This window comes from Bos taurus, chromosome 15, assembly GCF_002263795.3.
Source record: "Bos taurus isolate L1 Dominette 01449 registration number 42190680 breed Hereford chromosome 15, ARS-UCD2.0, whole genome shotgun sequence".
Classification (NCBI taxonomy): Eukaryota; Metazoa; Chordata; class Mammalia; order Artiodactyla; family Bovidae; genus Bos; species Bos taurus.
In genome coordinates this window covers 21,613,828-21,685,916 of record NC_037342.1, presented here as the reverse complement: position 1 = coordinate 21,685,916, position 72,089 = coordinate 21,613,828, and the positions used below count along the sequence as shown (strand labels likewise).

The window sequence follows — 72,089 nt, the reverse complement described above, 5'->3', positions numbered from 1 at the left end:
GCCCCCGTCCCTGGCCTGTAGGTGCCACAGGTGTGTGCCTGTGTTTGATTCATCTTTGTAGCCTCCCCAGTGCCTTGCTCCAGATTTGCATTGGTTCTGGGTGCCTGTATAAAGGAGATGCCATGAGTGAAAACACCAGCTCTTCAGTAGCTGACTGCCCAGGGAGGAAGGGTGCTGGCTTTCTGGTGCCCACGTGCCCACACCCAGGTCCTAGTTCCCAAAGCCCCCTGGCACATGTCTGGCCTAGCTAAGCTGGCTATATCTGAGCTTGGCAGCAGATTTTTATCCCCAGGGAAAAGCACTTAGTATATACCAGGTTTTCAATAATGGGGCAAAAGGACCATCAAACTAATTAGAGCAAGAAAAATAGAGGTTCGTTTTGCAGCTAGGGACTGTGTTTGAGAAGCAAGCAGAGGCAAGATATAGGGCAGGCATGGACTGGATTACGTGGGGGTTGGTCCACCTATGAAGAGAGATGATCCTCAGGAGTCTATCTAAAAGAAAAATCTACAGGGTCCAGCGAGGCCCTGCTGAGCCATCTGCCCCTGCCCCTCTCCAGCAGAACCTGAGGTCATCTGGGGACCACTTTCTGCACCATTATCAAAAGCCGAAATTGTGTGGCCAAGTGAGTATAGCATTGCTAACAAGTCACTTAAGTCTTCTGATTTTATTTTTTCTCTTTTCAGTAGTGAAGATGATCATAAAATCTGTCTCCTGAGTTTGTTGGGAGAAAGTGAAACATTTTCATTGTGAAGAGTGGTAAAAATACTTTATATCTGCAGAATGTTTTGATGATAATAAAAATCATAGCAATAATAACATCTAACCTGTACACAGCACTTGCTATATGCCAGGAACTCTTCCAAGTGCTTTTTATATATGAATCCTCACAACAGTCTTTATGAGATATTCATTTTACAGAAGAAAAGCTAAGGCACAGAGAAGTTAAATCAATTGTCCAAAGTCACACAGTTGATAAGTAGTATGGCCAGCATTCAAAAACAGGCGGTCTGGGTCCAAGTCTATGCTCTTAATTACCCTTTGGTGAAGATGAATGAGAGCATTTATAAAGTCTGCCTGCATCCATCATCTCAGGTAATCCTCTCTGCTCCCTGCACAGCACAACTCCTTGGAACTGGGGAAATGGGCAATTCTTTACGCTGAACTGAATCTGTCTGCTGGAGAAATATCCTGAGTCTGCTACAGGTCCCAAAGCCTGGGAAAGCTTGCTTGATGCCTGCAGAAAAATATCGAGGGTCATCTTTGTTGTTACAAGTATAACAGATAATCTCCAAACTCTCTGGGTTCCCATGGTTCTGACATTTCAGTGCTGGCTGTGGCTGAGTGGAGGTTCCTCAATAAATCAGAACACAGGTATTCATTTGGCACCTATGGCATGCCCAGCATAGGGGCATGGGGGCATACTGTATAAAGAAGCAGGGTATGATCTCCATTTGCAAAGCGTTAGCAGCCTAGTAGGGAGGATCAAACAGATGAAACAATAGATCAATTAATAAATAAGATTAAGTAATTAATAAACACAGTAAGTAATAATGTGATAATATAAAATCATTTTTATTGACAATGAGACCACAGGAGATGAATGGAACATGTCACTAACTGTGTCTCATTCATCTCCTGGTCTTTTTCTCAAAGATATGAGTTTTTGCAGAGACACGTATGCAACCTGAGTGGCCTGTCCTCCCTTTCCAGGGAAGAAAAGAAAATTCCGTATAGAAGAACATTCTTCTCCCAGCCACTCATGCCATGTCACCAAAATGTATCTTTGTCTTTTCCTATTTTTTTTTTTTTAGCATAGATGGTAGAGAAGTCATTATGAGGAGTCTGTTATGCCTGTAATAACTGTCATATGACATTAGAAGAGGGGACTGGAAGTTGAGGGGTTGAGTAAGAAGGTGCTCTTCCTTTTCCTCCTTTTGTGGTGTGCGCCAGGAAACCTGAATCTCCTTCCTAACCCTGGAAAAGTAGGGTGCTTCAGCCAGGTCACCATCTGAAATCTTTGGGGAACTTCAGCCCTTTATCTCCTAGCTGGGTGACTATAGGCAAGTTACCTAATCTCTTTCAGCTTCATTTTTTCTCTTCTGTACAACAGATACATAAAAATGAATGTGAGGATGGGAACTTCCCTGGTGATCCAGTGGCTAAGACACCAAACTCTCAGTGGGGCCAGAGTTTGATCCCTGGTCAGGGAACTAGGTCCCACATGGCACAGTTAAAGCTCCTGCATGCCGCAAGGAAGATCCCGAGTGCCGCAATTAAGGCCTGGTGCAGTCGAATAAGTAAATATTTAAAAAAAGTGAACATGAGGACGAAGTGAAATAATTAGCAGAGTGCTTATTGTAGTGAATGGTACATACATTTTTCAAAGATGATATTTTTTTTGTTAACAGCTCTACTACCAATACCCTCAACCATTATCACCACCATCACTGGCCCCACCATCATTAGCCGTATCATTGCTATCATCTACATCCTCCTCCTCCTCTTCCTCATCATTGCCATCATCACTATCATCATTATTATCAGTAGCAGCATCGCCATCATCTAAGCAGTACGTTCCCATGTCCCTGGTCTTTGTTGTTGTTTTTAGTCTCTCATTCATTTCTGACTCTCTGAGACTCTGCGGACTGCAGCTCGCCAGGCCTTCCTGTCCTTCACCATCTCCTGGAACTTGCTCAAACTCATGTCCATTAAGTTGGTGATGCCATCCAACCATCTCATCCTCTGTCATCCTCTTCTCCTCCTGCCTTCAATCTTCCCCAGCATCAGGGTCTTTTCTAATGAGTTGCTCTTTGCATCAGGTGGCCAAGTATTGTTGCTTCAGCTTCAGCATCAGTCCCTCCAATGAATATTCAGGGTTGATTTCCTTTAGGAAAAGGAAATCCCTTCTCTTAAGACCTTTTAAAATGATTATTTGGCCAATATGATCAATATCAACTTCTCCTCACATGACAATGGCTTAATTTGTCATCCCCCTCATATGATCTCTTTATTCAAATTTTCAGTGATGAGGGATTGACTTACTGAAAATGGATGGACCTTTGGATACTCCTCAAATTGCCTCTTCTGCAGCTGTTAGATCCGTTCCCAAGATAAATTCTTCACAGTTCTCTGTTTCCCATGAATAACAATGGAGACAATGCAGAAAAAGGAGACCTTAGCCCACTAAAATTATTTCCCTTTTCTCCACTAAATACAGTGTCCTGGTGAAGAGAGGACACTTCTTTTCATTTTTAGCCCCTAATAGTGGGAGTGCCTGGAGGAGAACAACAGAAACCTTTGAGGTTGTGATTCTGAAGCAAAAAAAGCAGAATTAATTTCCTTTGGCTTCTCAAGCAGATTTCTATGTACACAGTTGTGTTGCATTTTTGGAAGCTGTGGCTGTACTTTGAGGGTTCCTGAAGGAGAGAATTACCTGTGCTGTATCCAGAGTCAAGAGTTCACATGAGTATGGATATAAACACCATTCGAAGACTCCACAAGAGAAGCCCTGCCCTGGAAAGATGTTTATTCGGTAATTGAGAAGGGAAGGGGGACTCATTCTGCAATTTTTGCTCGGGGGCTCTCCTGTAAAGTTCCACTCTGCAAAGAGCTGTTCAGTTCCGTTGAATTTCTTCACCAAGTCAACACGAATGGCAATGTGGTAATGAGTGCAGAGACATTTCCGATGTGGCATTTCTTTTCTTGCCTTTGAATAAAAACACAGTCAGACCTTTGTGTACAATACGGATTCTGAAAGGCCATGGAAGGCAGAGTGGGAGGACCTCTAAGGCATCCCAGGGGAACATTGAGCACAAACACAGCAGAGGCCAACTTGCCTCAAGGCTGGGAGACCGAGAGCTTCTCTGCAGCAACCCTGCTCTTCCTACACACTCAACTGAAAGGAACTGGAAGGCAGCCCCTTGGCATGGACATGAGGTTTGATCCATTCATCCATTGAACAAATATTTATTGAGTGTCAGCTAATGCCAAAGCTATTGTAAGTACTGAGGATTCAACAGTGAGCAAAGTAAGGCAAAAATCCCACCTGACATAAATTCGCTTCTCAGATTGGCTTAATATTGTGGCTGTGTTCTCTCTGATTATATATGTAACATATTACATGTACGTATATTCATATATATAACATATATATGTATATTCTTAGATTTTGTATGTAAATCTTAGATTTCTTGGGTTTATATACAAATAACACATAATAAAAATATAAATAAAATATTTTAAAATATATTTTCTTAGATTGCATATTCCAAGAACTTAGGGGTTGAGTTTATTTATAATTGTCTGCATACAAAGCTTGGAATCACTTCATTCAATCACCCAACACATTCTTTCTGAATGTCTACTCTGAGGTAGACAATGGGGATACAGTAATGAATAAGATAGAACATCTCTTATACAAATTATAGTGTAATTTAGTGAATATGGAGACAAAGATAGTGATGTTATGGCTTTGGGCATTTCATTCAGGTTTAATGATGTACAAATTTAGTCTTGTTTAAAAAGATATGCCTTACATCCAAAGCGTAATGCCATATTCATTGCTAGTTGACACATTTTCAGCTTTGACAGCTTTCCCCACATCTTATATGGTCTATTTTTTAGCTTTTTATTTAGAGGTAATTTTAGTTCTATAGAAGAGTTGCAAAAATTAAGTACAGAGAATTCCTCAATACTCTTCACCCAGCTTCCCCTAGTGTTAAGATCTTATATAACCATGGCATATTTATCAAAACTGAGAAATGAACATTGGTATAATTATAATGCTATTAATTAAATTATAGACTTTATTTGCATTTCACCACTTTTTCAATTAAAAATTTTTTTTTTCTGTACCAGGATCCAATCCAGGATACCTTGTGGCATTTAATTATCATGTATCTTTAATCTCTTCTGGTCTGTGACAATTTCTCAGTCTTTCCCTGTTTTTATGACTTGGACAGTTTTGAAAAGCACCATTCAGGCATTTTGCAGAAGGTCTCTGAATTTGGGTTTCCTGATGTTTCCTCATAATTAGACCAGAGTTATGGATTAGGAGGAAGAATGTCACAGAGGTGAAGTGACTTTCTCATCTCATCAAGGGTGCACAACATCTACATGACTTCTTACTGGTTGTATTGACCTTGGTCGCTTGCTGACGGTGGTGTCTGCCAGTTTTCTCCACCGTAGTTATTCCCCGCTTTATATCCTCTGCATGCTAGAAGTTAATCACTCAGGCTGTACTCATGGGGACAGGGGATTAATCTACCTCCTGAAAGAAGGCTTCCTTTTTCTTCAGTTTTCCTCACGTGTCCTGCCTTTTGAATTAAGGGTTTTAGGGACCATGGTTTTATTTCCTCTTTAACTGACACCAAAGTTTATAAATTGAATCTCTTTGCACAGGACTTTGTTTAGAAAATCCTTCTTCAGTTTACACAAATTTTTATCAGGGAGGGAGAGAATGTTTTCACTGAAGGGTTCTGAAGTTCTTGTTACTTATAAACTAACTCCAGTATTACAGATGAAACACTTTTTCTTCAGTTTAATGCAGTTTTACCAGAAGCTTATTGTATTTTATGGTAAGTGGCTCAGTAACTGTTCAATAGTGGAATCAGAACTCTGGACCTGTGTGATAAAAGAATCATTTCACTGAACCTCCTCAATTTACAGATGAGAAAACTGAGACCCTGCAAGGAGGCATGGGTTTTCTTTCTCTTTTTTTTAATTGAAGTATAGTTGATTTATACTATTAGATTAATTTAGGTGTACAATATAGTAATTCAATATTTTTATAGATTGTTCTCCATTTAAAATTATTACAAAATAATGGCTCTATTTCCCTGTGCTGTCCAATGTATTTTTGTTGTTTATTTACATATAACTTGTGGCTTCCCTGATGGTTCAGATAGTAAAGAATCTGCCTGCAATGCGGGAGACCCAGGTTTGATCCTGGAGAAGGGAATGGCAACCCATTTCAGTATTCTTGCCTGGAGAATTCCCTAGAAGAGAAGTCTGGTGGGCTACAGTCCATGGGGTCACAAAGGGTCAGACACGACTGAGCAACTAACACTTTCACTCTCACACTTCTTTGTCTCTTGATTTCATCTGTCTATCTCATCCCTCCCTCTTCCCTTTCCTCACCAATAAGCACTAGTTCTCTGTATCTTTGTCTGTTTCCTTTTTGCTCTCTATATATTCATTTATTTTTTCTATATTCCACATATAAGTGATTATATGGATTATTTGTCTTTCTCTGTTGACTGATTTCACTAAACATAATGCTCTCTAAGGTCATCCATTTTGTGCAAATGGAAGAATTTTACTCTTTTTTTTATGGCTGAGTAATAAAAACCAACTGAGATATCACCTCACACCTATCAGAATGGCTGTCATAAAAAATGACAAACCCTGGGAGATGGTGCAAGACAGGGAAGCCTGGCATGCTACAGTCCATGGGGTCACAAAGAGTTGGACACAACTTAAAGACTCAACAACAAGTCATCAAAAATAATACAAATAAAGAATGTTGGCAAAGATGTGTAGAAAATGGAACCATAAATACACTGTTGGTGAAAACGTAAAGTGATGCAGTCACTAGGGAAAGTAGAATGGAGTTTCCTCTCAAAATTAAAAATGGAGCTACCATCGGTTCAGTCCAGTCGCTCAGTCATGTCCAACTCTTTGCGACCCCATGAATCGCAGCATGCCAGGCCTCCCTGTCCATCACCAACTCCCAGAGTTCACTCAGACTCACGTCCATCCAGTCAGTGATGCCATCCAGCCATCTCATCCTCTGTCGTCCCCTTCTCCTCCTACCCCCAATCCCTCCCAGCATCAGAGTGTTTTCCAATGAGTCAACTCTTTGCATGAGGTGGCCAAAGTACTGGAGTTTCAGCTTTAGCATCATTCCTTCCAAAGAAATCCCAGGGCTGATCTTCAGAATGGACTGGTTGGATCTCCTTGCAGTCCAAGGGACTCTCAAGAGTCTTCTCCAGCACCACAGTTGAAAAGCATCAATTCTTCAGCGCTCAGCCTTCTTCACAGTCCAACTCTCACATCCATACATGACCACTGGAAAAACTAGACAGACCTTTGTTGGCAAAGTAATGTCTCTGCTTTTCAATATGCTAGGTTGGTCATAACTTTTCTTCTGAGGAGTAAGCGTTTTTTAATTTCATGGCTGCAGTCACCATCTGCAGTGATTTTGGAGCCCCCAAAAATAAAGTCTGACACTGTTTCCACTGTTTCCCCATCTATTTCCCATGAAGCGATGGGACCTGATGCCATGATCTTCGTTTTCTGAATGTTGAGTTTTAAGCCAACTTTTTCACTCTCCACTTTCACTTTCATCAAGAGGCTCTTGAGTTCTTCACTTTCTGCCATAAGGGTGGTGTCATCTGCATATCTGAGGTTATTGATATTTCTCCCGGCAATCTTGATTCCAGCTTGTGCTTCTTCCAGCCCAGGATTTCTCGTGATGTACTCTGCATATATGACCCAGTAATTCCACTGCTGGGTATATATCTGAAGAAAAGAAGACACTAATTTGAAAAGATATGTGCACCCCAATGTCCATAGCAGCATTATTAGCTAAGATATGAACTGGAGGGCTTCCCTGGTAGCTCAATCAGTAAAGGATCTGCCTGCAATGCAGAAGACCTGGGTTCAGTCCCTGGGTTGAGAAGATCCCCTGGAGAAGGGCATGGTAACCCACTCCAGTATTCTTGCCTAGAGAATCCCCATGGACAGAGGAGGCTACAGTCTGGCTACAGTCCATGGGGTGGCAATGAGTCAGACACACAAAGAGTGACTAGACACAGCACATATGAACTGAAGTGCAACCTAAGTGCCCATCAACAGATGAGTGGATAAAGATGTGGTATATCTATACAGAGGCATGGCTTTTCTGAGGCTGTTCAGCTGGTCAGAGGGGTTCTCAAGGATCTTTTCCCCTGGATGTTCTGCACCCACACGTTCCCCCCTGGTCTAGGGTCTTCGGGACTCAATCCCTGCCCTTCGTTAAAATCTCTCAGGAAATGATAGGTGCTTCTTCACACTAGCATGTAAATCACTGATTCCACTTCTGCTTCAGCCCTTTAGAGAGACGATTGCCTCTAAACAAGGATAAATGTTTACTTGTCATTCTCAGCCTTGGCTGTGCGTCAGCATCCCTGGTGGTTCACTGAGAAATGAAGAAGCCCAGGCCCCACTGGAACCCTGAAACGTTAAAAGTCATCACAGGTGATCCTCATGCACCCCCAGGTCTGGAAACTAGCCCTGGTTGAGTGAGAGGTTGTGTGTGTGGTCCCTGGACCAGCATCATCAGCTCTGCCTGGAACTTAGGAATGCAGAGCTGGGGGCCTGAGCCAGGCTCCCTGAACTGGAGACTCTGGCAGTGGGGCCCAGCCAACTGTCTTTTGTTAAATCTTCCAGTTTAATGTACCAGCTAAAGTTCCACTGCTTTCAAGCAAAAGGACTATGGTCTAATTGGTACATTTGATCAGGAGTTGGGGAAACGTGGAAGGAGGCCAGGGGTGCCCTCTGAAACCACACTGAATAAATGCGGGGGCTAGTTTGTGGACACATAAAGACACCTCTGATTATTTTTTCATCAACTGACTGAAGCTGTCTGAGATTCATAGACCATTAGCCATGTTAGAACCTTTTCTTCCAATAGAAGGGCAGTTTTACTTAAAGTGATAGCAACATAGTGGGTAGCAGTATTGATCGGTGGTGGTCATGTTGGTGGTCATGACTGGCCCCCTTCCTTCCTCTTGTACCCCACAAGCCATAGACCACAAGTGAGGCTGGTGGACAGGGCAGAGGCAGAGAATAAGGTAGTGGTAGGGAAGTAAATGATTTGATATGTGAAGCTAAATTGGACTAAATTAGAGGCGATGGAACTCTTCTGTACAGTATTTAATCATAAACTTTATCTCAAAACCCGTGATCCTAAAGTGCTCATGTGAAGGGTAATGTCTTCATGGCCTGAAGTTTGCACATCCTGAGCATTGGCTGAAATGTGAGGGTGTTTCAGTTTTATTCAACCACTTAGTATTGGGTTTATATTGATGAACAAAAGGGACATGTTCCATAGCTTCAGGGAGTAGGATAAAAAATAAGTGCAAAGACTGTTAATGAAGAGGAGACATAGGAAAGACATGGTGTGAGCAACTGGCAGTTTCTCTGACCTTAGGTCTGGGGCACAGGTAAGTCCTCTCTGGGTAAGTGATGTTTAATCTGAAAACTGAAGGTTTAAGAGTAATTGACCAGGTGAAGGCATGCAGAGGAGGGAAGGAAAGAGTGAAAAGAACATGAAAGAGCAGAAGAGCTCATGTGAAAGCCTCAAATCGAGAGAGGGCATGATATGAAAGTTTTAAGAACTGCAAGCCAACGATGCCAATCCTAGAAAGCACAGGCCGCCTGATAGAAGGTGAGGTGAGAAAGGCAGCAAGTCCAGATCCCCGAGGGCCTAGGAAGTTAGATGAAGGATTTGCACTAGGGCCTAGGGGTGATTGGAAGCCTATGAGAGGTTTAAAGAGGACAGTGGAAGAAGATGACAGATTTGCATGAAAAATAAATCTCTTGGCTGCATTTTGGAAAGTGGATTGGAAGGGAGAAGAGGGGGTGCTGGGACCTGGGAGGTGTGTGTTACACAGACCAAACTTATGAATGTTTGCTTAGGAAAAATCTGAAGAGAACTAGGAAATTATGAGATTAAAGTTGTGTTTGTGCTTATATGCTTTTTTCAGTTTTGCTTTTTGCATGGAGCAGGTTTATGGCAGCTGTCTTCAAAAAGTGCATAAATATCTAACATGTGATGGCCCTAGACAGTGCCGAGGTGACATAACCAATGCTGGTTAAATACTAGCTGCTTGCAAAGCACAATAGAAAACGTGGTGCTAGGCATTATGGGGGATTCCAGGAAGACTTGGTCTTTGCCTACAAGAAACCAACAACTGAGTTACGGAAATAAACAGAAACACTTCAGTGTCCATGGAAAATTTGAGCAGTAAGGGGTGATCACAACTGAGAAAGGAGTCATACACTCCAAAAGGAGTGTTTGAAGTAGTTTCACAGAACACGTAGGTCTCAGGCAAGGCTTTGAGGATCTTGGGAAGTGAGCAAGCCGACAAGAATGGGGAGGACATTCCAGGTCCGGGGAGTAGGAAGAGCAATGTGTGCAGTGATTGGATCCACATTTGTGGTTTCAGCTTGTCTTGGTTTTTAGGGAAAGTCGACTCAACCTCAGACGTAACAGCAAAGCACACTAGCTTTTGGCAAAGAAGAAGGGAGTGGTGAATGTTGCCATCTTAATTACTGGTCAGTTTTCTGCTAAATGTGCTGGAACGGCGGCAGAGCAGGGCCTGTGGGGGGACTTGCTGAAAAGGCGTTTGGGGTTGACTTGAGGCCTGGGAAGGGTGGGTGGGCAGCTTAGACTTTGCCACAGAGGAGCACGTGGGCCTTCCCTAAGTGACCAGTCAGCCCAGAAACCTGTGTGCTCTGGTTTTTAGAGCATTACCTGATACCAAGGCAGTTTAGAAGTTACATCTAACAGAAGGGGACATTTCTGAAGCTCACCCCTCACTGTCCCAGAAGCCCAAGTGCACTGACCCTTCACACTGACAGAGTCTGCTCTTGAGTGGGAAGTTAAGCTTCTCTGAGGGGTAGATTTGGCTCTGAGTTGCCCTCACGTTTCAGGGACAAGTTGCTACTTCATGGCCACCTGCCACTGTCCTGGGCCGGGAGTGAGGTGGTTGAAGAGCAGAGGGCCAAAAATGGAACCCTGTAACAAAAGAGTCAGGTCTGGGCCAGGCTGAAAGAAGACAGGCATGTCTCTGAGGGGGCTCCTGGAAGACGCCTGTTGCAGCCAGTGGGCCAGGGTGAGAGACTGTGCCAGGTGATCGGGTAATACAGGGGGTGTCTCAAGGTCCACAAGGTGAGCTCCAAGAGGATGTCAAGGGGCTAGCCTTTCCAAATGTGTGCTTTCTGTGCAGATGCCCTGGGGCTGCCTGGACTGAGGGATGGGGAAGCTAAAATATGGGGAGACCCAGAGACAGCCTATAGACCCCACCCCATCTTCCCTGGAGCTGGTCCTCTTCCATTTGTTTTATGGGGATCTGCTTAACAATTCACTAGGGGATTAGAAAAGGACTGTGATGATAGAAATCAGTTAGTGAAGTGAAAGTCGCTCAGTTGTGTCTGATTCTTTGCGACCCCATGGACTATACAGTCCATGGAATTCTCCAGGGCAGAATACTGGAGTGGGTAGCCTATCCCTTTTCCACCGGATCTTCCTGACCCAGGCCCAGGAATTGAACCAGAGTCTCCTGCATTGCAGGCGGATTCTTTACCAACTGAGCTATCAGGGAAGCCCAGAAATCAGTTAAACTTTTATCAGTTAAATGACTTTCCACAATATGCTGTTTTGGTTCCTGCTTGAAAAAATGTCCCCCAAAGAGGAGGGTGCTTTTTGAGCACCCTGATCTGCGATGCCCACTGGGGTGGCAGTGATGAGCCCCAGGACCTGCTCAGGGGTTGCAGGGGCCAGCAAGCGGGAGGGAGAGTCAGACAACTGCCGGCAGGAGGAGGAACAATGGGCCAGTGTGAGTGCGCCCGAGGGCCCACGGAGGTGACGGTCCACCAGGGCTGTGGAGGCGTGTTTGTCCAGGCAGGAAGCCACAGGGGATCCCGAGCCAGCCTGCCTTGGCACATCTCCTGACCACACCTGAGGCAGAGCCCTGGGTACCTTGAGGATGGCAGGAGCTGAGCTGGGAAGCCCGCCCCAGTCCACCTGGCAGGGCCAATTCGTCTCTGGTTTCCTGGTTACACTTGATTACCCGCCTCCCACCCCTGGTCCGCACCCCCACCAGCCCCCTGCTCTGTGCTCAAGTTGTCCAACCTTCTCTTTTTGTCACCTCAGAGTCTCACTGTCTGGGAGACACAGCTTGAGCAGGGGTGGAAGTGGGGCGCTAAGATCTAATGACAACTATCCAGGGCAAAAGGTCCCGCAAGGACGGGGGAGCCTCCTAGGTTCTCATTGACACAAGTGGAATAGATGGTTTTAGGAGCTCTTCACAGCTCTCCAATTGTGTGAAGACCCTTGGGCCAACACAGGTATAACCATATCTCGGTGGATAATAGTAACTGTATGACAAGACAGTACCATTTCTGGTGTCGATGACTTGGGGAGGAGGCCTCTCAGAACAGGTGGTAGATTGGCATAATTATCTGTGAAAGAGCTGGGGTGAGCCCACATGGAGACAAATAGTGGAAATGAGTGGGCAAGTAGAGGTGGAACTTGGCTCTGGTGTTCATTTGAACATTGTGTATGGAAAAGACAGGGCCTGTGAGCCAAGGGAAAGAGTTGATCATGGTGAGTTCTGAAAGCCAGCGTGTTGGCTTGACTTCACCATAGCTGGTGTTGTACATGTATGTTTTACATATAACTAATCTAACCGTCACAGAAATGTTATCGTCTATGTACTCAGAGATGATAAGTAAACCTGCCCCAAGTTGGTGGAAGCAGGATCCAACCTAGGCTTCTGAGTCTGGACTCTCCATCACAAGTTGTAGATACACCATTGCCCAGGTTGGATGCCTGCTCTCCCCAAAGTTCACAGCCAAGTCATGAGGGATGAAAGAGTCAGGCCAGGCCCCTCTTTTTTAGAAAAGACAGCTAGGTATTGTTGTCAGGAAGATGCCCTGGAGAAGGGCTTGGCAACCTACTCCAGTATTCTTGCCTGGAGAAACCCATGGACAGAGGAGCCTGGTGGGCTACAGTTCATACGGTCACAAAGAATTGGACATAACTGAAGCTACTTAGCATGCATGCATTGTAGAGGGCAACTGGGTAAGGCTGCTGCTGCTGCTGCTAAGTCACTTCAGTCGTGTCCAACTCTGTGTGACCCCATAGACGGCAGTCCACCAGGCTCCCCCATCCCTGGGATTCTCCAGGCAAGAACACTGGAGTGGGTTGCCATTTCCTTCTCCAATGCATGAAAGTGAAAAGTGAAAGTGAAGTCACTCAGTCATGTCTGACTCTTAGCGACCCCATGGCCTGCAGCCCACCAGGCTCCTCTGTCCATGGGATTTTCCAGGCAAGAGTACTGGAGTGGGGTGCCATTGCCTTCTCCGAACTGGGTAAGGCAGAGGTTCTCAAATGTAATCCCAGGACCAGAAGCTGCAGCATCACCCTTTGGAGCTTGGAAGAAATGCAAATTCTCTGGTCCTACCTCAGATCTACCACATTGCAAATCACATGTCATGATTTTGACATGTGATAAAGTGAAAATCGCTAACTCGTCTCTGCCTTTGCCTATCTAAATGACTGTGGGAAGGTAATTTCATCTCTCTGATTCTGGTTTCCTCATCTTTAAAATGAAAGGCTCATTCCAGATTCATTTACTTTTTATTAATCCAACAGGTACCTACTATGTGACAGACTCTGAGACTACAAAGACACGTGGCCTCTAGAATGGGATAAAATGACAACCAGGTGGCTTGGGATCATCAATGGTCACCACTGTAGATTGAACCTGAGCTAATTCTTGCTGGAATAGTTGTCAGGAAGACTTTTTCTCTACACCTCCTCTTTCTCCTAACTCAAATATATCTCCCCACTGTTGCGAAAACCACATTTAAAGGGAATATAACTCTGACCCTATTGCTTCTCAGTTAAAAATCTCCAATGGCTTCCTGTTGTCTATGCTTTCCAAGAGGATTGCAGTGAAGGGCCAGACTGCTTGAGATCCTTAGAAATGTCAGAGGCCTCGACACAACTCTGCTCAGCACACATAAGCCTGCGTGATGGTTAGGAGGAAGGATTCCTGGCCAGCAGAGGTCCTAGGTTCTACAGCACACAAGTTCACGGCTGAAAGAAGGAAAGGATAAGATTCTTATGCAACATTTGGCAAAACTCTGCTCTTTCTTGGGGCTCATGTGACATTTCCCTGGACGAACCTGGTTAAGTTTCCTGCCTGCATTTCAAAACCTACAAAACATTCAGAGCAGGAGAAAATGGATGCGATGGCCTAAGACTCATCACGGTTTGTTTTGTCTGATGTGGCAACTGGAGCCATTGTGCTCACCGATCAGCAGCCTGAATCAGGCCCCCAGGACTTGGGGACGGCAGTTAACCTCGATGGGCTGGGAATTTGTTCCGGTGCAGCTTCTACTGTCTACATGGTTGTCTCACCCTCTGAAGAAGAACAGGAGACTGGTGTCAATGAATCTGTGATAGTTTAGTGACCACGTGCTCTACAACTGGCATTGTGCCAATTTTTCTGGATACAAAAGAAACCTGAGATGCTTCCCCAAGGAACTCAACATTTCTTCCTCCAGAGGAGGTAGTCTTCCAAGATTTCTGCAGCCCACAAACTTGTTGTCATCTGCACACCAGGCAAGCCGCACTCAAGGTGAGGTGGGTCTGGGACTGCTTAGCATTTGTCTGGAATTTGCTCTGAGTCTGAGCATCTTCCCATGAAGGCCACCTCACTGGTACAAAATAGTCCCACTGTTTCAGAAAGGTAAGTGTTCAGAATTGGGTTCTTGGCTCCGCATGTAGGACTGGAAGCCTCTGGATAAAGAAGGCAGGCAAGGATGTCTGGGTCATATTAGGTTCTAGGCTTTTGGGCTCAGCATCCCCTGGTAAAATCTTTTGTGGCATCCATGGCAGAGTGGGAAGCTCACCAGAGCCTTGACCCCACTTCCTGCTTATCTGACTGAGCATGGGCCTCCTTGAGTTCAGTTTCTACTTTTCCACTGTGAAGGCAATGGCTGGTGCTTAGTTGGTATTTGCTGAATGTAGAATATCTGGGTTTAATGTCATTGATGATTTTATCTGTATCCCTTAGCTGAACTCTTCTTACTGTTTTTCTAAATGTGACCGGTGTAAATACCAGGCTGGAGGCCTCAAGATGTTTATTTGAAGAGATTCTTTTTGATCCACTGCTTTTGCTATTCTGATGAAAAGAAATTTGTGCTGACTGTCTCTCCGCCACCTCCGCCCCCTCCCCAACTCCCACTAGAATGGAAGCTCTTTGAAGTCAGGGACTTTACTTTCTTGTTTACTGGTATATCCTCAGTGCCAAATACACAGTGGATGACAACAGGGGGACAGCCAACAAATATTTGCTGAATGAATAGATAGCTGAATGGATGGTGGGTGAATGGATTGAGGGATGGGAAATGAATCACTGATTTCCTGAGACCCAACTCTCTTGGGACATAGTGTCATTGGTTGATTAAGAGGTGTGGAATCACACTGCCCAGGTTGGAACTCTGGCTCTTTTGATGAGCTATATGTTTTACTCAAGTTTCTTAACCTCATTCTGTCTACTTCTTTCATCTGTAAAATGAGGCTAATACTTCAAAGCATTGCTAGGAGGATTAGATGAAATAATACGTGCGAGTATTTAGAACAGTTCCTGGCATATAGTGAGTGCCCCAAATCTTGGCCATCATTGGCTTTGTGAACAGGAAAGTACACGTGGGGCTCTTGGAGTTGTTTGACCTCCGTCTTCTGCCCGCCCCCCACTCCAATACTTTTTTAGTGTGTGGTGTGACTGTATCTATTTGTGGAGTACAGTAACTAACCAACATTTATTTATTTATCTTCTTAAGTTCTTATCCAATCAGTTTATAGTTATTGTGATCCTGTTATACTTCTTGCCCCGCTTTTGTTTTGTATTTGCTTCCATACATAGTGGTAGAAATGCTGAGCTCAAGTCAAAAGCCCCCATATTCATTGTTAATAAAAGTAATACTGACAACAATAATAACTACCCTTGGTAGAGTCTATGTGCTGGGCGCTGCATACTTTGTTAAGTGATTGCCTGGATCAGAGGCCATGGATATCCAAGTATTGACTGACTGCCATATTTGACTTTGTCTCTGGGTTTGCAGAGTCCAGGCTGAGCTTCGTTCACTAGTTTCCCTCTTGTGTTACTTTGACCACACATGCCTCACTTAGAGTTACTGTTTGAATTAACTGCTCTGTCTCTGGAGGCAGATCTCTTTCTCTTTGGATCTTTGAGATGTCTAAAATTCTGAGTGATCTTTCTCCCTTTCTTACCCTTTTCCCTCTTCATTTACATTTCTATTCCCCTCTTCTTTTCATCTGCTCCATGTCTTCATTCATTCATTCAAGTTGCTCTCCTTCCAAATTAGAGAAGTGGTAGTTCAAAAAAAGCAGCACAGCTGCTCACCCTGCAGCTCCACCTGTGACCGAAAGTTGCCCAGGAGCATGGCACACATGCAAATAGACTTGTCTTGACATGCTGGAGCCTTTTCCTTTTTGTAGTAAACTAAACCTTGATTCACAAGGAAATGGACTTTGGCTTTATTGTAATTCCTATTTTGATAGTGTGTGAGCACAAGTCATGAACTACACTTAGTGAAAATCCTGAGTCACTGGAGGGCTTGGTGTTTCAGAAACAGGAAGAGGAGGAGGTGCTTTGTTGCATTTTCAGAAGGAAGGGTGGATGACAAGCATCACCTCAATCATTGGGCAAACTCCCTTCACTTTACTCCTCTGAGCCTTTAACTCAAGGGAAACGGGGTTTGACAGCATGCCTGAGATATGTTGTTTGGGGGCCTCTGGTCACTTGGGTCTTTTAACACCACACACAGAAGCAGTGAGACTGAGCAGTCTGCATCATGGGCACGCAGAGTGGGTGCCAGGCAGGTCACAGGGTCCCAATCACTATTCCCTGTGGTGGGATCTACAGGAAAGGGATTGTCTCTGGGCTCAGAGTGTTCATGGTGCCAAGCTCCCTCCTGTGTGTGGGAAGTGATAGTTATGTGCTTAAGTAGACAAGGGATCTTCCATGCTATGCTTAACCTGGAGCTTTTTGTTTTTCTTCTTAATTAGCTTTTTAGGGGCATTCCAATGAATAAGAGTTGAAAGACGATAGATAGAAAAAAAATCTTGAGAAAAAAGGGAGGACTACATTTTGATTGCCTTTTTTGCTGCTGCTGCTGCTGCTGCTGCTAAGTCGCTTCAGTGGTGTCTGACTCTGTGTGACCCCGTAGACAGTAGCCCACCAGGCTCCCCCATCCCTGGGATTCTCCAGGCAAGAACACTGGAGTGGGTTGCCATTTCCTTCTCCAATGCATGAAAGTGAAAAGTGAAATCGCTCACATGCTTCCTAAATCCCAGAGTAATGTCACCTAAAATTTTTTTTCCATGTAAACCAACTGATCAACCAACTGAGTCATGGCTCCTCCAGATCTATTGAGCCAGCCTTTCTGAGGTTGGGGCCCAGAAATATCTCTCTATAATTATTCTGTATAATTGGATGGGAGCTACTCTCTAGGAACTCTCATGGGAATTTCTATTATTAAAAATTAGGTTTTTCATACCAGTGACAATTGCTTGAGCATAAGGTCTGTGTCTTCCTCACTTTGAAATAACATAAGTATTTGTAGAAGTATCAAGGAAGACATTTCTTGAAGGTAGCCATCAAACGTGCAAATCTGTGGGGGGAAAGTATTGCTGGTGACGTGGAGGTGACATTAATTAAGCCTATTGTTCAATGTGTAGTGCCAAATGTTGGAAGAAACACACGGTGGATAGAATAATCTGGGAAATTTTCTCTTGCAAGTGCTGTTTTCCACAAACAAGGACTTTTGCAAGTGCTGTTTTCCAAAGCTCATGGCTAGCTAGTCCCAACTTAATTAGTTTTTATGACTATCTTCCAGGGTTTTTTATGACAGTCTTGGGCTATAGTTCATAGTTATAACCACCTGACCCTTGGTTTTCTCATCAGCAAAATGGGAGCATGAACACTTGCCAGTTGCCTGGATTGAAGAGAGGTTGTCAGTATGACTAGAGTCCATTCATCTAGTGCCAGAAGGCATTCAAGTATAGCCATAAAGAGTTGGGCATCCTCCAGCCTGCCATGGAGGCCAGGCTCTTACCCATAATAGAGCCCTAGCTTCTAAACACTGGCATCCACCCAAGCCATTCGGACATAGGTCTCTGCAATTTTTGTTTGATCAGAATGAAAGTAATTTCCTTTTATCATTGATCCTAATCATAATATCTAGTTACTTAAAGCACAATAAAGCTGGAAATCTCAACCATTAAGGCCATTCTTTGATAAGGATCTGCCAAGTAGCTGTGGGCCATATTGTGGATGGTCCTGGGAACTGGGTGTGATGTGGTGTGAATCCCACTACTTCTTTGGGAGGACCTGTTCTTCTCTTGGAAAAGTAAAAACTGGTGAAACTCATCGGGGTCCCTAGTGTGACTGAATCTGAGAACAAAAATGTGAAAGAGAATTCAATTATGCAGTCTCTTGATCAAAGTGAAACAATGAAAATTAGTATATATAAAAGGCTGTATACTAGGCTATTACATTTAATCATTGCAAGTAATGTTATTATTTTTTGATGTGGAAGAAGAGAAAACTAAAGTTTGGAGAGTTTAAACAGTTACCCAGGAACACACTGCTCTCAGTGTAGCCATATTTCAAACCAGATTCTCTTAAATAATCTCTCCACAGTGCCCTGCTGTCTTGCCCAGAGGCAAATTCTGTGGAAGAATGTAATGATATTCATTTGTAGGAGAAATGGATTTAGCTGACTCAGTGTGTAAAGAAAACACAGGAGATGGAACATACGCAGCAATGGAACTTGATATTATACACAAGGACTACCCGTATCACTTGGGGATCTCATTCTTGTTGCAGCTGAACTGTTAATTTATCTCAAATATTTAAAAAATTTTTATCTCATAGGGTTCAGGATGGGGAACACATGTACACCCGTGGTAGATGCATGTTGATGTATGGCAAAACCAATACAATATTGTAAAGTAAAAAAAAAAAAAATAATAATAATAAAATTTAAAAAAGCCAAAAAAAACACAACAAACAAAAATAAAATAAAATAAACAGTGGTTCTTAACCTTGAAATTCTCATGAACTCTATGGATTGTGTCCCAAGGAAAATGTATATATACATGTAGGAACCCTCCCCTTCCTCTTTAAAATCACCTATGTCCTTCCTTCCCCTTCTACCACACCTCTGAGGGCAAGAAATCTTTCTGTAGATACATAACTTTACAAATTGCTCCAAATTTCTGGGCCACAGAAAATCTTTATAGTCTGGGGGTTGTTCAACCTGCAGACATCAGATTTTCCATGCTCTAGTCTGTTCTGTGTCTTACAGAAGTATTTTCTCTTTTTTATTCCAGCCTTAAGAAAATTTCTATAATAAACTTTATCCAGGTGTTTGACCACCTTTTGCTCCCATATTTTTTGCAGTATCCTCATGGGTTGCCCCTTTTATCTGATTGCTTTCTCCAAGAGCAATTTTAATGTGAGGCCTTGTATGCTTGAGGATACTTTTGTTATGCTACAACACTTGAATAACAGTTTAGTTGGATTTAAAGTTATAAGTTACATGATCTTTTCTTCCATACTTTAAAAATATTTTTTCATTGTCTATTTGCATCATCTAGTTTTGCTGTTGAGAATTATATTAATCAATATGATTCTTGTTTCTCAGCTGTTACTATGAACTTCTCAATAAGTTTTAGACTTTCCTCTTTGTATTAATTTTTTAAAAACTGCATTATAGTGTCCAAGTTTAGTTTTTATTCTTTTTATTTTTTTGGCCCCAACCAGAGATTGAACCTGTGTCCCCTGCAATGGAAGCGTGGAGTCTCAACCACTAGGCCCCTGGGGAAGTTTCCCATTTTTCTTTACTTGTATGGTTTCACTGTTAATAAACCCTTTTTAATCTTAGATTTTTCATAATGTTTTTTTTTTAATTTTAGGAAATTATGTTCAACATATATCCAAGAGAAGGACAAGATAAGAATAACAACTATCACCATTGCTATTTATCACAGATTGTCCAACATTATAAGGAAAGGAAAGAAGCAAGAGCTGTAAGGATTAGAAAGGAAAAGATAAAACTGTCATTATTTTCAGAAGAGATAATCATCGCCCTAGCATAACCATAATAATCAACAGACAAACTATTAAAGCTAAGTGAGTTCAGCAAGTTTGCCAAAAATAAAATATCACAAATATTATTAGAATTTTTCTATATTAAAAATAAGCAACTAGAAACTATAATAAAAAGTAAGATACTATTCAAAATGGCAAGAGAAACTGTAATTTAAAGACTTTACTTATCTAAGAATTCACTAGATTTCTGTGGATAAAAATTTAAAACTCTAATAATAAAGAATGTAGAATATGATCTCAGTTGATACTAACAGAAAGCTACCCCATGCTTATCAGGGCCAAATTATTCTTATAACAATATCAATAAATTAAGTGAAAACCAACCAACATTCCAGCTGGATTTTTTTTGAGGGGCTTAATAAACTTATTCTATAATTTTAAGATGTACTGTAATAAAAGTGAAAACTATAAAGTGTAAATACAAGAACACACAATGAGATCCATAAAATAAAATAGAATTCAAAGTCAAGCCCATTACTGAAGTATTTCTATTTAAAGAAAAGACGTTGAGAATAAAGTTAAATGGCAGGTTAGGAGAAGAAAATTTCTATTGAGTAAAACTGATAATACCTAGAATTGTACATATAAAATATATAAAGAACTTCTGGCAATCAGCATGAAAAACACAGCAACCCCAATAGATTAACTGGCAAAGAAATGAAGGGCATTTTAGAGAAGAGGAAATCTAAGAGGTTAAGAAACATATGAAGAGACACCCAAATTTATCAGCATTACTAATGTAAAATAAAACCACGATGAAATAGCACTACATCTGTTAGTGTGGCAAAAATTAAAAAGCTGGATGATACCAAGTTTGGTGGTGAAATAGAAACCTATAAAGCCTCACAAACTGCTGGTGGGTTTCCAGGTTGTATTTGGTTAACTTAAATATATGCATATCCTTTGACCTAGTAATCGTACCTCTGGGCATATAATTCCAAGGAAATGTTCACATGGCTTTGTAAAAGGATGCATATCAGAATGTTTATTGATGCTTTGTTTGTGGAGGGAGAGGTTGGAGACAATCTGGTTAAGTATGATGCAGTGCTGCATTCCACCGAATACTTTCAAGTCATTAGGAATGACAGATGGAATGTATACATAGCAATGTGGATGGATCTTACCACATAGTTCTGAGTTGAAAAGGAAGAAACAGTTGAGCTCTGTATTATAGCACCACTTACATGAATTAAAAATCCACATGCACAAAAGAATACACATTTTGTAAGAACAGGTACAAATGTCTACAGAAAAAAGGATAGATGTTGACCAGATGAAAACAGTTGCTTTGATTGGAATGGTGGGTGTCTGATGGAGGTAAAGGAAGTCAGAAAAAAGAATAGGCATGGAAGATAGGAAAGTGATAGGAAAGTGAATGGATGAATGGATGGATATAACACAATGAATTAATAAATAAGAGAGGGAACTTTCATGGACCAATGATGATAAAGTGCCATGGATGAAGAGGATGATCAAAGTCCAGATGAAAATGGAAAAATAATCTAGTATAGATGATGGTGCATAATGAGCACTTAGTAAATACTTGTTAAATGAAAAAATGCAGTCTGTGGTGGATCATTTTTGCAAAGCTAAGAGGTTCTTTACTGAATTATTTTAGGAGCTTTAATTTTGGCATATCAGTTTGTTAAAAAATGTGAGCCCATATATTTAGAGACATCTGGATGGCATTAACAGATTTTTTTTTCTTCCACTTCTTGAAGTATTACATAAACATGGACACTTTGCCCTTTTCCAAACTATGCCATGTAGTTTGACTTTAACTCTGACTTATAGAATATGTCTTCCCAGAAAATATTTGCCATTTTGATCAAGTCTTGATTTCCAAATACCTGCCTTAACATGGTCATTGATATCAACTTTGATACATCTAATTTCTTTGCTGGAAGCACTGAACAGGATTCTGCTTCTGAGCTTTGAGTCTGTCAGCCATCAGTTCAGTTCAGTCGCTCAGTGGTGTCTGAATCTTTGTGATCCGATAGACTGCAACATGCCAGGCTTCCCTGTTCATCACTAACTCCTGGTACTTATTCAAACTCATGTCCATCAAGTCAGTGAGGCGATCCAATCATCTCATACTCTGTCGTCCCCTTCTCCTCCCACCTTCAATCTTTCCCAGCATCAGGGTCTTTTCCAATGAGTGAGCTCTTAGCATCAGGTGACCAAAGTATTGGAGCTTCAGCCTCAGCATCAGTCCTTCCAATGAATATTCAGGACTGATTTCCTTTAGGATGGACTGGTTGGATCTCCTTGTTGTCCAAGGGACTCTCAAGAGTCTTCTCCAGCACCACAGTTCAAAAGTATCAATTCTTTGGTGCTCAGCTTTCTTTATAGTCCAACTCTCACATCCATACATGACCACTGGAAAAACCATAGCTTTGACTAGACAGACATTTAAAGCTGAACATGACAGTGGATTTGCCTACTAACATTTTTCCCTTCTACCACTGTATGAGATTTGATTTCTTAGAGCATCTCTGTGTTTGTTTTCTCCCTCCCTTCTTGCCAGAGGACAAGGATTTATCCCAAGGGGTATAAACTTCTATTGATCTGCTCCAGGTTTTAATATTAGTAATCATATATTTCCACTAATAAGCATAATTCATATTCAGCTTTCACTGATTTCAACTTAACAAATGAAGTGTAACTATTTAAAGCTCCAGTTCTAGACAGAACTTGTATCTTACACTTAGCTTATTACCTAATAGCCCTATTTGTGCTCAGTTGCTCAGTCGTGCCCCACTCTTTGAGGTCCCATGGACTATAGCCTGCCAGGCGCCTCTGTCCATGGGATTTCCCGGGTAAGAATATTAGAGAAGTCTGCCATTTCCTACTGCAGGGGATCTTCCCCACCCAGGGATCGAGTCCACATCTCTTGTCTCTCCTGCATTGGCAGGAGGATTCTTTACCACTAGAACCACCTGGAAAGCCCCAGTAGCCCTGTGATACTGGGCAAGTTAAATTTCCTAAGCATTTGTTTGTTCTGAACAACTTGGGTAGAAGTTTTCTCAAAGAGTTGTGGTGACAAGATGATGTAACTAAGGCTTCACATGGAGCTTGGTGCATAAGTAGTTATTATTACTTCATGGAAGTCATTATGCTAGGCCTATGAGGAGAGACAAAGATGAGTAAATAAATGTTCTTAACTTCATGGAACTTGGAGAGAATGAGACAGATGCCCAAACTATAGAGCAGTATGAGAGAGGTCAAGTGATGTCACATTTCTCCTGAGACATCCAGAGAACTGCTTCTTCATTTTATAAAGAAGGATTACTTGACTTGATCAAGGGGAAGCAGTCAGTGAGCTCCAGAGCCTTGAAGGGAACCCATGTCTCTTCTGACGGAGCCAGGCCTGATGGTCATGTCCCTGTTTCTGTGGACACTCCTCAGGTAGCCTGAGGCCTCGTGGCACTGCTGTCTGCCAGGCCACGACTGTGGACTTCCATGTCCTAAAGTCCAGAGGCTTTGTGTTGAGGGTTCATAATTCAGTCAGGAGCTAGACTTTGCTGTTTTTTGAGTGAGTAACTTATGGGGATAACATTTCTTCTCAAGTCTTGCCCTCAAATTAATAATCCATTAGAGACTAATTCATTACATTCATAATTTCATTTGATTGAAATTTTACTGAGAGATAGATGTGCTCCAGGTTCTTTGTTGGCATCAGGAAGACAAAGATAAAAACCTCGTGGAGTCACACAACAACTTACTGCCCTGTGACAGAGAACGTGCTCCAGGGCCTGAGAAAAGAGGGACACATATTTTCGGTACCAGGAGGTTTGATGAGTCAGAACATTTTTCACCAGAAAAGGTACTGTTTGAGCTGGATCCTGAAAAAGGAGGTGATGTTCAGGTGAAGAACTGGAGAAGAGGAACTGAGGGAGAGAGGATGGTAGTGTCAAAGACAGGGAGCTGCGTGGGGGCAGAGGTGGTTAGAAGACCGCTGGGGGCCAGTGGTGGGGGCGGGTGCAGCGAGCCAGGAGCCTGGGGAGGCCAATAAGGATTAGATCGCCGGGGGGCCTTCTATGCCCCTCGCTTTGTGGTTGAAGGCAGCAGGTGAAGAAGGCTTTTTAAGCTGGAGAATGGCATGATCCAATCTAGGTTGAGTGAGTGGGTTTTGAGCCAGTGTGGAAGGAAGAGCAACAAGACCCTAGACCTGCCCTAGGGGGCTCTACTCAGGGGGTCTTGAACCCAAAGAGATGGGGTCATCAGGGCCTGAGCATGTGGACTCAGGAGCCTAAGGGCAGAAAACAATGAACTGGGAAGGCGTCTGCGGCCTGGCACACCAATCACTATCCGAGGGTGTACCCCACTGCTTTTCCGTCCTGAGGCTTCTTGCTAACAGGTGGGGCAGGCTGGGAGGGAGACTCCCTTCACATCTCCTCAGCAAGCTCTCTTAGAGTAACCAGCTCCAGACAAAGAGCCCGGCTCCGGTCTTCCTTCTGCCTTGAGTGAGCTGGCCTCTTTCTCCATGGGCTCGCATGGGCCAGTAGGGCTGGTGTTCCCCCGATTTCAGTGTGATTAGGCCTGGCCACTTTGGTGGTGGTTGGTGGGGTGGGCAAGGGAAGGGGCTAACGTGGTTCAAAATGGAATACACAGAAAAGCATTATTAAAAGAATGAGGAGGTTGTTTAGTGAGGCTTGAAGCGTCTACAGGTGTTTCCTCCTGTGTTGAGAACCCGTGTCCCCCGGGAATCGCATTTCCCGTCGAGCAGGGCCCAGGGCGGACGGAGTGCTGCTGACACCCGGGTGTGGTGGAGAGGCCTGAATGGGCGCCACAGAAAACCCGGAGCTTTCCAGGGGGTCTCAGGGCCCCTCGCGGGCGCGGAGGGGGACATGGCTGGACACACCTGCTCACGGAGTGCATACTCACGCACACTTGCCCATGCTCCGCGCACCCTGGCCCACTCTGCGGGCCTCGTCCCGGTGCCCACGGCCTCCCGGGCCGGGCCGTCGTGCAGATGCGGCCGGCGGGCCGCGAGCGAGCGTGACGGGGTGGCCGCTGGTGGGCCCGCGAGGGCGTGCGGGCGGGTGAGGGCGCCCCACCGGCGAAGAGGTGCATCGGCGCCTGGGTGGGAGGATGTGATGACGCGGTGCCCCCGCAGCGGGAACTCAGCCTTTAAAAGCTGAGGAAGCAGCCTCCGAGCAGGCGGTGGCTCCACTGGAGGCAAGCACACCCGGGTCTCACATTAAAGAAGCCAAACTGTCTGCTTCAAAGAGAAAAGGCAACATCCTGTCGCAGGCCATGCTCTGGCAGAAACGTAAGTGGTTTGGCCCGTGGCTGCCGGAGCCGTGTCGGCGAGGGAGGGCCCGGGCTCCAGCAGGCAGCCTGAGCCGGGAGGTGCTGGGGTGACAGGCAGTGGGTCCCCGTCCCCAGCCAGGGCGGCAGAAGGACGAGGTGGGCGAGATGGAGCCCAGTGGAGAAACCGACCTGTCAGAAGTGATGCTGATTTTCCAGGTTGGAGGGGAACGAACGAGTGTTCCAAGGTGGGACAGCTCATCCTCTCTCCCACACGAATCACTGTGGTGAACAAAGGGCAGCTGATGATTCACCGAACAGAATTTGGAGGGGAAGGCAGTGGAGTGCTTTACCTGAGTGGCTTTACTTTTATAAACAGCTACTCTTCAGCCTGTGGTTCAGTTCCGTGGGCCCGTTCCTCTCTGGGTTACTGAGCTTTCTGCCAAAGTCACAATGTGTCACTGACTGCATGGGGAGGATGTGGAAACTTGGCTTGTCAAGCCTGTCCTCAGCTGCTCTCCTATCTTGCCTCCCGTCATTCTTCGCCTCCTGTGGCAAGGCTCCTGGGTTCCTGCACAAGGGGGCGTGGGTTTACCTGGAACCCTAGTGTTTATCCCTGGAGTTGGATGGAACATCTGTGAACTTTATTTTCCACATGTGGGACTGAACAGACACTCCTGTTATTAATAATTGAAGTCACACAGAGTTTTTCGGCAGCATTCCTTTCTCAGAAAAACAAAGTCAGCTCAATAGCCTCATGAGAGCTGAACCTTCCTGGGGCTCTCAAGAAAGAGGTACCAAAAATTTGCTCTGTCTTTTTAAAGATGCTTAGGTCTTTAACATGCCTTTTAATGAATTCAGGTACACTCTACCTCAAGCGAACTTAATACAAAAGAACCTAGGTTTACATAAAAAGATAAATTAGGGAGCTTTATTTTTTTACACAAGATAGTCTATTGGAGCCCTTGAAGTTCTGAAAACATACCTTCATTTAGACATAGCTTACAGTCACTTTATCAGCAGCTCATTGTTTCCTTTATTTCTTGTGTAAATTCTCCAAGAGTTGAGCTTGTTAATGTGTAATGTGAAGGAACGATTTCAAAGTTTCTGAGATTGTGAAGTCTCATCATTGTTTGATGTTGGCAAGATGCAGTTTTTTTTTTTTTTCTTCAATGAAAAGAAGTGAATTCTAATTTGGGTTTAAGAATTATAGAAACCTTCCAAGATACCTAGGGATATTCTAGTATGGATGGTGGCTATTGTTCCCAGAAGAAGGATGGAGCAAGACGCTCCCCTTCGGGGGCAAAGGCAGACGGCCCTGTGGAAATGCATTAATGGTGGCAGGTGGGCAATGATGTCCCTCCTGGGAGCTCCTGAGTCTCCATATGCCCTGACCCTGACCCTTAGAGCTCAGTCTGTGGGTTTTATGTGAGCCCCTGCAGGGACTTCTGCCTTGGTTCTTACCTGCTCAGAGCAAGTCACTTTCTTCTTTTTAACCCTCAGGTTTCTCATATGTAAAAGAGGGTAAAAATGATACCCACCGGTTCCACAGAGCTACCCTTAGTAAGCTGAGACGCCGTTGAGATGATGTTGTCTGCTGTGGTTCTGCTTCAGTGCCTGAGATATGGGTTGCTTCCTTGTGTACATGAGCTGCCATATTTCCCGTTCTTGGTTACACCCTGCATTTTTCCTTCTTTAACTTCTCCTAAGAGATTAACAGTTTCTTTTTAAAGGGGATGCTAGAGGCGTGTTTCCTGCTCACTCCCTGGAGGTCAGTCAGGTGCAGCAAAACTCCATCCCCAGGGAGACCACGTTGTAAGTTCGTCCTTGGAATACCTGTGGTGAATGATTCTACATGTTCATCTGTACATAATCAAAATTCTTATTAATTGCTCTTTGGCACTTTAAAGGAAACTGGGAAAGGCCCTGGGCACTGGACCCACCCCCTTACCCCAAGTGAGGCCCTTGTCTAGGGCACTGAGGGTACTTGGGTGACTAAACCCTGTGGGAAAACCAGTAAAAACAGGGCAGCATTGTCAGCCCACTTAGAATCACCTGATAGAAGGTCAGAATTTGAAATCAGACACCAAGAGTGCTGAAAAGGCACTTTCTTTTTTCAGAAAACACCCTCGAGGCATGAGCTGAAATGACTGTATTATGGGGTTCTGGAAAGGGTTAAGAAAACATTCACTTTGTAGATGTTGTCTCCTCCCTACTTGGCCCGTGACCCCTGGTTGTAGCCTAAATGTGAAGTTGGGCTTTGGTTCAGATCAGCTGCTAACTGTGGGCACACAGAGGCAGAAATCTTCAAGCCACAGCCATGAATCTGCGATTTGCTTGACTGGTCAGTTGAACAAAGAAGTCATGCTCCCTGCAGATCCACTTGCCGCCTCCTCCCCTCATGTTCTGCACTGGGTCCAGCAGGTCCCGCGTGGATGTGAAGAACTGACGTCTACCCAGCAAGAAGCCCTTCTTAAGGCCAGCTAGTAACAGTGCTGTAGAAACAGCAGGCACGATGGGGTGAGACAGGTCTGGGTTTGAAAGTTGTCTCTGCAGCTTAATGATTTAACCTTTTCGCATTCTTACAAATCTGGAAAATGGGGTTCTAATGCCTGCCTTACAAGGTTTTTGTCAGAACAAAAGTAGAGAATAGGGAAAGTGTCATCAAGTCTCCTGAGTATTAATGACAGTGGTATGAGAGCACCATCCCTCCTGGGACACCTCCCGTCTTGAGTAATTTAGGGTTATGCCAAATCTTTTCCAGTCATTTTCCATACTTTGATTAGAATAGTTAAAAGGCATATCAAAAGATTTTTGATTGATAGGACCTACATACAGTTTTCCAAGGGTCTAAATCAGACAGGGGTCTGCAACTGTGGCCTCAGTGGCAAATCAGTCCCACAACCTGTTTTTGTAAATAAAAACTGATTGGGGTATGGCCATGTCTATTCATTTACATATTGTCTAGGGTTGCTTCTGTTCTTGATACAATGAAACAGTCGAGTAGGTGCCCCAGAGACCACATAGCCTACAAAAAACATAACTATCTGGCCCTTTAAAATAAGGTTTTCTGACCTTTGGGTTTAAAATGATTTGGGTAGGACTTTAGGTGTTCATTTCTCTGAGTTACTGGGGGCTTGTACAATGACAACACTCATGGGAGATAAAGCTAACGGTCAACTGATGATATAATTTACACAATGCTGAAAAGTTTGACTTGGTTGACTTCTTAAAGGCGATGGAACTGTGTATAGTAGATTCAACCCTACTTGTTAGAAAATGAATGAATTGAATGACTTTTTAAAATTGTTATTCGTGTTAGAGAAAGATCTGCATTATAACAAAAGAATGGCTTGACTGCTTTTCTTTGAACTGGCTGCTTGACTTGATGTCCTATAGATTTGGCTTTGATGTTCCTTCATTGTAGCACTCAAGGAGGCATCTTAAGAACAGGGTATACTTCTTATGAAATTATTATGGCATGAATACTTACTTTCAGATAACTTGAACAGACATTCACCAAATAGATAAATTCAGATCTCAAAATTCTTCGTAATATAGAATTTTATACTTTACTCCAAGGTTCCTCTAAATAGCCAACTTTTTGAGAGCAGTTAAAAGTACAGTTAAAGAGAAGAAAAACTTGTTATATACATATAGTATTTGGAACTCTCCTGCGTAAATTCAGATGAACTTATGACTAGGAGTAATTTAAGTCTGTGGACTGCTTCTAATATTTCTATTCTGTTAAAACATTTAGTAATATGCCTAATAAACACCCTTGCTTCTTACCAAGTTTATCTATTGATTCGGTGGTTCTTGTTGATAAAGACAATTAGGATCCAAAAGATGGTCAAGAATTCACTGCACAGGAAGAGGTGAAGTAAGTGACACACATCAGCTAAACATACAGATTAATCAGTGGAAGAACTGATGTCTTCAAGGTGGACACTTTACTTCTTCTCCCTATATTAACTAGATAAGAAGGCCAACCTTGTCCCCCTCTAACAGCTCCAAAGTTCTTGAGTCAGAGGTTTTGAAAGCTCTCTTCTGATTCAAAGCTGCATATCTGGTCTGTTGTGAGACACAAAAAAGAATCAAGGCTGTCCACACTTATTAGCTAAATACCTGGGCATTTAATTCACTTAGAAGTCCTATAAATTTTTGTGTTTAAACATTCTCATTACAAAGTAAAGATATTAGGTTGTTTTTCACCTTCTAGTTTATTTCTAAAGTAGCTTATTTCCCACTAAATGAAGCTGTCCACCGATTTCTCACTTTGAGCCAAACAACCAAAGTTGGCTAATTGATCATTAGCCAACTAATGTTGCTAAGTGGGATCATTAACATAATTTTCAGCTTTATGAAATGCTTAACAACATTGTGGTTTTCTCATTTTTGTAGAAAAACTCCTTGATAAGAGTGGGCCTGGGATGGAGAGACCTCCTCTGAAACCCTCTTGTCTTGGTTATATGTTGTTGCTGTTGTTCAGTCATGTCTGACTCTTTGCGACCCCATGGGCTGCAGCATGCCGGGTCTCCCTGGCCCTCGCTAGTTGTATGAGGCTATGGCAAAAATTCTTCTTGCAGGAAGGAGACTTGGATTCCACTTTCCAGTCTCTGGGTAATTAGGTGTGGGGCCTTAGAGAATGCCACCTAAACACCCTGGGCTGCAAGTTGGCCAGCTATAAAATGGAACTTCTCTTTTCTTGGCTGAAGGCAAGGGGACTGAACTTGACTAAAATCCTTTTCCAAGTCGAGTTTCTGAGTCTTCATGAGTACTTATTAAAAATAAATACTTATTTTCAAAAGAAAAAATACGTATTTTCAAATGCATCTCAGGTGATTCTAATGTGCAGTCAAGCTGAGAAACTACTGACTTGGAGGCTGAAATTGACGGCTTCTGATATACTTTTGGACATTGCATTGCTATGAGCATAGCAGGTTCAATCCTTTCACGGAGTAAACATCAGCTATGGGGTGCTGAGTGCTTACCTGGTGCCATGCTGTCTGTCAGATGTCCTGTTTGATCAGTTTGGATTGCATTTGACTGTTATTGAAGAGGCCAGAAAATGCATGGATTTGAATAAATAGGAAAGTGGTATACTTCCTCTCACATGGAAGTGGTGCATAGTAGTCTGCAGGGTTGTATGGAAGCTGTAAGTGCCAACAGTCTCAGGCTACTTCTGTCTTTTTAGTCTGCTGGCCTTGGCATGTGGCCTTTGTCCTCAAATTTGCTTTCTAGTTGCACTGTAGCTCCAGCCATCACATCCGTGTTTCAGACCATGAAGAAGAAGAATAGGGAAAGGCAAAAAGATCATGCTTCTCTATCATGGCCTCTCCCCACCAACACACAACTTCTGCTGACATCTAATGGCCACTCCTATCTTTGAGGGAGAATAGGGTCCTTGTTTAGCTGGGCACGTTGTCAATCCTCCAAAACATAGGGGTAGATAGCAAGGAAGGAAAGGGCAGGTGCTGGGTGTGGCAACCACCAGTCTTTGCCACACTTGAATGTATTATCTCGTTTAATCCTCGTGAAAACTTCATGAGGTGGGTTCTGTTTTAAGCTCTACTTCATAGATGAGAAAACAAAGCTTAAAGGTGAGTTAGTAACTTACCCTGAGTGCTGTCTTGCTCACCTGTCCTGTCTCTCTACCAAAGGTTCTTGTCTCACTCATGGGGCTTAGGAGCCTGCTCTCGGTAGAAGCACAGGCCTTTCACGTTAGGTAAAGGACCATGACGCACGTGGAGCACACCAGCTGGCAAATGTCTGTTCACACTTTGAAAACTCATTTTTGGTGCATGTGTTTCAGCTTGAAGGAAATGAAGTCTTTGCTTTCCTGCTATACTCCTTTACTGGGCTCTTTGCAGATATTTTAACTGCAATAGCAGATTCAAAGGGGAGGGAAGGACCTAGAATCTCCCCAGAATAACAGAGCCAATGTGTCTTCTGGGCAGCTCTGTGTGGAAGCTTGTGCTAGGAGCCCAGGCTTTTGTCTTCTCAGCGCTTCTTTCATTCTGAACCAACTGGACTTTGAAAAACTCAGGGTGTCCCTTCACGTGTGTGTGTGTGTGTGTGTGTGTGTGTGTGTGTGTATAAATAAGGCATGGAAAGCCAGGTTTAGGGGATTATTTTGATTTAGAGAGTGACAGCTCTGTTCTTTCTTTCCTCTTAATGGTTTTAAAGCTTAGCCCCTGGGGCAGGCAGATATGAGTTTGAATCCTGGATTTCTGCCTCGCTGGTTGTATGATGCTGGCGAGTCCCTCTACCTTGCTCTGCTGCCATTTCCTTATACGCACGATGGGAATGCAGTTCTTCATAGGGTTGTGGTAAGTGTTTACTACTGAGCCTGGCATTAAGTTAACACTCAGTAGCTGTTAGTTAACTGTCATTATTTTCCTGTTCTCTCTCACGTTACCTCTGAGGACAAAATTTATGCAGCTAAGCCTAGATTACAGTCTGTATGACGTCTGAGTTCTGCCTTTTTTGTGTGAATTAGCAGGATGCATATTTCCTATCTTGTAACTCATGATGGGGTTAGTAGTCAAGGCTGATGGTGAAGCTGGCCATTCTGTGACCAAATTTGGAACTTGGGCTTGCAATTTCCTACCAGCCTCATAAGGGGGAATGGTGGCAGGCTTGTACTGACTGGCAAACTTGTGTTTGTTTTTTAAATTCACAAGATTGGAATTGAGGTGTCATAATCTAGCTTGAAGTCTGCAAGAAATAGCACAAATGATACCGAAAACTGAAACAGCAATGTGCTGCCTCCTTTTCTTAGTAATGGTTTCATTAGTATCACTTTCTGGGAAGAGCAGGTAGCCAAAGAATTACATACCAGAATCATACTCAGACCAGGTGTTGGGACCAGAAAGGATCTGATCATGCTTAAGAAAAGCTGAATTCCTTTTTGATTCTCTAGCAAGAATCATACATTTAATTGGAAGAGGAGTACAAGGATTGATATGACTTCCAGGACTGAGAAACGCTGGGAAGATAGTGAAGTGAAGGAAAAGGGAGGCAAGAGAGTTGAAGATAGAAGCAAGTTTTAATGCTGGATGAAAGCAATACCAACTCTAGAAAGAAGGGGATTTAAGGAAAATCAACCATCCATTGATCATCCCATGCAAGCCTGAGTCCATCCAATAATGGGATTATTTCCAGCTAGAGGAATCAACCAATGAAATAAGTTATCTTCAGCAGGAGGGAGAGGAGAATGGAATCAGGGAAGGTGTCGTGGAGCATGTAGATGGCTTCCGATGTGCCTCCTCCAGAATAAATGGTGATTAGACTTCTTGCTTAGATTCTGGGGACAGAAGAGGCATCTTAGAACATGAAATACTAGCATTGGGAAGGAAACCCAAGGCTCTGTATGCTGGTGTCTAAAACATTTTTGTCACCAACTCCTTTATTCCAACCAAAATCATTGAAGAACTCTGATACAAAAATTAACATGGAGCAGTTTGAGGAGGATCTTGGAGCTCTGATTGCTCCTTCACCCCCAGATCCTCCCCCCCGCTACTTTCTTCCCTTTCTCGGCAAAAAATTCACTTTATAGGCACCTTTACTCTATTCCAGAGTTTTAGATCACAGCCTGACAATTCTGCCCTGGACCAGTCCTCTACTCTTAGCAAGAACCCTGATAGCTGGTGACAGGTCCTTGGTTTAAATACGTCCAGGGTAAGGACCTCACTCCTAGAGAAAAGTGAGTCACTGTAGAACTTGTTGTATTGGTCTCCAGGAAGCTTTGAAGCCATGAAAAGTCATGTTTTCAGTCTCTGTAGCTACCTTGTGAATAAGGAAGAGGTACATTCCTCAAAGTTGGACCAAGTGATGTCTTTCCCAAGCTTGTTGTTCTAACTTTTTCAGTATCCTTCACAAGGGATTTCCCCCACATCATAAATTTGCCAGTTAGTAAACCAGAGACTTAAAACAAAAGCTCATTTTGACTGGCAGTTACAGTCACATCATGTGTCAATTATTAGGGCTACCTTCACTCATGTAGGCTGTATCCGGGGCCACAATGAGCCTTATGTCTTGGACACTTGGGTCTGATCCAAATATATAGCTGATGCTGGGTCTAAAGAGTCCTTCCTCCAAGGAAATTGTCCCCACCTGAAGGTCTCAGGAAAAATTTTTTTTTTTTTATAGGAATCCCTTTGGTCTTAGAAATCCCAAACTAGATATTGCTTAAATCAAGGAACAAACAACTGAATGTCACCTCCTCCAGCTTCTAACTATAGGTCTTTCCTGTTCTAGATTATACTGGCAATTCTAGTTTCAGGCTTTGGGTCTCAGACTAAAGAGGGAAGATGTATCTGTCTCCTCTGCTCCATCTCCACAACTCTGGGCCTGCCTTGCTATAGAATTTGGGTGAGAAGCCTGGGTTGGATCACCCCTGGGTGTGGTCTAATGCTCTCAGTGTAGGTCCCTTCCCCTGTTTTGATCCCTATTGCTCTAGATAAAGCTGAGGCAGTACTCAATATGTCAGCCAGAAGTTTGTCTTGTTCGAATAGGTGATAAAGCTCCCCTCTCTGTTCACTAAAGAGCCCTCCGTCATATACTTCCATGTTTCCATCCCACATGTGAAATGTGCTCCTAGGCTTCTAGCCCTTTAAAGATGTATCTGTGACAATGGCCTCAGTCATGGCTGCATCCCTGTCCTTTCAGAGATACATACATGTTACTCTGTCTGCCGCTCAAAAATCTCCAAGGTGCTCCTTCCTGGAGTAGTCCTTAAAAACTAAAATATGCCACAAATTTAATCCTCTGATAGCTTTGGAATTAAAAAAGATCTTCTGCTCAGCTCCTGATATCTTTACAAGAGGTCAGTGCCAGGATTTTCTTGTCTCTTCTCTATTTAAGCATGCTCTATTTGCATGTGAGATCTTGGATCAATTTCTCTGCAGCATCACTGCCCTCCCTGTCTCCTGAACAGGGCCATCCTGCTGCTGGGGACATCAGGTCCAAGAATCTGAGGGATGACTCCCAGGAATACAATGAAGGCAGGTTGAGAAGGCCCTGGGTATATTGAGGATGGAGACATTCAGTATTAGGATGCAGCTGGATGAGGGCATGTCAGGGTCACTGTACCAAGGCTACTCTTTTGATGATGAAGGGCCACAGAGTTTTGGCTGAGAACAAAGGAGAAACAGCCATTTCTTAAAAACCTATTACATAGTAGGTGTTTGGTTAATTTCATGCAATCCTCATGATATTCCCATGAGATGGAGATCATTATTTTCATGCCACAAATGGAGAAATGAGATGCACACAGTTTACATTATTTGTCAAGGGTCACACAGTGATAAGCTGTATAGTAGACATTCTACACTAGATCTGCTTGAGTTCCAAATAATACCGCACCGCTTTTCAGTGCCAAAGATTTTAGGGTTGCATTAGGTGTTTCTTCCCTTCCTAAATGATATGAGTCCACCGTTAGAAAGAGGTGGTCTCTAACTTCACTGAGAGTTGTGGTGAAGACTCAAAAGGCTTCCTGCAGATAGGACTGTCAGAAAGTTAGATCTGAGACTGTCTGGAACTCCTGAAGCCAGCTGGTTTCCATCTTGGAATCTGAGTTTCTAGGTCTGGGTCTTCCCCCAGGGGACTAATCTGCCAGGACAGGATAAGTGAAACATCTTTGGGGTTCGTCCAGGGTCCCTAGGCTGAGGAAGGATCCTGATTGCCTGGGGCTACTTTATTCTATCTGGAGTCAGGCTTCCATGTATGGTGTGGGCTGAGCCCAACCCCAGAACCGTACTGGAGACAGAACAGTTGTGCTCGAACACGCTCCTCTTCATACAGCCCCTGGAGACAGGGGCCCCCAACTTGCTGCTCATTCAAGCCTGACCGAACCAAGTTGAGGTGAAAACGAGCCAAACAAGCCCAGAACACTTCAACTGTGAGGCAGATGCAGCTCTGTCCCAGTTTGTAATTCTAGGTTTGCTTGTGCTATGATCTGATGAAGTCTACATACTCTGCCGGCCTAGATGGTAAGCTCCATGATGGCAGGGACGTGGTTTGCTCTGCCCTGTTTAAAGAGCCCTCTTCCAGGGGTCTCCTTGGCACCCTGAGACACGGTATGTGAGACGGGAGCCCTTTCTGCTCTGGTGACCCCAGTTTCTGTAAAAGGCGGGCAGATGCAGCTGGTTTCTCAGGTGAACCTATCCGCTGTCATTTCAGTCGAAAATACCAAAAATAAAACTTTGCGGGGAATTGTGTGGGTCTCAGTTCTCGCCACTCCTCATGTGAGCAGGCTGCCGGTAAGCTTCTCATGGACTTCTCTCTCCCTCCTCAGCTGGGAGATGTCGTTTCTTGCGGGAACTGGCAGTCGAGGGAGTGGTGCAGGCCCAGATTCCCAGCCCGGAGGGAGGAAGGTTAGAACTGAGCAGGGGACCATTTGACACCAAGCTCCAGTGTCGCCCAGAGGAATAAATGAGATTTTCCCTGGTCTGGGAGGAGGCAGAATGTGAGGCAGAAGTGGACTGCACTTGGAATTAGAGGTCCTGGGTTTAGTTGATGACACTGCTGTTTACAAGTGCAGTCCATGGGCAAGTCACTGAACATCTCTTGAGCATCACTTTCCTCATCCGTGAAAAGGAGGGTGAGAGGAAGACTTCCCTGTCTATTTCAGAAGTTGTGGTGAAAGCATTTGTGTCAAAATTCTCTGTGAGCCACGGGACATCATGCAAAGGTGAGAGTGGTGATTTCTGAGCTCCTGGGAGTTAAGATCATGAGCAGGAAACACACAGACCTTTGGGAGCCCTGCACTCAACATACCTGAGTCTCCAAAAACAAAGGCCTCACACTGACACTGTCTCTGGGAGTCAAGAGCAGAATCCAAGAGCCTTCCATGCTCTACTTGATCTGCAGGAAGATTGGAGGAGGGTGGACGGCTGGGTGAGAGATGCTGAGCACTCTCGGGGAGGGACACCTCAGCAGTAGAGCCTCTGAGAAAAGAGTCAGAAGGTTCTGACACTAGAGGTCATGTGGCTGACTCCACCCAAGGTCATGGGTGGCTCATCCACAACTTTTGGGACAATTCAGGGAGTTCTGAGTCTGCTGAGTAGAATGTTCAGACAGGAGCTTGGTGAATGAGAGGGGGCTCTGGGTAGTAGGGCTCTCTACTTAAGTTTAACATAATTCAGGTGTGGGTGTGCTACGTCGCTTCGGTCATGTTTTACTCTTTGCAACCCTATGGATTGTAGCCCGCCAGGCTTCTCTGTCTATGGGATTCTCCAGGCAGGAGTACTGAAGTGGGTTGCCATGCTCCCCCCAGCGGATCTTCTAGACCCAGGGATTGAACCTGTGTCTCTTAAGTCTCCTGCGTTGGCAGGCAGATTCTTTACCACTAGTACCACCTGGGAATTTGGGAGGAGTCTAATCACTGTGGGTGTCCATTCAGTGCTGAATTTAGCTTCCTTCAAATACGGATTACTTGGCCTCTAGACCCCTTGGATCTGGGACTCTATAGTCATCCCAAGTGTAAGTCATCTTAAGTGACTGTGGACCTCTTTATGCATTTTCAATGACCTGCCTATGGTTGCTCAATGAGCTCTGTGGGGGCTCTTGGGAATATGCCTCTTAGAATGGAGACACAGGAGGTTTGGGGGTGGGAGGGCGGGAATACTGACCTTTCCCTTTCCCTCTGCAACTGGACCAGAGAACATGGGCTCAGCTTCCATATTTGAGATCTCCTGATGGAGACACCCTAGTCTGCACATGAAGACTCACTCCTGTTTGGCGACCAACTGCCTTCAATCAAATCCTAATTCAATTGAGGGTTCACTGTCCCGCATCTTGTGTACAGATGTACAAGGTGTACATCTGTGTTTCTCCTTGGCCCTGTTATGTAGATTGCTAAAGTATGTGAGTGACATGTTGCTGTTTCCTGGCTCCAGGGTCTTTATCAGTCCAGACATTAGTGAATAGAAAGCCTACATTTACATGCATATGTGATCTCTTTGTTAGCAGATGTTAAAAGAGAAAAGTAAACTACAGTCTAGTATAAACTGGGTGGGAAAACCATTCTATAGCATGTCAAGTCCAATCTTTGGCCAAAGCCCAAGTTCTTTCTTCTAGTTAGGAAAAAAAAAAAATCAGCCATTGTCCTTGAATGCAAAGAACAAATTTAAAAATATGACTCAGACCTTCATCAACAACACTTGCAGTAGTGTTCAGTTAAGGATATGAATAATCCTTTATCTGAATTGAGTTAAGCTTTCCCGGGAGTCCTCAACTATCTTAGGTCAAGAACACAAATAAGCTTCTTTTCATTAAAGTGAAAAGTGTCAGCAACCTTTATGACTTTGTTTTTAGTTAGAAGCTAGGTTAGCCCTAGGCTTTGAATGCCTTGAATGCCTGTTGTCCAATTATTTGGTTTTGGTTTTGCTATAAATAAAGAAAAAAAATTATTGTGTTTCTCCTTAGTGGGTCCTTTTTTATGTTTTGAAATATTACTAAAGATTCATCAGCAAAAGAGCGTAATATGTACTGTGGTTATTTTGGAGTGATCAATACTGGGTTATGTGTCCTTTTGGGCCAGAAAATTTTTGTCGTTCAAAATGGCCTCATGTGGCTGCATCCTCGAGTTTCAACCAGTCAGTTGTAAATGGGAAGCACTGTCAATGAGAGATTGTCAAGATGGGTGGGATGGGTTCCCCTTTCTGGTTCCCTGATGATGGACATGTAGGCTCACCCTGAATCTCTTACAACAGCGGTCCCGACTGGGGTTCAGCTCACGGCCTGGCCCCATTGGCTCATGGGAGATCTGTGACCGGACAATGGCTGGGAGAAGAGCATTCTTTCAAGAATATCTTGGGGGCTGTCCTAGGTACCTCCTGCCTGAAGAGGGCTCTCTTAAAGCTGCCCCAGGAGATGCCTGGGTGTTGGCTTCACTGGGACCTACCTCTTTAGTTGTAGCTTTCTTACTGTGGTGTGAACATGGTTTGCATGGGGTCATTAAATAAACAAGTGCTGGCAATTTTGCATGTTTCCTTGGTGATGTTTATTATACCTCATCAAGGAACCAAGGGCCATGTTTATTTAAATCAGTAGAATCCTATGTTCCCGAAGCTTGGTGCAAAGCAAGCCCAGGGCCCACATGCAGCCAGAGTGCCCTCTCAGGTGACCCTTGGGCTTGACTCTGTCATGGTCTGTGCTTTCCAGTGGAACAGCAGCTGCAGGACTCTTATTTTTGTGATGTGGAGCATGTCCGGGTATGTGGCAGGGGGAACTGAAATAGCCTCTGCTGACTTTTTATACCTTCAGATTTTTTCGTTGCTCATTTTGGAAAAGGGAAGCCCTCAGTGGGGCCTAATTCATAGGTTTTTCTGTAAATGAGTTTTGTTTTTCTCCCAAACAACATTGCCTACTCACTTGTAGTGGTGGAAAGATAATATGGCTGAACTTCTCAGACTAAAACTGGAGATTCCCCATGAGAGTCAAGAGGCTTATGTTTAGGTGGAAAGAGTTTTCTCAGTGCTGGACACGTGGATACCCTCAAGAGACGTAAAGGGTCTTCAAACCACAGGATAAATGGTGAGAAAACTTAGGTTTTGAGAGTGTTACCTGTACCTGCAATTCGATTGGGGGCTGTGAAAATCTCTGGTCAACTCCGCTTTGGGAAATTAGACTTTCATCTCTGCTCGTGTGTTATTTTCATCTCCAGTTCTACATTCCTTGGCTCTTCTTTTATTTAGTCTTATTATCTGAGGAAATTATTTTGATAATCTTAAAATTTTTCTTTAGTTATTTTATTGAGGGATCCAGAGGACCCAAGGCAAAGCAATCATGACTTCAGACAAACTTATTTTCCTCTTCCAAATTTCTGTTTGTGGGCTCATTTCTCATGCTAGTGGCAGTAGGGAGTCCAGAGTTTACTGTGGAATTATAGATGGTTATTGCTGCTTCACAAAGGTTGGTGTGAAAGATGCCAACTGCAGGTTTTCCACCTTGCAAATACACTTGGGCCATTGGGGTCCTGTGGGAATTGTCTTGAGGCTTCGGATTCTGATATTTCACGGGCACTTTGCCAAGACATTGTCAGAAGCACCCTCCCTCTTGCCTGCTCCCCTGACAGCAGTGACAGAATTCCTTAGCAGTGCTTGGGGACTCCTGGGTGGACAGCCAGGAGGTCCTTGGGAGCTGTGGGAGTTTCATGACTGGAAAAGGTGGGGACCTCGAAACTGCTCTCCAGATGGTGTTGTCCCAGGGCACACCTGTTGACATTGTGGGTTCCGAGGAAGTCCAGACCTCAGAGTGTGATGACCTCTGCTCACAGCAGCTCCCCAAGCCCTCTTTGTTCATTGACTCAAAACCAACAGGAGGCAGGAAGCTCTCACTTGCCAGGAAGCGGAAAGTGCCCAGGTGGCTGCTTTGCAGCCTGGTGGTCCCCGTGTCCATTTCCGGGGAGGCAGTGGGATCCGGAGTCCCCCTGGCCCTTCCCAAGAAATGTATCAGCAGATCAGAGGGGGCTGAACGGTACACCTGTCTGAGGTGTGTGCGTGGGAGATTGCACCTTTCTTATGCCCCAGCTGAATGAAGAGTGTGACCACCGTGATCAGACCCCCAAATAACTCTATCCCTCAAGTTTCTCCCGAATGCACAAGGCCTCAGGCCGCACTGTCTGCCTAAGAATAGCTAGAAACTCAACCAGAGACCAGTGTAGGTTGAGTGATATGGGTGTGAACCAGTCTGCTGGAGCTGTGAGTAACCCTGAGAATGGGAGGTCAGAGTGCGGGAGGGCAGCCCCCCTGCCCCCACCCCGTGTCAGGCCACACCTGGGGCCTGCAGTCACCGCTGGCATCTTCATAAGGGGAAGTGGCAGAACTTGTGCTGGAGTGATGCAGACAGAAGGAAGGTTAGAGGGATTCAAAACACATCATTAAGAAGTAGCTGAAGGAAACAGCATGGGAATCACTCTTAATCAGTTGTAGAGGTCCTCACTAACTACAAACGGAAACAAACTAGCTCTGCTCAGAGGAGACAAACACGAACAATATTCCTATTTTACCACATCTTGAAGCACTTCAGAGAGAGGTTAAAATTCATGAGCCCTGTCCTCAGTGAGTTGTTAATCACTGAGAAGAAGCACAAAGGCAGTCAGAACATGGGTTCACAGTGGCTGCTTTTTATGGCTGTCTTAACACAAAGCTCTTTGCAAATCTAGGTTTAATTTTTATTTATACACCGATGTTTGATACTATGGGAGGAAATCACAATCAACATATGGCAATTCAAACATTAATAATAAAATTTGGCTATTTTTAAAAAATCACCAGCCAGTGCCTGCTGCTTTCTGCCTATTATTTTCCCCACTTCTATTGTGTTAATTTAGTTTGCAAAAAATTATTCTAATGTTCTCACTCTTTCTTGGAATCCAAAAAAAGAAATAGCTGAAGGAATGGAATGTTTGTTCCCACTCTATAGGGCACCTGGGATCTGTCTTCAGTTGCTGGGAGGGGACCCTGCTACAAATATCAGTGATGGTATTGCTGCTGCTGCTAAGTCGCTTCAGTCGTGTCCGACTCTGTGTGACCCCATAGGCGGCAGCCCACCAGGCTCCCCCATCCCTGGGATTCTCTAGGCAAGAATACTGGAGTGGGTTGCCATTTCCTTCTCCAATGCATGAAAGGGAAAAGTGAAAGTGAAGTCACTCAGTCGTGTCCGACTCTTAGTGACCCCATGGACTGCAGCTCACCAGGCTCCTCGGTCCATGGGATTTTCCAGGCAAGAGTACTGGAGTGGGGTGCCATTGCCTTCTCTGAATGATGGTATTAGCTCACATTTATTTAACGCTGTCTCAGTGTAAGCTCTATTCTAAGCATTTACATGTAATTCTCAAGTTACTTTACCAAATGCAAACCATTATGATCCTCATTCTGTCCATGAGAAAGCTTTAAATGGATCATGAATTGTGAGTTTCATTAGAAAGTAACGCACGGGAAAACGCTGCTTGTCACCATGAGGCAGGTCGAGTAGGAGGAAGAGCTTTCTGACAGTAGCACTCTAGAGAGGAAGGTGGATGTGGGTGGGGAGGAGGAAGGATAATAACATGTGTTGAACGTTGACCACATGCTGGACGTGGCTTTGGAAGCTTCCCATGTATTATTTCAGTTAATCCTCACAAGAACCATGTGAGACAGGAACTATTAGCCCCATTCTACAGATGAGGAAACTGAGGCTCGGGATGTAAGTCAACTGAGACCTTTCCACCAGAAACTAATAGCCCAGGTATCTTAGGCTCTTAAGTCTGTGGTCACTGCTGCTTAAACAAAGGTGATGGTGCACAGGGGTCCCAGGATGCAGGTCCCAGGCTGGCTTTCTCTGCTACACACTCCTGCTTCAGCCTGAATTTCACAAGTTATAACTGCTTTATCATTCACCTGTCCCACTAGACTGCAAGATGCGTGTGGGCAGTGGCCACATCTGTCTTGCTCAGTGCTGTCTTCCCAGCATCCAGAAATATTTGAAAGAATAAGTGAATATCAGTAAGGATCCCTTGTTATGACAGGGGATGTTAGAAAGAAGATAATTTTAATCTCTTATTGGGATGTTAAAGGGAAATCAGGGATGAATTAGCAGTGATTCTAATCCCAGCAGAGCTTCAGAATCACCTGAGTGATATTTATAAATACGGATTCGGAAGCCCGCATCAAACGCCCAGAATCAGACTGTTCGGGAGCAGGGTCTGGGCATCTGTGTTTTGTAGCACTCCCCAGTCACTTCAGCTTACTTGGCCAGGTTAGGAAGCCCCTGTGAATGTATCTGAGTCTGGGGTCCTCTGACTTGTATGTATTCCTGCAGCTCTTGGACACCCCTTCCCTCTTTCCCCTGCTTCTCTGCCTGGGCTTCCAGGCCTGGCCATGTTGTGTCTGGAGCAGGGATGGAGGTCTGGTGCTGGTCAGGCTTGGGGTGTTATCAGCTGTGTATTTACTGAGCAAAGTTCGGTTAGGGCAGCACTGCGGATCCGGGTTTAATAGATATCTGGGCTCCCGCGCTTTTGATTCAGAGCCCAGGTCCCTGGGCCCTTATCAGTGATGCCATGTGAGCTGAAGGCCCAGTGCTGCTTGCCTTTCTGGGCTGACCCAGGTCTGACCTCCAGGGGTCCAAGGCGCCAGGCTTCCATCTGGAAGGGCAGACTGTCACTGCCAGCCATAGATGCTTTGGCCTTGCTCTCCTGGTCGGGGAAAGCCCCGTGTTCCAGCCCATGGTGCTTCAGTTTCCTGGCCTTGATGACAAAAGGCAGAGGGAACCTTCTCTGAGAGATGAAGCTGGATACTCTCTGGCCCCAGGCATATGGGTGACCTTTGGTTATTTGTCCTGGGGGCCACAGAAAACCCAGGAAGCACTCACTGCAGCCCGTTCTGAATGTCCAGGAAAGGTGAAGGGAAAATGAGTTGGCAGCACAATGAGTTGGATGAGAAACCATCCAACCAATTAATCAATCAATAACTTATTAAGTTTATTATGGACATGCTACTTGGGAAGATATGGAGAAATAAGGTATACTCTTTCACCTTGGGAAGTTTATAGTCTAGCTAGGGGCATAAGAAATTTATAGCTAAAAAGGGATTACTAATTATTACATAGCAGACTACAGATTTATTTGAATGCTTGTATTTGAATTCTGTGAAAGTGAAAGTGTTCAGTTGCTCAGTCATGTCCAACTCTTAGTAACACCATGGGCTGTAGCCTACCGAGGCTCCTCTGACCATAGAATTCTTCAGGCAAGAACACTGAAGTGGGTTGCCATTCCCTTCTCCAGGGCTTTTTCCCAACCCTGGGATCGAACCTGGGTCTCCTGCATTGCAGGCAGATTCTTAACCATTTGAGCCACCAGGGAAGCCCCTAATTCTGTCTCTGATTTTATACTAAGCATGTATTCTGTGTCTGTGTGTGTGTGCTCAGTCTCTCAGTCGTATCTGACTCTTTGCAGCCCCATGGACTATATAACCTACCAGGCTCCTCTGTCCATGGAGTTTTTCAGGCAAGAATACTGAAGGGGGTTGCCATTTCCTTCTCCAGGGCAGCTCCTGGCCCCGGGGATTGAACCTGCGTCTCTTGTGTCTCCTGCATTGGCAGGTGGATTCTTTCCACTGCGACACCTGGGAAGCCTGTATTATGCTTCCCATTGACTGTGTCAGGGACTCCTTAACGATACTCCTTTGATAAGAAATTGCCAGTTAAGAGGCACAGAGAGATGTGGCTGTGACTCACCCAGGATCACACAGCTAGAAAGTGTCAGAGGCAAGTTTTGAGGCCTGTGGCATCTGACTCAGAGTCCCTGCTCTTATGCCATCCTCTGCTGCCCCCTATGATGAATTCTAACCTGTCTGGAAGTGTTGAGGAGGTTGTAGGATGAAGCAAAGTCTGTGGGCCCCGGTGGTCAGCTAGGAGGGTCATAGTAGTAGTCTTGGGTCAGGAAGAATCTCAAGAGGTTAAGAAAAATGAGAGGGACTCCTGACCCTGGGAGATCACTGGTAGAGATGAGGAGGGGAGACCTTCATAGAAGGTGGAGAGGAGGAGTCTAGACAGAGCTTCTGGCCACCACCAGGCTCCACGTGGTGTTTAGTGTACAAAAAGGTTGGGGAATTGGGTTGAGCTCATGCTGCAGTGCTCGAGCTTGAATCTTCTGGGTGGAGGGGAGCCTCGAAGGTTTGGGGCAGGAGCGGTGCTAACCCTGGGAGGAATGTCCTAGGAAGTCACGTGTAGTCCCGCACCTTCAAGCACAGCTTAGGTGAGCAGGCAGACCCTGGAGGAGAGCGGGCACATTGGGCTGGGGGCTGTCTGCACAGGGAGACGAGTACCAGTGATGCTCTCTTTGCAGCCACAGCTCCAGAGCAAGCCCCGGCCCCACCCCGGCCGTACCAGGGCGTGCGTGTGAAGGAGCCGGTGAAGGAGCTGCTGCGGAGGAAACGGGGCCATGCCAGCAGTGGGGCATCGGTGACACCGACAGCGGTGAGGGGGCTGCTGTGATCGGAGTGTGTGTGTGTGTCTGTGTGTGTGTAGGGAGTGGGGAGTGGTCCAAGGGGGTCAGGCGGGGTGTATGTCCTTGCTCCATGGGCTCCTCAGTGAGGGCATCAGGACCACACATCGCAGAGGTGTGGCTGCTGGAGATCGGCCCAGGGCAGAAGAAGTTGAGTCACTTGAAGTGGGGTGAGGAATCCCACTTGAGCAGCAGGTGTCTCACACATCCTGATAGGATTTGAGGGTCCCCCTGGGACAGGGTGAGACTGATTCCCTAAGTGCACAGCCTTCTTGCTCAAGGGAAACACCCACTCCCTGGCAAGTATAAGTGGTGCTGGCTGGATCGTGGGGCAGGTGCTTGTTCCAACGAGGGGGGTTCTTGCCCTCCACCCACTCCTCTCCTGCCCTGGGACCCTCTGCGCGAGCTTCCTGCAGACGGCTCGCTGGAGGTGGCTGAACCCTGCACCCCATCTTCCTTCCCCCCTCTAGGTGGTGCTGCCCCACCAGCCCCTGGCGACCTACACCACAGTGGGTAAGAGCTCCCGGCGGCCCCGGCCTCCTCCCAGCCCCTCGTCTGTGCGTCACGTGCAGCTCTGTAACTTCCTCCTTCCCACAGGTCCTTCCTGCCTTGACATGGAGGTCTCTGCCTCCACAGTGACGGAGGAGGGGGCCCTGTGTGCGGGCTGGCTCTCGCAGCCCGCCCCGGCCGCCCTCCAGCCCCTGGCCCCTTGGACGCCCTACACGGAGTACGTGTCCCACGAGGCTGTCAGCTGCCCCTACTCGGCTGACATGTACGTGCAGCCTGTGTGCCCCAGCTACACGGTCGTGGGGCCCTCCTCGGTGCTGACCTACGCCTCCCAGCCGCTCATCACCAACGTCACGGTACGTCACACGAAGGCATTTACGCGGATGGCGCCCTTGTAGAGCCTGGGCTGATTTCGTGCCCCTGACCTTCCTTACTCTTGTTGCCCAGGATAATCAGGTCATCTAAGCCCACCCTGTCCTCCAGGGCGGGGCTTAAGGCGATCTGACATTAGAGGCAGAACTCAAAAAACTACCCTGTAGGTGGTTCTCACTCCACCAAAAGTATGGTTTTCTCAAAAGTTGTATCACATGTTGCTCAGCCTATGAATTTTCTTACAAACCCCATTATTGGCTGAATGGTCCAGGGAGGCCACCTGCCTGCTGGTCTGCCCTATCTCCCCTGCTGCCTCAGATATGCTGAGTCTCAGGGATGGGTCTCAGTTTTTCCTGAATGGGGAACCGGGTGATGTTTGCATGGAGTCTCTTGCCAGAGCCAGCCTTTCCTTTCTACTCAGATGATTTAGGGGGTGATTATTCACCCAATAATGGGATTTTTCAGAGAATTTCTAGGCTGAGCAACACATGACACAACTTTTCAGAAAACTACTTTTGATGGAGAGAGACCCACCTGCAGGGTAATTTTTTGAGTTCCACCTCTGGTGTCAGATCATCTGACACTCTGCCCCTTCATTCACTAGTTATGTGACCCCAAGCACAGTGATTTAATGGTCTGAATCTCAGTGTTCTCATCTGTAAAATGGGAATACTAATGAAAGGGTTGATGTCATGAGCGATGGCCTGATGCACTTAGGCTGCTTAGAACACTTCCTGAGCTCAGCCTGGTTTCCAGAATACAGAAAGCACTCAATAGATACGAGTTATTATGATTGCCTCAAAGTTGACCAACAGCATTAACCAAGTGCTATCTTCAAGTGCTGGATAGGGAAGGGTTTGCTCCCCTAGGAATGTAGGAAGGAAGAGAAATAGTTTTATGTGAATGCTGCCTGTTTAACCAAAGGAATGGGAAGCCCCCAGGTGTTCAGAGGGGAAAAGACCAGTGGTTACAGCCATATCCAGCACCAGTCCAAGGGAGGCTGTGGGAGGCAGAGCAAGGCTCTCATGAGTCACTGCAGAGCACACCCATGATGATGGAGCTTGCTTTGGTCCCCCAAGCCCATCTGTTTACCTCAAGGTCCAGTGTCATCCTGAAGCTCCTCCCCTTCAAGCACCATCCAGGCCTGGGTTGCAGGACCCTCCCCCTCCATGCCCACCCGCTGCTCAGCAAACCAGTGGTAGGACCTGAGTGATGGTGGATGGGAAGCAGTTCATTCAATACCCTTCCCAGGCAGCTCATTTCCATATCGGAGGCCTGGGGTGGGGGTGGGGAGTGGTGGACACAGTGGTTCCCAACCATTTCAGGACTAGGAATTCCTTTCACTATTTATCCTTTTCATCAATCCCACCTCTTGCTTTGAAAAGTTCTGTGTATCAAACAAACCATATTTATTAAGAAATAATTTATTTGTCTTGCCATTTTGTAAATTAACTCATCAAAGCTGGTTAGAGCTAACAATTTCCACTCCTGATCTGCAGGAGATAAGACCTGTATGATGGGTTGATGTAATTCTATCCCTGAGCCAAGATACCTGCGGTGGGAGTTGAAATGCCCAGGTTTATGTAGGATTTCCATTTGGATTTTTTAAATACAAGAAGTGATAAGGCTTTGTTGGGAGGCTGAAAGTCCTCTGAGACCCTTTCCGGCTCTATTATTCTATAGAAAAATACCCTAAAGCCTTGCTACTCAAACTGTGGTCCTTGAACCAGCTGCACTGGCATCACCTGGGGTCCTATTAGACATGCAGAATCCAGGTCTGATCAGACCTCCTGTACCAGAATATGCATTGCAGCAAGGTCCCAGAAGATTGAAATAAGCTCTTCCCTCTGCCTGCCAATGCAGGAGACACAAGAGACGTGGGTTTGATCCCCAGGTAGAGAAGATCCCCTGGAGTAGGAAATGGGAATCTGCTTCATTATTCGTGCCTGGATAATTCCATGGACAGAGGAGCCTGGTTGGCCACAAAGAGTCGGACATGACTGAACACACAGTACTAATGACTCTAATAGTTTGTTCTCAAGACACAGCGGCCACTGGAGGAAATGTGGCAGGGGACAGAGGGTGATGGGGGAGGTTTTGGCCTCTCACATACACATCATTCCATGCAAAGACAGTCCTCTCCTACCTCCTTCCTTATCAGTGGCATCCAGGCCCTGGTTTTGGCAGCTTGAGCTGGGATTTGTAGGATGGCTGCCATGCAGGTGAAAGATACTGTTTACAGAGTGCCTGGGAGAATGGCTCTGACCTTTCGAGGTCCCTGGAAAGGGCACAGGAGGCCCAGCTAAGCAGCAGCAGAGGATGAGGTAATGGGAGGCTAGTGGAGCTGAGCTCAAGGGGTCCTCAGAATCCCAAACCTGCTGTGTGGAGCCAGGATGGTCTTTGTGTCTAGGCACAGCAGTGGCCACTTGGCAATACAGCTGCTATGCTGTGTGATGGGCTTATTGTTTAATATGCTGTTTTATCATTGATTTTAAGATGTATGTCACCCCTGCACACATATTTTGATATCTCTGAAATCTGGGTGCATTTTATATTCAATGAAATCTGGAAAAGCATCTGTTCTTCGCTCAGCCTGGTGATGTCAGTCCTTTGGGTAATCTGTTTTACAGATCAGAAAACAGAGGCTTCAGGTGGGGAAGTATGAGAGGGCATATACCTAGTGAGTGACAGGGAAAGGGATGTGGAAGTTTGTCTGGCTTCTCCCTTGGGGGAGACTTTGTGCAGGGGAAGGCAGAGCCCTCTGGAATGAGATGGCAGGACAGGGCTGAGGTGAGGCAAACAGAGACCCCCACAAGAACCGAGGTGAGCAGTGGGTACCCGGGGCTGCTAACCACCCTGTGTCTTCCCCATCACAGACGAGGAGTGCTGCCGCGCCCACCGTGGGGCCCCCGCTGGAGGGGCCCGAGCACCAGGCCCCCCTCACCTACTTCCCGTGGCCTCAGCCGCTGTCCACGCTGCCCACCTCCACCCTGCAGTACCAGCCTCCAGCCCCAGCCCTGCCTGGGCCCCAGTTTGTCCAGCTCCCGATCTCCATTCCCGAGCCAGTCCTCCCGGACGCCGAGGACCCCAGGAGAGCCATCGGTTCCCTGACCATCGACAAGCTGCTTTTGGAGGAAGAAGATAGCGACACCTACGCGCTCAACCACACGCTGTCTGTGGAAGGCTTTTAGGGCCGGCGCCCACCAGAGCCTCCTGTTCAGCACCCTGTTCCCCGAAACTGGGATTTAAAAATGAGCCTGGGATCAAACCCTCAGATTCATTTCTGCGTAAAGTTGCCATTTCATAACTACACTTTCTACCGCAAACTAGAATTGCAAACCAGACTTTCTCCCACCCTCTCTCCCTCCTTCCCTCCCTCCCCATCTTTCTCACTCGCCCTTTCTTCTTTCTTTTTCCATTTCAGTTCCCTTTGGGGAAGGAATTAGGGATTTTAAAGATAAGATTTGACGCCAGATGTTGCCTAATTTCTGTGGCCCAGGCTTTTCACTTTTGTCACATTCCCTTCCTGGAGAAGGCCCCTTTCTCCAGTGCCCCCTGCTTCACAGTAGCAGCAGCCCCACTGAGCCGTCTGCAGGCAGTGACGTCCCGTGCTTTGCCATTTTGAGATGGACGGGGTGCCCTGTGAGAAGACCAGCCCTGCCAGCATCTCCAAGGGCTGAACCAACGCCGGAGGCCTTGAGTGTCAGTTCCCACAATTGCTCCTTTGTCTGCTGTTCTCAGCTTTGGCCAGCTCTACAGTCTAGGCAGCAGGGTCTCAAGGCCTGGGGCTCAGCAAGGTGATGGGTGGAGGGTGGGGGGTGGGAAGGGACATCAGAGTGGGTTGGGGCTGGACCAGTGGGGTGGGTGGGGTGGACAGAGGAGGGATGGGGATTTAGAGTGTGTACTTGGGGGAGGGCGTAGGGGCAGGGGAGAGCAGAAGGACTGAGGAATGGTTTGCTTTAATTACTTGGTTATAAAGAAGGGGAATGCACTTGAGAAAAATATAGCTTTAATAGATAGTTTTGCTGCTCTCCTTGAGGATACTTGCAAGGAGAGCTGAGCTTTCATAAGCAGAATGATGTATATGCCTTTCCATGTTCAGACCCGGCGGGGCTGAGTGCCGGCCAAGATTCACTGAGACCATGGTGACTGGTGGCACCACTGGCCAATGTGCCTCTTGAACTTCCACAGACCACCCTTATGTGGAGTCAACACCTCCCCGCCAAGCACCATCCTTCCTGGGGCTTCTAGAGCCTCAGTCAGAAGGACTGCAAGGTTTCATTTCCATTTTTGTTTTTATTTTTTTGCTGGAGAAACATCAGATGTGCAGGGGCCCAACGCAGTGGCCACCAGAGTGCTCATCTCCCCACAATGGCCGTATTCGTGGGAAACTAGCATTATTTGGAGGACTCCATATAGAAGTAGTGGACTCTTCTGGGGAATGACATAGATTTACCATTTTAAATAACATTTTGGAGAAAAATTGCCTTTTTTTGGGGGATTTTTTTTTCTGCTTTGGGTTTATTTTTGACTTAACTTTCTGGTATCTGCCTAAAGTCCCCAAAACAGATATCTTGAGTTGTTTTATTCAGACTTAATCTTTTTTAGATTTAAAAGGTTAAAATAGCATTTTAGATAACAAATTTCCATCTTTGTCGGCAGTGGTGTGAGTAGGCAAGAGAGAAGGGAGTCTCGGGCCTGTTTGATCAAAAGCCCTGGTTTCCTATAAAAAACACTATGCAAGATTATCCCACTTACTATTGGAAGCTTTGAGAAGGTGCAGAAGCAGCCTCTATTAGGGAGTTTCAGTCGGCATAACTAGCAAAGAAATAAAATAGAATACTTGACATATTTGCTAAGATTTAAGACGTGTTTTTTTTTTTTTTTCTTCTTTTCTTGAAGTCAGATACCTTGGTTGTAACTATCCATCTAAGTTTCTTCCTGAGGTTTTCTGTTAAGATGGACACATTTTCAATAAAGATTTGCTCAGACTTTTCTGTGCTGAAGTGTTTTATTTCTTATCAGATTAATCTCCTTAGCTTGCAGTTCCATGTCAGGCAGTGTCATTCAAGGAAGGAGCTTATACTAGTCTTGTTGACTTTGCAACGTGACCAGCTGCCAGGGAAGATAAGTGTAGCCCCACTGTGCTTGCAGCCCAGTTCTTCCAAGCAAAACATGCAAAGCCAGGAGGCTTGGTGTCCGGAAGAGCAGGGCTCTGAGAAAAAGAAGCAAATCTTTTTAACCCTATCACTCTTCCTCTTATCCGTCATAGATGAGTACCTGCTCATGATGCTGAGGGTCCAGGGATAAATCAGCCCCTGGCACTTCCACAGCAGGTTCTTAGAGTCCACCGAACAGAACCCAGGGACATGTGACATGGTGCCAAGTGCTATGCCCAAAGGAGGCCAATCTCTTCTTAGGACCAGACATCACAATGAAATGGGATCTCTAGAAGCCAGCCAGCCTCCTCTAACACCAGTCCTTGGCATGAGTCACATTTTGGAGGGGTTGCCTTTTCCTGGTGATTTTCTGAGTTACTGAGAATTTCTGAGCTCACTGCCTTCATTGGTATTATTTACTGGGGTGATTGTCTTTTTTTTTTTTTTTTAATGATCTACTTTATTCTGCTGTGTCCTTTATTTCCAGTTTGGGGGGACAAAAATACATCTGTTATTTGCCTCACTTTAGATTATCACCACCACTGTCTTCTTTTTTTTTTCTTCATGTAGATCATAATCCAGAAAAAAGACCTGGAAGGAAAGGGATTTGAGGCTCTTTTCTCTAGATTTACTAAGGCGCAACTGAAGGGGAAGACCTTTTAAAAACACTTCGCAGCCCTCACTCGCCCTTGATGTGATGAAGGGTGAACCACTTGCCCTACAACATGAAGAGAACGACTAGTTTTGTATAGATTGGTGCTTTACAGGATTCTGATTCACAAGCGTGTCCACTTTCAATGTGAAAATAGGGATCAAGGAGAAGATGAGTATGTGATAGGATGAAGAGGCCGGACATACGCAAAATCACGAAATTGCACGGCCAAGTGACTCAAATTCTCCAAACATTATTTTGTACCCACATGTAAGTGGAAGTTTGAAGACATATTCTCCAGCTAAACTTAAATTTTTGAAATCAGACATCATAGATAACTTTTTTTTTTTGATAACTTATTTTTTACAAACTTACTTCCAATATGAGGCAATCAATAATTCCTCATTGAATTTAGTTAACTTGGGAGATCATTCCATTCCATTTAAGAAATACTGAATGGAAGATTGCAATTGATTATAATAGATTCTCCTTTAGTAGACTTACAGATATGTGATGTTTCTCAGGTTTTTTTTTTTTTTTTTGAATGTTGGGTAGGAACTTTCATAAATTGGTGTTCCTAATCTATTTGCGAGTTTTTTCCAAGTACAGCTATGACTACTGTGAGAGGGTTTAAAATTTTTAAATTTTGGTAAGAACACTTAGATTTATCCTCAAAGCATTTTTTGACAATAAAATATTGCAACCTTTATTTAAAATAAAACACAAGTTGGCAAGCCTTGTGAGACAACAGGCTGATAGCATTCCCATTTCAAGGGTCTGTATCCTCAACACATTTTGAAGTATACAACATAGCGTTGTTATCTGTAGGCTTGATGTGGTACATCAGATCTCTAGAACTTATTCATCTTGCATAACTAAAATTTTATCCCCATTGATTAGCAACTCCTCTTTCCCCCCTCCTCTTAGGCACTGACAAACTCCACTCTATTCTTTACTTTTATGAGTTTGATTATTTTAAATATTTCATATAAGTATATGGAATCATGCAGTATTTTCTTTCTGTAACTGGCTTATTTCACGTAGCATAATGTCTTCAATGGATAAAGAAAATGCATATAAATGCAGTGGAATACTATTCAACTTAAAAAATCCTATAAGTGTCAACATTAATGAACACTGCAAGAGGGATTCATTCATTCACTGAACATTTTTATCAAGTGCCAACTCTGGAATACACAGCATCATGAATTATTACAGATTTATGCTTTGAAAAAAAAGTTTTCTAGCTTGGTGATGCCAAAAATAGAAATTTAAAAGATGAGATAAGTATAAAATAGATAATTTTTAGCTTTTATTTATTAATGATATAAAGGTACTTTGGACCTCATTTACCATAGATAATATTTAGAGGGAGAAATATTATTGAATATGTCTAAGAAGGAATGATGCTAAAGCTGAAACTCCAGTACTTTGGCCACCTCATGTGAAGAGTTGACTCATTGGAAAAGACTCTGATGCTGGGAGGGATTGGGGGCAGGAGGAGAAGGGGACGACAGAGGATGAGATGGCTGGATGGCATCACTGACTCGATGGACATGAGTCTGGGTGAACTCCGGGAGCTGGTGATGGACAGGGAGGCCTGGCATGCTGCGATTCACGGGGTCGCAAAGAGTCGGACACGACAGACTGACTGAACTGAACTGAACTGAATTGCTTTTAAAAATCTTTGTAATGTACCAACTTGAAGATCTGGGTCTAAGTTCAGTTTATTTCAGTACCTTTTGAATAGAGATCATAGCTGAAAAAGATACCATACAAAGATATTTAAATCCAAGTTAAAATAGTATATACTTGGCTATGCTAAATAAATTACAGATCTCATTTCAAAATCAATTTTGCAAAGACAATTTTATTATATATTCCATTAAAAAAATCTAGTTAATTATTTTAATTGGAGGATAATTTCTTTACAATATTGTGGTGGTTTTGCCATACATCAACATGGATCACCCACAGGTGCACATGTGTCCCCCCATCCTGAATCCCCTTCCCACCTCCCTCCTCACCCCATCCCTCTGGATTGTCTCAGAGCACCAGCTTTGAGTGCCCTGCTTCATGCATCAAACTTGCACTGATCATCTATTTTATGTATGGTAATATACATGTTTCAATGCTATTGTCTCAAATCATCCCACCCTCCCCTTCTCTCGCATAGTCCAAAAGTCTGTTCTTTACATCTGTGTCTCTTTTGGTGACTTTCATATAGGATCATCTTTACTGTCTTTCTAAATTCCATATATATTCACTGATGTACTGTATTGGTGTTTCTCTTTCTGACTTACTTCATTCTGTATAATAGGCTCCAATTTCATCTACCTCATTAGAACTGACTCAAATGCATTCTTTTTTTTTTATAACTGAGTAATATTCCATTGTGTATATGTACCACAACTTCCTTATCCATTCATCTACTGTTGGACATCTGGGTTGCTTCCATGTCCTAGCTATTGTAAACTGCTGCAATGAACATTGGGGTACATGTGTCTCTTTCAATTTTGATTTCCTTGGAGTGTATGCCCAGCAGTGGGATTGCTGGGTCATATGGTAGTTCTATTCCAAGTTTTTAAGGAATCTCCACACTGTTCTCCATAGTGGTTGTACTAGTTTGCATTCCCGCCACCAGTAAGAGGGTTCCCTTTTCTCCACACCCTCTCCAGCATTTATTGTTTGTAGACTTCTTGATGGTGGTCATTCTGACTGGTGTGAGATGATCCCTCATTTGGTTTAGATTTGTATTTCTCTAATAATGAGTGATGCTGAACATCTTTTCATGTATTTAGGCTTTATTTTAAAATTTGACTATTAAATTTCATCTTAGTTGATGTCAACTAGTCTTGCAAACTCATTGAAGATGTTGACTTTTTATTATTTAACACATTGAGTAAAAACTCCCAAACTCTTTATTTGGAAAATTTTAAATAGACTAAAAATTTCCATTTCTACTTTAAAAAAAATGTGTAAAGATACAGGTGACACATTCAACTTAATTGTTGTTAGCAATAATATCACATTAATAGTGGAATCATTCCTAAACATCCCCTAGACCTCACATTATAAAGTTTTCTGTTACTGAATTTCTAAAAGCAGTATTAAAATATCATCTATACCCTGATGGCCTGGATTAAATGGAAATTGTGTTTAAACTTTTAAGCTAAGTTTTTTTTTTTTTTTAATTTGCAGGTAGCATATTTTGGACAGTCAATTTATCAACCAAAAAGATCAGAAATTTAGTGTTATTGTATTTTAAAAAAATAATAGTAATTTATTTTTAAGTTTGACAATTCTTTGGGATTTTCTGCCATGAGATAATCAATAATTCTCTTTGTGGTGGAAGAATCTCATATCATTATAAATATTGTATCCTTTAAAGGTGTTGTACTTATAAAATTAATCACACTGATAATCACCCTGTAAACTTCAAAGGTTGCTGAATGGTGGAAATGAATAAGCTGAGTGAGGGGGTCACCATCATCCCTCCTCCTGTGTGTAACTTCTGCTTGCCCTTAGGGATACTTTCAGAGCCATCAGTCACACATATCCAAGTCAGGAGGCCAGCATTAGTCCATGTTAGGTGACCAATTTGTCCTGGTTGCCTGGGACCTTCCTGGATTTAGTCCTGTGTTCCAGGAAATCCTTTAGTCTGGAGTAAATTGGGACCTTTCATCACCTCAGTCCACATATTAAATACAAGTAGATATTAATTTTTTCTTTCTCTGTTTTTTTTTTTCTTATAAATTAGTAGATTTTCGTCTGCACACCAATGGATTGTCTCATGTGATCCCTAGGTTTCATGTACTCCACTTCACAGCTTGTGATTGAGATTCTTGGTGAAAGCTCCTCTGGGGACCACATGAAGGATGCTGGCCTTAAAAACCCTGTTCTAAGTCAGTACGAGATGTAGGAACGCCATGGACTCCACAGGGAATGCTCCTGGGGTTTCTCATCTGAGACAAGCATGAGATGAGTATTACATTCCGGCTGCCCAGGTGGTACACATGGCGAAGAATCCGCATGCCAATGCAAGAGGTGTGAGAAATGCAGCTTCAATTTTTGGGTTGGGAAGATCCCCTGCAGTAGGAAATGGCAACCCACTTCAGTATTATTGCCTGGAAATTCCCATGGACAGAGGAGCCTGGCAGGTTATAGTCCATGGGGTCCCAAAGAGTTGAACACAACTGAGCACCCACACACCACATGTTACATACTGTCTCAAAACTAAAATCAAGTTCTCACAAAAGGTTTTCTTTATCCAACCTGGTCTTAAAGCAACATCCATACTAATAAGTCAATGTCAACTCTTTTGGGAAAGTCTTAAGAGAAGGCACATTATCCCTAAGGTCAGGGTGATGGCTTCTTTTACCCAATTCAGTCAGGTAGGAAACTCTTAATAGGGGTCTCAGCCTAGACTGCACATTAGAATCACTTGAGGTGTCTTGAAAAATTCCTTTCCTGTGCCCAGACCAAGACTTAGGCCAACTAAGCAGAATTGCTGGGAGTGAGGACTGGGCATCAGGGATTTTAAAGCTCTCGGGTGATTTCCACATGGAACCCAAGCCCAGAACCACTGCTCATCTACCCTCCAATGTCAGTGGTTTAGGGATGGCTGTCTGAAAACTGGCAAGAGATTTCAGCAACTCCTGTGTGATACATAGAATTGATGTGTACTCTTTTGTTTTGTTTTTTCTAAATTAAATTTTTATTGGAGTATAGCAGAGTTGCTATATGTTTATGTTAGTTTCTACTGTACAGCAAAATGAATCAGCTTTTCACATACATATGTCCCCTCTTTTTTGGATTTCCCTCCCATTTAGTAGAACGGGAGCGCTGAGCACTGAGCACAGAGCACCGAGTAGAGTTCCCTGTGCTCTACACTAGGTACCCATTATATTCTATTTTATACACAGTGTCAGTAGTGTGTATCCATCAAATCCAATCTCTCAAGTCATCCCTAATGAAATAGAACAGCATCTCTTTCTGACTGAAGTCAGTCAGAAGAGATGCTGTTCTCTTCAATTAGTATTGTTTGCCTACCAAGCCAGGCAGGGGTACAGTGCTGTGCCATCTCTTCATCAGAGGGTGGAAGACTACTGGTCTTAGCAATCACTCTATAAAACCTGTAGAGTGGATACATTTCGTTGAGAGATAGCAGCTAAAGTCATTTTAGATGCCCGTTATCTGACAGCATGAGAATTTTCTCTCAATATGTGTAGTTCCCACAAGCAAATGCAAAAACGAAATGTAAAGCAAAGAGCAGGATGTTAGAATCTGCTCCCTTTGTCTCACCTGTGTGCTGTTAAACCTCAGTAACGGATTGATGTATTCAATATGGAGCCTCCTGGGCCAGCTGAAAATACGATGGGGCCAATAGCTATGGCAGAGTACCCCAGATAAGCTTATGGTGCGGTCGACTCAGGAGCCTCCCTGAGCAGAGGACTTTGTGATGTTCAAACTGAACAAAACATTAAAGCATGAGCCTTGTAGGAGCGAGAAATCTGCTTTTTCCAATAAAACTAAGCCTTGACCAATGTCCTTATTTGCTATTTTAGATTCTATGTATTTCAGTGGAGAAAGACCTTGATGCCCAGAGGGCCTCAGAGAGCTGGAGGACTAGGAGCCAGGAGTCTAAGGAAGGTTGTCACCAACTGTGGGTAAATGGGACTGGAGAGCCTTGTTTCATTTACCAGGTGCAATAGCGATGGTGTGCTGGGTACTTGGGAAATTCAAGGAAAAGTCAGGCATAGCCCTGACCACAAGAAGCTCAGAGTTAGGACAAGTGGAGGGGTGCAGGACAGTGAAACAAGTTGGGGTGGTAGATCTATACACGGGTCTTTAGCTGTCCCACCTTTACTAATGAAAATGTTACTGCCGTCTCACTTAATCCTCACAAAAGACAAGACTATACAATTTTAATTCTCATTCATAGAAGGAAGAGACAGATTGAAAGCAGCTAAGTAATCTGTCCCAGTTCACACAGTCAGTAAGTGGCCCACCTTATCTGATGCTCTTCTTTTAATCATTTTGTCTTACAGCCAACAACACTGACTCTAGTCTGAAGAGCTCTGTCACAGGTTCTAAGTCAGTACTAAGTCTAAGAACACCAAGAATTCTACTAGCTAATGATCCTTTGGTTTCTGATTTGAGACAAAGACTGGGGATGAGACCAAATGTATCTATTTCTTATCATGACCTGCAGTATCATAGTGAGTAACTACTCTGTCCAGACCTGGTGCCAGGACACTTTGTTACCTGACATACTTAACACAAATTGGAATATTTAAAGGGCTGAAATAAAATGCATTAATATTTCAACAAAATTCAGTTCTTTTAAAGTATTTGTTAGAGCCCCAACCTGTAGATATGCTTAAAAATGACTTTCAGAGGAAGGAGATGATTAGTATGACGTTTTTACAGAGATTATTTGAAATAGGTAGTTCACGTGTTTCTGAAAGGGATTTTCGTTTGTTTTCCCAAAAGTCTTTGATTTACATAGTCATGTTCCCCTTTTTGAACAGAAATATGTAAGCCTTCTTATTAAAAAGAAGAAATAGCCTAATCCTTTCTATCCAAACCAGTAAGGGCTTTGAGGCTAAGATGTACTAAAAATGCCTTAGTACCATGGCAGACCTTAGTCTAGATGTGTGCTTTGTGCCTGGGGAAGTAAGTCAGGATAAAGAGTTTTCAGAGTTGCAGCCTTTGTTCCTGTTCACCCCTGGGAACAGTGACTCTGGTCTATGTACTTGAAGACGAGAAGGCAGACCAGACATCCTCGTGATGCTGAAGGGGCTTTTGAGCAGAACTTGTCTGGCTACCACAGTGACTCAGCACCAGCTTACGGTGACTAGCTCAGACCACTGTATATTTGCTGGTGTTTTCATGTCCGAGGGTTGATTAGGTATGCTTTTGAAATGGAATCACAGTCTCACGTATCAAAAGTCGTCTCATATGAGGCGGTGGAGCATAGTGAAAGAAAGAATAGTTTGGCGCAGACAAAACTCTGCTTGAATGGGGATAATACATGTGATAATATAATTAAAGAGCCTACAGTAAATTCTGACATTTCAAAAGCCTTCCAGAAATGTTAGTTCCTCTTAAGTAGAAGGTTAGAAGGTTCTACATCTTAAACTTTTAAAATTTAAAAGCATCTCACAGGTTTTATAGAAACACTTTATAGAAACAAAATTTAGAGGCAAATTAGTTATCATATAGCTGATGTTGAAATAGAATCTCCTGGTTGGAAATAATTTACCTTCCTTTTTACAGCTGTCATTTTTTTTTTTTTCACCAGTTTTAGGTCTGAAATAAAAGTGCTATTTTTAAAAATATAAATGATGTTGTTGTCATAAGCTTTACCACACTTGTAACCACAGTTTTGAAGATTAGAATGTACACTTGTTGAGAATAGTAGCTTCCCTTGTAGCTCAGCTGGTAAAGAATCTGCCTGCAATGCCGGAGACCTGGGTTCGATCCCTGGGTTGGGAAGATCCCCTGGAGAAGGGAAAGGCTACCCACTCCAGTATTCTGGCCTGGAGAATTCCATGGACATACAGTCCATGGGGTCGCAAAGAGTCGGACACGACTGAGTGACTTTCACTTGTTGCAAATAGTAATAACTTACTGTGTTTTCTTTTTCTGGGAACGTTCAGTGCAGTGAATAACCTAGGTTTCTTAGAAGTCTGGGTGTTGGATAACCAATGCGTGGCACAGGTGGGCTGATGGGCCATTATGCAGCGGCGAGAGCATGTCTACCCGGGGCTGAATTTCTCAAGCTTATATCCTGAGGTCACTAGGGAGAGTTTTGATCTTTCACACGAGTATTACTTTTTTCCTACTCATCATTTTGTTATGCAAATGTTCAAACACATACAGAAATTTAAAGAAGTGTACAGCGAACATCTATATACTTACTACCTAAGATTCTACAATTAATATTCTATCACAAATCAGCCTGGTTCATTCACTCACCCACTATTTATCCTTTACTATGTCTGTATTTAGATAGATTTCAAAGTGAGTTGCTGATATGGGCATAATAATCCCTAGATATTTTAGGATGCATACATGAAATGAATATTAGATTAGGGTTTTTTTTTTTTTTTTTGCAATTGTGAGATCAAATTTGCATAAGGTGAAACAGATACATCTTAAGGATACTATTAAATTAGTTCACCTGCATAACTCTCATCAAGATGCAGAAAATTACTATCAACCCCCAGATTTTCTCATACTCCTTCTTAGTCAATCTCCGTGCCTATCTCCTTAAAGGCAACCATCATTTTTCTTTTCTCCACAGATTAGTCAGAGTTGCTGGCTGTAGAATTAACATGAATTGAATGACATAGTGAACATTCTCTTATGTAAATGTTGCTTTGCTCTGTATAATATTTTTATATTAATTTGTATTGTGCATATATAGGTAGTTTGTTCTTTTTTATTGCTGAGTAAAACTGAATATTCCCTTGTAAGAATATCTACTGTAGTTTGCTTATCCATTTTCTTATTGATTGACACCTGGGCTGTTTCTAGTTTGAAGTTATTATGGATACAGTTGCTAAAAACATTCTTGTACAAGTTGTTTTGTGTGTGTGTACATACATTTTTATTTCTCTTGGGTAAATACCTAAGAATAAAATCACTGGATCATATGGTAGATACATGTTTAATTTTATAAGAAAGCTGGATAAATCTTTTTCCAGAGTGATTATACCATTTTACACTTCTACCAACAACATATGAGAGTTCCAGTTCCTCTACTGCCTTGCCAACATTTGGTCTATATCATTTTGGTTTTAATTTGCATTTCTTTGATGACTAACAATGTTGGACACTTTGTTCTACACTTATTTATTGATCATTCATCTTCCTTTGTAAAATGTCTGTTCAAATCCTTTGCACATTTTTTTTCTTTAATAGAAAATTATTTAATTAGTATACATGTGTTCCCCATCCTGAACCCTCCTCCCTCCTCCCTCTCCACACCATCCCTCTGGGTCGTCCCAGTGCACCAGCCCCAAGCATCCAGCATCGTGCATTGAACCTGGACTGGCATCTCGTTTCATACATGACGTTTCACATGTTTCAATGCCATTCTCCCAAATCTTCCCACCCTCTCCCTCTCCCACAGAGTCCATAAGACTGTTCTATACATCAGTGTCTCTTTTGCTGTCTCGTATACAGGGTTATCATTACCATCTTTCTAAATTCCATATATATGCGTTAGTATACTGTATTGGTGTTTTTCCTTCTGGCTTACTTCACTCTGTATAATAGGCTCCAGTTTCCTCCACCTCATTAGAACTGATTCAAATGTATTCTTTTTAATGGCTGAGTAATACTCCATTGTGTATATGTACCACTGCTTTCTTATCCATTCATCTGCTGATGGACATCTAGGTTGCTTCCATGTCCTGGCTATTATAAACAGTGCTGCGATGAACATTGGGGTACACGTGTCTCTTTCCCTTCTGGTTTCCTCAGTGTCCTTTGCACATTTTAATAGGGTAAATTGTCTTCTTTTTATTGAGTTATAGGAGTTCTTGATATATCGTGAATATAATTCATTTGTTAGTTATATGTTTTGTGAATATTTTCTTCAAGTTGAAGGTTACCTATCATTTTTCTAATAGTATCATCTTTTGATGAGGATAAACTTTTAAACTGATGCAGTACAATTCATTATTCTTTTCTTTTGTTGTTCAGTTGCTAAGTCAAGGCTGACTCTTTATGAATCCCATGGACTGCAATATTCCAGGCTTCCCTATTCTTCACTATCTCCTGGAGTTTGTTTGACTCATTGAGTTTGATTCATTTTCATTGAGTCAGTGATGCCATCCAACCATCTCATCCTCTGTTGCCCTCTTCTCTTCCTGCCTTCAATCTTTCCCAGCATCAGAGTCTTTTCCAATGAGTTGGCTGTTCACATCAGGTGGTCAAATATTGGGGGAGCTTCATCTTTAGCATCAGTCCTTCCAATGAGTATTCAGGGTTTATTTCCTTTAGGATTGGCTGGTTTGATCTCCTTGCTGTCCAAGGGACTCTCAAGAGCCTTCTCCAACACCCCAGTTCAAAAGCATCAATTCTTTGGCACTCAGCTTTCCTTATGGTCCACCTCTTACATCCATACATGACTGCTTGAAAAACCATAGCTTTAACTCTATGGGCCTTTGTCAGCAAAGTGATGTCTCTGCTTTTGAATACTCTGTCTAGGTTTGTCACAGATTTTCTTCCACGGAGCAAGTGTCTTTAAATTTCTTGGCTGCAATCACTATCCTCAATGATTTTGGAGCCCAAGAAAATTTGGAGCCCAAGAATATCTTTTCTTTTATGGGTGTTTATTTCTATCTAAGAAATTCTTGGCTTCTTGCTGCCCACCCCATAAGTTATGCAGATATTACCCTGTTTTCTTATATGTTTTCATATAGTTTTATGTTTTACATTGAAACCTAAGACCCATTTTCTGTCTGTGTATGGGGGGTGGGTATGATATAGGAGTTAAAGTTTTTTTTTCCCCCTACATGTGCATTCAGCTTTTCTAATATCATTTGTTGAAAAGCATTTCCTTTCTCCATTGGATTTCTCTTATGTTTTTGTGGAAACTAAGTGACTATGTAAGTGTGATTCCATTTCAGGATTTTCTTTTCTGATCCGTTGATATTTTTTTATCTATTCTTGCACCACTACCACACTGTTTTAATTAATATAGCTTTATAGAAACTCTTGAAATCAAATATGTAAGTTCTCCAACTTTGTTTTCCTTTTTTCAAGATTGCTTTGAATATTATAGGTCCATTTCATTGCCATGTAAACTTTAGAATCAGCTTATACATTCCTGCAAAAAACTAAGTGAGATTATTATTGGGATTGCATTAAATTTGTAGGTCAATTTGCAGATGATTGACATCTTAAAACATTGCATCTTCTAATCCATGAACATGGTATGTCTCTCCATGAATTTAGAACTTTAAACTTTCTCAGCAAGGCTTTGTAGTTTTCAGTGTACAAGTTTTATGCATTTTAAAAATTTATTACAAAAGTATTTTATGTCTTTCTTTTTTATTGCTGTATCTTATGTTTTTGATGTTATTATAAAAATTGTATTTTAAATTCTATTTTGTAATTGAGACTAACATATACAAACACAATTGTTATTTGTGGATTGAACTTGTATTCCTCAATCTTGCTAAACTTATTTGTGGGGTCTAGTAGCTATTTTGGTAGATTCCTAATGATTTCACATGTAAACACTCATGTTGGAGCAGACATTTTACTTCTTTCTTTCCAATCTGTTTGGATTATTTCTTTTCCGTGTTTTATTGTATTGGTTAGAACCTAGGTAAAATGTTGAATAGAAGTGATGAGAAACAGCATATTTGCATTATTCTCAATCTTAGAGAGAAATCAATCAATATTCCATCATTATAATGATATTCAGTTCAGTTGCTCAGTTGTGTCTGACTCTTTGCAATCCCATGGACTGCAGCACGCCAGGCTTCCCTGTCCATCACCAACTCTGGGAGCTTGCTCAAAATCATGTCCATCGAGTTGGTGAGGCCATCCAACCATCTCGTCCTCTGTCATCCCCTTTTCCTCCCACCTTCAATCTTTCCCAGCGTCAGGGTCTTTTCCAATGAGTCAGTTCTTTGCATCAGGTGGCCAAAATATTAGAGCTTTAGCTTCAGCATCAGGCCTTCCAATGAATATTCAGTACTGATTTCCTTTAGACTGGTTTGATCTCCTTGCTGTCCAAGGGACTCTCAAGAGTCTTCTCAAACACCACAGTTCAAAAGCATCAATTCTTTGGCACTCAGATTTCTTTATAGTCCAACTCTCATATCCACACATGACTACTGGGAAAAGCACAGCTTTGACTAGATGGGTCTTTGTCACTAAAGCAATGTCTTTGCTTTTTAATATGCTGTCTAGGTTGGTCACAGCTTTTCTTCCAAGGAGCAAGCATCTTTTTATTTCATGGCTGCAGTCACCATCTGTAGTGATTTGGAGCCCAAGAAAATAAAGTCTGTCATTGTTTCCACTGTTTCCCCATGTATTTGCCATGAAGTGATGGGACTGGATGCCATGATCTTTACTTTTTGAATGTTGAGTTTTAAGCCAGCTTTTTCACTTTCCTCTTTCACTTTCATCAAGAAGCTCTTTAGTTCTATCACTTTCTGCCGTAAGGGTGGTGTCATCTGCATATCTGAGGTTACTGATATCTCTCCCGGCAATCTTGATTCCAGCTTGTGCTATATCCAGTCTGACATTTTGCATGATGTACTCTTCATATAAGCTAAATAAGCAGGGTGACAATATACAACTTTGATGTACTCCTTTCCCAATTTGGAACCAGTTTGTGGTTCCATGTCCAGTTCTAACTTTTGCTTCTTGACCTGCACACAGATTTCTCAGGAGGCGGGTAAGGTGGTTTGGTATTCCCATCTCTTTCAGAATTTTCCACAGTTTGTTATGACCCACACAGTCAAAGGCTTTGGCATAGTCAATAAGCAGAAGTAGATTTTTTCTGGAACTCTCTTGTTTTTTTCTATGATCCAACAGATGTTGGCAATTTGATCTCTGGTTCCTCTGCCTTTTCTAAATCCAGCTTGAACATCCGGAAGTTCTTCATTCAGTTACTGTTGAAACCTCACTTGGAGAATTTTGAGCATTTCTTTGCTAGCATGTGAGATGAGTGCAATTGTGCAGTAGTTTGAGCATTCTTTGGCATTGCCTTTCTTTGGGATTGAAATGAAAACAGACCTTTTCCAATCCTGTGGCCACTGCTGAGTTTTCTAAATTTGTTGGCATATTCAGTGCAGCACTTTCACAGCATCATCTTTTAGGGTTTGAAATAGCTCAACTGGAATTTCATCACCTTTACTAGCTTTGTTCGTAGTGATACTTCCTAAGGGCCATTTGACTTCGCATTCCAGGATGTCTGGCTCTAGGTGAGTGATCACACCATCATAGTTATCTGGGTCATTAAGATCTTTTTTGTATAGTTCTTCTGTGCATAGTTCTTTTGTGTATTCTTTTTTTTTTAGCTATTTATTTATTTATTTTTATTTTATTTTTAAACTTTACAATATTGTATTGGTTTTGCCAAATATTGAAATGAATCTGCCACAGGTATACATGTGTTCCCCATCCTGAACCCTCCTCCCTCCTCCCTCCCCATACCCTCCCTCTGGGTTGTCCCAGTGCACCAGCCTCAAGCATCCAGTATCGTGCATCGAACCTGGACTGGCGACTCATTCCATATATGATATTATACATATTTCAATGCCATTCTCCCAAATAATCCCACCATCTCCCTCTCCCACAGAGTCCAAAAGACTGTTCTATACATCAGTGTCTCTTTTGCTGTCTCGTATACAGGGTTATTGTTACCATCTTTCTAAATTCCATATATATGCGTTAGTATACTGTATTGGTGTTTTTCTTTCTGGCTTACTTCACTCTGTATAACAGGCTCCAGTTTCATCCACCTCATTAGAACTGATTCAAATGTATTCTTTTTAATGGCTGAGTAATACTCCATTGTGTATATGTACCACAGCTTTCTTATCCATTCATCTGCTGATGGACATCTAGGTTGCTTCCATGTCCTGGCTATTCTTGCCATCTCTTGTTAATATCTCCTGCTTCTGTTAGGTCCGTACAATTTCTGTCCTTTATTGTGCCCATCTTTGCATGAAATGTTCCCTTGGTATCTCTAATTTTCTTGAAGAGATCTCTAGTCTTTCCCATTCTATTGTTTTCCTCTATTTCTTTGCATTGACCACTGAGGAAGGCTTTCTTATCTCTCCTTGCTACTCTTTGGAACTCTGCATTCAGATGGGTACTTCTTTCCTTTCCTCTTTGCCTTTAGTTTCTGTTCTCTTCTCAACTATTTGTAAGGCCTCCTTAGACAACCATTTGCTTTATTGCATTTCTTTTTCTTGGGGATGGTCTTGATCACCACCTCCTGTACAATGTCATGAACCTCCATCCATAATCCTTCATATGGTATTCATATGGTAATATCATAATTACACATGATTTTTGTTATAGGATTTTTATCTGTAACCTTTATCAGATTGAGGAAGTACCCTTACAGTCATAGTTGTTGAGTTAAAAAAATCACACCAGTGCTTAGTTTGAATTTTTTTGATCCATTGAAGTATTCATGCATTTTCCTTCTTCATTCTGTTCATATGTGAAGTATATTGATAGGTTCTCTTGAAAGTCAAATTAACCTTGTAGTCCTGGGATAAATTTTACTTGGCCACAATGCAGATTTTTGGTAAATTTTTCATCCATATTTATGAGCAATATTGCTCTGCAATTTCATTTTCATGTAATGTCTTTATTAGGTTTTGGTATAGGTTATGTTAGCCTCACAAAATGAATTGGGAAGTGTTGTCTCTCCCATTTCTGTAACAGTTTGTATAAGACTTGTGTTAATTTTTCCCTGAAATTTTGCTAAAATTTACCAGGGAAATTTTCTGGGCCTATAATTTTCTTTGTGGGAATGTTTTTGATGATATATTTATTTATGATTCCCTAGCTGTGGCAGTATTGACATATTTGGATAATTCTCTTTGTAAATTGAAGTATAGTTTATTTATGTTATTGGGTTAGTTTTAGATATTTCAGTTATATACATATATTTCAGATTATCTCCAATTATAATTTATTACAAGATACTGAATATAGCTCTCTTTGCTATACAGTAAATCTTTGTTGCTTATCTATCTTATATGTCATAGTGTGTATCTGTTAATCCTATACTCTTCATTTATCATCCCTCATCCCGTCTTTCTACTTTGGTAACCATAATCTTGCTTTATTTGTCTTTGAGTCTGTTTCTGTTTTATATATAGATTCTTTTGTATTATTTTTAGATTCCACACATACATAATACTGTATACTATTTGTCTTTCTCTTTCTGACTTACTTCCCTTAGTATGATATTCTCTAGGTTTGTCCATGCTGCAAATGCAATGTTTCATTCTTTTTATGGCTAATATTCCATTGTATATGCACACCATATCTTCTTTATCTATTCATCTGTTGATGGACACTTAGGTTGCTTCTGTGTCTTGGTTATTGTAAACAGTGCTGCCATGCATATTGGGATGCATATGTCTTTTCAAATTAGAGTTTTCCTCTTTTTCAGATATATGCACAGGAGTGGATTGTTGGATCATATGACAGCTGGAGAGTGAAAACGTTGGCTTAAAGCTCCACATTCAGAAAACGAAGATCATGGCCTGTGGTCCCATCACTTCATGGGAAATAGATGGGGAAACAGTGGAAACAGTGTCAGGCTTTACTTTTTGGGGCTCCAAAATCACTGCAGATGGTGATTGCAGACATGAAATTAAAAGATGCTTACTCCTTGGAAGGAAAGTTATGACCAACCTAGATAGCATATTCAAAAGCAGAGACATTACTTTGCCAACAAAGGTCCATCTAGTCAAGGCTATGGGTTTTCCTGTGGTCATGTATGGATGTGAGAGTTGGACTGTGAAGAAGGCTGAGCACCCATGAATTGATGCTTTTGAACTGTGGTGTTGGAGAAGACTCTTGAGAGTCCCTTGGACTGCAAGGAGATCCAACCAGTCCATTCTAAAGGACATCAGCCCTGGAATTTCTTTGGAAGGAATGATGCTAAAGCTGAAATTCCAGTACTTTGGCCACCTCATGTGAAGAGTTGACTCATTGGAAAAGACTCAGATGCTGGGAGGGATTGGGGGCAGGAGGAGAAGGGGATGACAGAGGATGAGATGGCTGGATCGCATCACTGACTCGATGGATGTGAGTTTGAGTGAACTCCGGGAGTTGGTGACGGACAGGGAGGCCTGGCGTGCTGTGATTCATGGGGTCGCAAAGAGTCGGACACGACTGAGCGACTGAACTGACTGACCATAGGAACCTCCATACTGTTTTCCATAGTGCTGCACCAATTCATATTCTCACTGACAGTGTAGGAGGGTTCCCTTTCTTCCACACTCTCTCCAGCATTTATTCCTTGTAGACTTTTTGATGGTAGTCATTCAGCCTGGTATAACGTGATAGTTCTTTGTGGTTTTGATTTGCATTTCTCTAATAGTTAATAATACTGAGCATCTTTTCATGTGTCTATTGGCTACATGTATATCTTCTTTGGAGAAACTGAATACTTCTTTGTAGGAGGAGATTGACTTCTGCATCACAGAGTGTTTAGGGCCAAACCTGGCCTCTACCCACCAGATGCCAATAACTTTCCCTCACCTAGTTATAACAGAAAATGTCTCTAGATGTTGCCAAATAGCCCTTGGAGAACAAAATTACTCTTGGTTGACAATTATATTTGATCTGTATTTTAAAGATATATCCTAAGGTCATCAAATTTTCTTTAAATGCCTTTTTATAATATACATATTTAAATCTATAAAATTTCTCTTTAACACTACCTTAGCTGCATTCCACAGATTTTGATATATTGTATTTTCATTATCATTCATTAGAGATATTAAAAATTTTTTGTTATATCATTCTTGGCTTATGGGTTATTTTGATGCGTTTTGTTTAATTTCAAAATATTTTGGCATTTTCTAGATACTGCAATATTACTGGTTTGCAATTTAATTCTACATGAGAGAATATACTCTATAAAACTGTAATCTTTTAAAATGTATAGAGATTTGTTTTCTAGACCAACATTTGGGTTTTTTTCTGGTGATCATGGAAAAAGCAAGAGAGTTCCAGAAAAACATCTATTTCTGCTTTATTGACTATGCCAAAGCCTTTGACTGTGTGGATCACAATAAACTGTGGAAAATTCTGAAAGAGATGGCAATCAGACCACCTGACTTGCCTCTTGAGAAATCTGTATGCAGGTCAGTAAGCAACAGTTAGAACTGGACATGGAACAACAGACTGGTTCCAAATAGGAAAAGGAGTAGGTCAAGGCTGTATATTGTCACCCTGCTTATTTAACTTATAGGCAGAGTACATCATGAGAAACGCTGGGCTGGAAGAAACACAAGCTGGAATCAAGATTGCCGGGAGAAATATCAATAACCTCAGATATGCAGATGACACCACCCTTATGGCAGAAAGTGAAGAGGAACTCAAAAGCCTCTTGATGAAAGTGAAAGAGGAGAGTGAAAAAGTTGACTTAAAGCTCAACATTCAGAAAACGAAGATCATGGCATCTGGTCCCATCACTTCATGGGAAATAGATGGGGAAACAGTGGAAACAGTGTTAGACTTTATTTTTTTGGGCTCCAAAATCACTGCAGATGGTGACTGCAGCCATTAATTAAAAGATGCTTACTCCAGTGTTTTATAGTTTTCTATATATAGGTCTTTAGTTTCTTTAGGTAGATATATTCCTAAGTATTTTATTCTTTCCGTTGCAATGGTGAATGGAATTGTTTCCTTAATTTCTCTTTCTGTTTTCTCATTATTAGTGTATAGGAATGCAAGGGATTTCTGTGTGTTGATTTTATATCCTGCAACTTTTCTATAGTCATTGATTAGTTCTAGTAATTTTCTGGTGGAGTCTTTAGGGTTTTCTACGTAGAGGATCATGTCATCTGCAAATAGTGAGAGTTTTACTTCTTCTTTTCCAATTTGGATTCATTTTATTTCTTTTTCTGCTCTGATTGCTGTGGCCAAAACTTCCAAAACTATGTTGAATAGTAATGGTGAAAGTGGGCACCCTTGTCTTGTTCCTGACTTTAGAGGAAATGCTTTCAATTTTTCACCATTGAGGATAATGTTTGCCTATATATAGAAAACTATAAAACACTGGTGAAAGAAATCAAAGAGGACACTAATAGATGGAGAAATATACCATGTTCATGGATTGGAAGAATCAATATAGTGAAAATGAGTATACTACCCAAAGCAATTTATAGATTCAACGCAATCCCTATCAAGCTACCAACAGTATTCTTCACAGAGCTAGAACAAATAATTTCACAATTTGTATGGAAATACAAAAAACCTCGAATAGCCAAAGCGATCCTGAGAAAGAAGAATGGAACTGGAGGAATCAACCTACCTGACTTCAGGCTCTACTACAAAGCCACAGTTATCAAGACAGTATGGTACTGGCACAAAGACAGAAATATTGATCAATGGAACAAAATAGAAAGCCCAGAGATAAATCCACGCACATATGGACACCTTATCTTTGACAAAGGAGGCAAGAATATACAATGGATTAAAGACAATCTCTTTAACAAGTGGTGCTGGGAAATCTGGTAAACTACTTGTAAAAGAATGAAACTAGACCACTTTCTAACACCATACACAAAAATAAACTCAAAATGGATTAAAGATCTCAACGTAAGACCAGAAACTATAAAATTCCTAGAGGAGAACATAGGCAAAACACTCTCTGACATTCATCACAGCAGGATCCTCTGTGACCCACCTCCCAGAATATTGGAAATAAAAGCAAAAATAGTAATGGTGAAAGTGGGCACCCTTGTCTTGTTCCTGACTTTAGAGGAAATGCTTTCAATTTTTCACCATTGAGGATAATGTTTGCTGTGGGTTTGTCATATATAGCTTTTATTATGTTGAGGTATGTTCCTTCTATTCCTGCTTTCTGGAGAGTTTTTATCATAAATGGATGTTGAATTTTGTCAAAGGCTTTCTCTGCATCTATTGAGATAATCATATGGTTTTTATTTTTCAATTTGTTAATGTGGTGTATTATATTGATTGTTTTGCGGATATTGAAGAATCCTTGCATCCCTGGGATAAAGCCCACTTGATCATGGTGTATGATCTTTTTAATGTGTTGTTGGATTCTGATTGCTAGAATTTTGTTAAGGATTTTTGCATCTATGTTCATCAGTGATATTGGCCTGTAGTTTTCTTTTTTTGTGGCATCTTTGTCAGGTTTTGGTATTAGGGTGATGGTGGCCTCATAGAATGAGTTTGGAAGTTTACCTTCCTCTGCAATTTTTTGGAAGAGTTTGAGCAGGATAGGTGTTAGCTCTTCTCTAAATTTTTGGTAGAATTCAGCTGTGAAGCCGTCTGGACCGGGGCTTTTGTTTGCTGGAAGATTTCTGATTACAGTTTCAATTTCCATGCTTGTGATGGGTCTGTTAAGATTTTCTATTTCTTCCTGGTCGAGTTTTGGAAAGTTGTACTTTTCTAAGAATTTGTCCATTTCTTCCACGTTGTCCATTTTATTGGCATATAATTGCTGATAGTAGTCTCTTATGATCCTTTGTATTTCTGTGTTGTCTGTTGTGATCTCTCCATTTTCGTTTCTAATTTTGTTGATTTGATTTTTCTCCCTTTGTTTCTTGATGAGTCTGGCTAATGGTTTGTCAATTTTATTTATCCTTTCAAAGAACCAGCTTTTGGCTTTGTTGATTTTTGCCATGGTCTCTTTTGTTTCTTTTGCATTTATTTCTGCCCTAGTTTTTAAGATTTCTTTCCTTCTACTAACCCTGGGGTTCTTCATTTCTTCCTTTTCTAGTTGCTTTAGGTGTAGAGTTAGATTATTTATTTGACTTTTTTCTTGTTTCTTGAGGTGTGCCTGTATTGCTATGAACTTTCCCCTTAGGACTGCTTTTACCGTGTCCCACAGGTTTTGGGTTGTTGTGTTTTCATTTTCATTCGTTTCTATGCAAATTTTGATTTCTTTTTTGATTTCTTCTGTGATTTGTTGGTTATTCAGCAGCGTGTTGTTCAGCCTCCATATGTTGGAATTTTTAATAGTTTTTCTCCTGTAATTGAGATCTAATCTTACTGCATTGTGGTCAGAAAAAAAGTTTTGGAAGTTCTGGTCACAGCAATCAGAGCAGAAAAAGAAATAAAAGGAATCCAAATTGGAAAAGAAGAAGTAAAACTCTCACTATTTGCAGATGACATGATCCTCTACATAGAAAACCCTAAAGATTCCACCAGAAAATTACTAGAACTAATCAATGACTATAGTAAAGTTGCAGGATATAAAATCAACACACAGAAATCCCTTGCATTCCTATACACTAATAATGAGAAAACAGAAAGAGAAATTAAGGAAACAATTCCATTCACCATTGCAACGGAAAGAATAAAATACTTAGGAATATATCTACCTAAAGAAACTAAAGACCTATATATAGAAAACTATAAAACACTGGTGAAAGAAATCAAAGAGGACACTAATAGATGGAGAAATATGCCATGTTCATGGATTGGAAGAATCAATATAGTGAAAATGAGTATACTACCCAAAGCAATTTATAGATTCAACGCAATCCCTATCAAGCTACCAACAGTATTCTTCACAGAGCTAGAACAAATAATTTCACAATTTGTATGGAAATACAAAAAACCTCGAATAGCCAAAGCGATCCTGAGAAAGAAGAATGGAACTGGAGGAATCAACCTACCTGACTTCAGGCTCTACTACAAAGCCACAGTTATCAAGACAGTATGGTACTGGCACAAAGACAGAAATATTGATCAATGGAATAAAATAGAAAGCCCAGAGATAAATCCACGCACATATGGACACCTTATCTTTGACAAAGGAGGCAAGAATATACAATGGATTAAAGACAATCTCTTTAACAAGTGGTGCTGGGAAATCTGGTCAACCACTTGTAAAAGAATGAAACTAGACCACTTTCTAACACCATACACAAAAATAAACTCAAAATGGATTAAAGATCTAAATGTAAGACCAGAAACTATAAAACTCCTAGAGGAGAACATAGGCAAAACACTCTCTGACATACATCACAGCAGGAACCTCTATGACCCACCTCCCAGAATATTGGAAATAAAAGCAAAAATAAACAAATGGGACCTAATTAACCTTAAAAGCTTCTGCACATCAAAGGAAACTATTAGCAAGGTGAAAAGACAGACTTCAGAATGGGAGAAAATAATAGCAAATGAAGCAACTGACAAACAACTAATCTCAAAAATATACAAGCAACTCCTACAGCTCAACTCCAGAAAAATAAATGAAATAAATGACCCAATCAAAAAATGGGCCAAAGATCTAAATAGACATTTCTCCAAAGAAGACATACAGATGGCTAACAAACACATGAAAAGATGCTCAACATCACTCATTATCAGAGAAATGCAAATCAAAACCACTATGAGGTACCATTTCACACCAGTCAGAATGGCTGCAATCCAGAAGTCTACAAATAATAATTGCCGGA

At 42.8% G+C, this 72,089-nt stretch overlaps 1 protein-coding gene across 1 annotated transcript; it reads left to right on the top strand.

Annotated features, from left to right (window-relative positions):
• The first annotated feature begins 25,102 nt into the window (after positions 1 to 25,102).
• On the top strand, positions 25,103 to 50,096 carry POU2AF1 (POU class 2 homeobox associating factor 1). Its single transcript, NM_001075915.1, is given in 5 exon segments — positions 25,103 to 25,257; positions 44,068 to 44,198; positions 44,697 to 44,739; positions 44,824 to 45,089; positions 47,982 to 50,096. Coding segments are annotated over 5 exon segments (771 nt in total). The 5' UTR covers positions 25,103 to 25,241; the 3' UTR covers positions 48,297 to 50,096.
• The last annotated feature ends 21,993 nt before the right edge of the window (positions 50,097 to 72,089 follow it).